Source organism: Patella vulgata, chromosome 2, assembly GCF_932274485.2.
Source record: "Patella vulgata chromosome 2, xgPatVulg1.2, whole genome shotgun sequence".
Classification (NCBI taxonomy): Eukaryota; Metazoa; Mollusca; class Gastropoda; family Patellidae; genus Patella; species Patella vulgata.
Genome location: NC_065880.2, coordinates 18984367 through 19056455, shown reverse-complemented (window position 1 = coordinate 19056455; position 72089 = coordinate 18984367). Strand labels below are relative to the sequence as shown.

Here is a 72089-nt window from a genome sequence, read left to right as displayed (position 1 = left end):
AATGAATCGCCATTTAAACGCTTTGGGTGCCGATTCCAATGCTATTTATTTGTCGCATAACTAAGGGGAATCTGAAACTCCGATGGCAAATATAAGACATTTGTGAATTAAAAATATCTTTGCATTGGTCTATTCTATCAATTTGACATAAATTGATATCTAGAAAGACTGACCATGTTATAGTGATCAATAACCTTCAAACGAATTAACATTGTGATCCGCTTTGAAATTGTTTGATGGAATTATGATCTGTGACAGAAGAAATTCTGTGACCTCAACGATTTCTATCCTTTCCTGCTTCTGGTGTCAGCAACAGACATGCCTTAATGTCTCACCAGATAATAGAGTATGTTAAGTTAGTTGAATTGTATTGCAGTCAACTGGTAATTTGTAGTCGATAGTTCACATCTCCACCATTTGCTATTATTCTATAAAAAGTGGACTAGAGTTCACACCCGGGGATAAAATACAACCCAACACCCCGTTTTCCCCTGTTCGTGTCTCAGAGTCTGCTTATACCGCCTTCCAACATGATAACTATACGGTGTGAAAGAGCCATACGAAGTGTCACGGACATAACCAAATATTAATTCATGTTTTGGTGGCGCCGTGAGGGCAGTCAGTCCATCGCACGTTGAGAAAGACACGCGGAGAAAACAGCGATAAAGTGACATGCAAACATGGTTTGTTGACTGTAGCCATCGGCCGTCGCTTGCATGCATCTTGCCAAGTAACTATATGTGACAGAGGAGGATTTCTGCCGCGTAATCCCTACAAAATGACTCAATTCCACCAATATGGCTGGACTTGGAGATTGTTTGAGAGATAGTTTGAGAGCTTGAACGGGCCTAGTAACGACAATTTGTGCTCGCTAAGCTATGTAAATTCTAACAAATCCAAAGCACGTGATGTTTCCGAACCTGTTACTCCTTCTCGTCCGAAGAACGGGTAATATGTGCAAATTTACAGTTAAAAGATTGTAAAACAACGTTAAGTTGGACAATGAGAAAGTCAAATTTGTACAAAGATTGTTGATAGAATGACAAAAGTGGTCCATTTCATAGCTTAGTCGCTTTTTACCGGTAAAGTCATGTAATTACTCATTTAGAATAAAGTATACTTTTGGTTACCGCTCGATTTTAAAAAGCAAACATTGTATTGACTTTCTGAAGCCAAATCCCTCCTTCTTCACAGCTTTAAATGTAATTACGCAATAATACTATTTGAAGCCTGTCTGTTATAGATTTAAAGCCGTTAAATGCTGATTAATCATTGGCTCGTCTTTTATATTAGCTTTTTTTCCACGGGTCACCGTCAACTGGATTAACTATGTTAATTGTATCGCGATCATGTGGAAGTTGTGCACATAACGTCATTGCTATAATGACACTATGTACATGTTATGCACTTTTGATGTCAAATTATTTTTTAATCCTTTCCTCAATTACAAATAAAAAGTCAGATGAAATAAAGTGCGAACAAAAAACAACTTTAAATATATTGAAGATGCATTATGCAAGAGCTAAATCTGTCTAGGCATATATTCACATGGCAAGCATTTATTTATGCATTCGTCCCGTTTAACTAAGTCATGAAAAAAAAGCGAAAAAAAACCCCCAAAAAACAAAGTATAAAAACAAACCCACTTGAAAATTCGTACCAGTTGTTTTGAAAATGGTACCTATCTCGTATAAAACGGCAGTCACTCATAAAAAAGAGGAAATGAGATTTTCGACAATAAATCTATAATTATTTTCTTTCAAATTTCTAATTTTGAAATGGTAGTCGTTTCTTTAGTTGCTCTGAACGGACGAAGTCATCTGACCGTTCTAAGCTACAATAGGAAATTAATGAAAATACCGCTCTACCTCCACCTCTGTTCTGTTATTTTGAAGTCCTTGCCTTCTATTCTTCACCGTAATTCTTATTTGTTCGCCAACGGGAATCATTCCTCGTCATATCTGTCATATATTTATAATACTCCACACCATTTTCGAGTAGAATTTTGCGATTTAAAAAAGTGGTGGGAGTAGAGAGGTATTTTCATATTGCAGCTTAGTAAGGGCAGACATAGATGTTAGAGGATTTCGTTTCCTGTGAGAAAGTCGTTATTGAATGGGGCAAAACTGAGCTACTGAATGCTATCCATGGTTTGGAAGCCACGATCTTCAGTATAACATAAGAAAGTGGATATAAAATGTAAATTCGATTAATTTCTAAGTCCAAGATTGGCATGTAAAATTGGGGAACACAAGCACATATGTGTGTGACTGTCAGGCACCGGCGTTTTATGTTTTTAAACGTATTACATAATGGACCAGATAATATGGTATTCATTTAACTTCCTGTTATTTTGTTTTCTGCAATGCTGTCGACCAGCACTTCGTTTTAGAGTGTTAAAAAGATTTCATACTAATGTTCTTGAAAACTGAATATCGTGTGGTTAAGTGGGTAAGATAGCTGGCTCGCTATCCTGGAGATCGGGTGTTCGATCACTGCATTGGCCGAGAAAGTTCATCCAGATTTTCCGACGTGGTTCCCCCTTGTCAGTGATGCAGGACGGAGGGCCTGACAAGGACAGCTGTCTAGTCGTTCGGATGGCACGTAAAAGATCCATTGACAGTTGGAATTAGATATAAGAGTAGGCCGTAGAGCCCCCATAGCACACTGAATGACGTATGCAGAACAGTAGGACGTTAAACCCCATTTCATTTCATTTCTGAATATCGTTTTTTCATAACACGAGGTTATATAACCTACGAAGTGAAACATTTCTTTAAAACTGCATACATACATTTAGAGTTGACTCATACTGCTATCGGACCCTCCACCCCTTCTACATTTCACTTAATTTTATTACGCGGCAGTCGTTTCAATATTCCATTCATTTCATTGCCAAGTAATGTTTCAATTTCATTTTGAAAATACATTTTAATTGCCCTCAAATTATCAATAACTTTATGATTGGAAATTTCGCTAAATGTATACAGCTTAAAAAAAACAGTTATGGGAAAGTGATAAAATATGTATTTGTTATAATATTCAATACATGGAGTCGTATCATATGCTCGTGGAAGAACAGGCATATTCATTAACTCTGCAGTCTTTTGGGGAAAAAAATACACTTTCTGATATCTATTTCTTGGAAACTATATTGGATTTTTTAGTTTTTTATTGATGATTTTTGTCGTTGATCTGATTAGGCTTAGCCAAAATATTTATAAACCATCAGAAATTACTCTTTCACAATTTTCTATTAGTTATTAATTATTTTGAGCTTTCCTAGTTAAACATGCATTATGCAAGAGCAAAATCTGCTTATTAGAAGTCTTTCTTTAGGCCTGAAATGTTATCTAAATTATCAATTAAACATTAATTAACTTATCCAGACCATAATAAACTCTTCCATGTTGGCTGGATTAGATTCCTATATGCTGCTAACGGCTATTGCTAATTAAATCAATAAAAGTGGATAATCGAGACTATGCTGTTTATATTAATGATTCTAGTAATGATGACCGAGACTATGCAAAAAGTTCACCGGCTTGTTTCTCGGCTCATAGTGGATCAATTTAACTGAAATTTTCAGCAAATTACCTTTACACTATCTAGTTTTTAACTATTATAGCGAGAACTGCCATCTCTTTATCTTATCTCCCATAATGTATATTTAACATACTTTGAGACCTTTTTGTATCTATCAAAGTATTATCAAAGTATCTATTTAGTTATCTATTATTTTAGCTTTTCTATTTTACATATTTTGTAAGAGTGAGACCTTTTTGTCTCTCTATCAATTTCGGGTAAAATATTAATATATACCAAGAGTTCGCTGCGTTTTTATAATTTCGATGTCGGCTAGGCGAAGAATAATTAAATGAAATTTCAATTATTACGAAACACAAAAACAATCCGTGTTTTAATTACATTACTTAAATAAATGTCAATTGGTCCTCAGTAAAAAGTACAACTGATTTTTGACAGACTAACTTTAATATAATGCCCTTAATTTGTTATCTTTATGGAATAATTTATACCATTTGCTAAAGAAATCGTCTTAAATAGACCCACAAGGCTGGCTATTTATATGCTATTATTTAAACTGATTTGTGGTGACAAATGTCTGTTTATACATCGTATTTCATAGCAATATTAATTCCGGCTATTTTTTAAGAGAATCATGAATTAGGAATTGAATGAATGGGGAATTAACAGAGTATTAGAAATATCCTAGTAACATATATATTCAAGGGTTTTAGAAATTGAATTGTATTCGATAACGAAATGCTAAGTCAATTGTGAATTAATCACAGCGAAGTAAAGAAAACCATGTAATGATTAAGACATCAAGGATACCGTATTGTCTGGCTGGCGAGTAATTTGATCACTTAAGTAGGATTAGGCAAATTTAATACTTAAGATAGGAGTATTTTAACTCTTGATCCGACTTGATTTGGCTCACAACCACTTCAACATGGCGTCATATTGCTTCATTTTGTCAGTACTTGGACACCACTGATAGTTTGAAGAGGGTTTTAAAATTTTCTAGTCCTGTCAGTGAAATGGAAGAAGTAAATAATACGATATAAAGAAGGTCATTTGTCGAAATTTGTCTGCTTTTCCTCACTTGTGCCCGTCACCCTTTTGATCTTTCTATCAATCAAATCTAGAAAATCTAGTTTTTAATATTTATATTCCATTCTACCTCACATATACATACTGATTAAGTCTAAATAATCTTGAATACTTTGGACCGTAGGTTAAAATAGTGTAATGTTAATCCAATTATCTACTTATCCAAATGATATTTGAAACAATTTAACGCTATTTAATCATGTGCGTTTGTATATTATAATTTGACGTTTTTCGCGTAAACGGTGTCCGGAACATTTGTGCACTTGCCGAATGATAATTAAAAATATAATATAGTGTATTCAAGCTGGACAGATTATGAACATTAATACCACCGCTAAAACTTTTTAACTGTAAATCTACTCCGTATATTTACTTTTATTTTATTAAAGGTTCCCAATAGTCGTGTTGATGAGAAGACATATTGTAATAACTCATATATATGATGTGAATTCCGCTGTTGTCGAAAATCAACAAAATGATAATTATTGTGAAAAGTAGCTCTTGTGGAATTAAATTTGTGTCTATGTGTATACGAGGTGTAGAAGACCCACAGTACCATGCATTCACACATAAGCAACCTAATTAAAAGATATACAATAGTGATCAGATATTTTAATTTTGAGACTATTTTTAATATTTGTTCACTACAGATTTTCTTGTACCCTCTACCCCCGCCCCCGACAGACAATAATTTAGTTTGGAAGTAAACACAACCATGAAGCATATTGAGTTTAAGTAATGTCTTTTAGTGTTTGATATAATTTCTAACCACATTTCTATAATCTGCAGATGGTTAAACAACTAACTTGAAATAATCTGGTTGCTAGGATTGACTTCTATTATCCACGATTCACACAAACAACAATTAATTACTTCAAATTTCCTTTCTAATATAAAAAGTCTGACTGGATTAACCTAGATAAAACAATATTGTCAGATTATTAGCATTAGACCAGATTGTCCAGATTAATTCAATTATTGGTAATGAAGATAACAGATAATATTTAATCCGAAAGGCATATGCCAGGGTGTTTTAATATTGAAATAGATACAAGAAAACAATGATTTAGATTATTGGCCAGCAATACTTGGTTATTGCGTTATTATATGTGTGAAAGTAACAGCATATCTCAAACATTTATATTAGTTTCAATTTGATAGACATTCTTTATAGTTAAGTGACAAACCTTTAAAGATAAATTTAATCCAAGAAATAAACAACAAAGAGTTACTATAAAATTAAACTCCAGTCAGTATACAACATTGTCTGCGATATCACTTCGGTGGAAGCGGACGTTAAATAAAGCTATTTCAAACACAGTATACAACAAGATTAATTTGAGAAATTGTGTTTTCTTGATAGATCTGTACTGTTTTCTACACTGTACTTTTTTTAAAAATTTAATTAATGAATCGGTCCCAATTACACTACTACAAACTAAACCAAAATACATCAACACACAAATTTAATAAATAGGATAGATACATCTTTAATATAGGTAGCAAACTGTACACAGATTAAAACTAGTCACCCCAAGACCTGTCGGTTTCACATGTTTAACAAATAAATGAATATTTGTGTGTGATATCACTCGTGTGGAAACAGACATGGTATATTATAAAGAAATCATAAAAACGGCAAAAATATATATGACCATAATATATATATTTTCTTATTTTTATTTTATTAATAATCGAAAATATAAATACGCTATTCATTTAAAATGAGCAGTCAAAGTCAACGTATACATATACAAGCTTTCAACACACCAACTATAGTATTCTTGTTTCCTCTTGCGATTAGAATTATAACCAAATACCGAAACACACGATGTATCTACAAACTTTAAAGAATGATAGTTACATATATAACGCCTAACTTGTCAAAACAAAAGCCCGGTACATATAGCATTTAGACTTTGTTGCATTTATGTATCAAAGTAAGCGTATTAACTGTTCAATTCTATTTATGCAATAAGTATACCATTTAACAGGCAAGATGAATTAGATTACGTAATACACAATAGAATACAGACATCGCCACGTAAAAACGGGTCATAATATTAATAACTACTTTTTAAAACTTACCACTTATTTCTTTAACAGCTAGTTAACTAACTTCAATTCAATAATTGATCAATATTTCAATTCAAGTCGATAAACCACGATGTTTAAAGATATTGTGACATATGACAAGGGGTTACCGATGTATACAGGTTAGGGTCGAGCATGCGCAGCCTATAAGGAACTGTCGAGCGGGACTGATGGACAAGTGTATCGTTTACAGGTTGACGTTTTTGTGTTGACACATTATAAACGTCTGTATCTGTTGTGTGTGCCTTGATAATTTATTTTGTGAATATGAAGACGAATTGTAACGACTCGTCCAGTTCAGTTGGAGCTAATCAAATATGATCTTAATGAAACACCAAAATTTAAATTTGCGTAAGCGGTAAGAAAAATTTCCGCCCACGAATCAGTTTGTCCATGGGGTGTCAAGAAGACACTGACAACGTTTACTGTGGCTGATCGGAATGTACAGATAGTCATTATACCTGATGTCGAAGGTCTATCTAGATTTCTAACCGAAATGGAATGTTTTGTTTATGTTAATCTGCTTACTAAAGTCTGCTCTTCCTAAATCGCATTATTGTAGTCCTGTATGCTCAACCTGTTACGTTGGTCAATACGAACTCATGGCTTCTATCAACAAGACTTTTAGCTTGGCAACTCGCGTTTACTCGACTAATATTGAAACAGTTCTTTCTACTACAATTTTTCTTTTTCTCAATCCTACCCTTGTTTGAGATTCGATGCCTTGACAGGCATGTAGAACCGTTTGGTTGAGTACTTGACATAACTTGACGGTATATTATCACACTTATATACAGGGGATAATACTAGTACAAATTCTTACCCAAGATTAGCCACATAATCGAGCATGTCTGAATTCACATTCGTTAAACTGAATTTTGTTTATCCCTTTTAGCGGTGCTGATTCAAAGGGGTTTAAATAAATGTAGTAAACTTTATGAAATGTTTGGCTGCAGCGGAATGTGTTGAGAAAAACGGAGCAGGCATGCTAAACTTAACAGTTAACGTTTTTCCCACCATCTTGTGCCATTCGATAATCTCATAAAGAGAAACATGGTATGTGCTGGTCATACAGGTATACAAATATAAAACATTGTAGGTACAGTATCATCTAATATAATGTGGTGTTTATCATTGTTATATCCATTCAAAGTTATCATACATGACATTTCTGTTTATAGTTGATAGACTTGGTAATATTACTCTTTCGGCTATCTGTGTTTGCTCCCCTTTGCTGCGTGTCGTCAACTATCTTATAGCGTGAGAAACTATGGGCTTGTTCCGTTACATAGATATGCGTCGCTTTCTTCGTTCTTTTTTTCACACATGTAGATACATTCTACTCACACCTTTTAACTCACTCTAAAAAATACGATGACATTGCCATGTTTGGCTGAGAAAGAAGAACAAACGCAACAGTTCACTCATAGAGAAAAGCTTGCTACTAAATTAATGTTTTTAGGGCTTCTGACAAAAATTAAAATATCACACTTTTACAGCGTTTTCGAGGCGGTTTGGTTGATATTTTCGTTTTTTAGCAGGACCCCTTATGGTATAGATGACCTCCAGCCATGTAGCCAGTTTTTGGTTCACTTACCATGAGTATTTTAGTAATATTCAAACAATGAAGCAAATGAATGAAGTTTAACATTGTCAGTAGGGCACATTGGTGTCAGCGTATCAACTTACAGTGAAGGCTTTAATTCCTCCGCAAAAAAAATAACTCTCCTTAAAAAAAAGTTCAATACTAAGAAATTTACTGTCGAAAAATCAGATTTTTGATTTCAGAAATTGAAAAGAAGGGAATTCACAAGATTTCCAGTAGCATTTTTGACTTACGGCTTTAAACACACTTTAGCACAATAGAGACAACCAAGAGCCTATCTTGAGCTAACCAGTGAATACCCTTATTAAAGTTGTGTAGCTCTTTAAATGTAAACGTAAATTTGTGATAACAAAATAATTGATAGTGTTCCTACACAATGGACCAAATAACATAGGGTGAGGGTAACTCCACTGAATACTGTATTTGGATACTAGTTCAGCTAATTTCAAGACAATCTGTCAAGAACTCGGACTTTTAAGTAGACGGATTACCAATGCAGTTAACGATATCAAACGTCACGTGATTCGCGTTCGGAATTTGAGAAACTGAAAATTCTAAATTTAATTTGAAAAGATGTTTCCATATACCTAGATACACGATCCCACCATGTTATAAAGTTATAAAAGAAGCCCGAACAACTCTGTGAAGTATCGTATTCACAAGATTGGACTAGTTTACGAGTAAATTTACTATAGATAAAGTCATGAAGGTAAAGGGAGCATGCGTTCACGTAAACGAAATTCCATTAAGAAGTCGTTGTCAATAGATTTCATAAGTTTGAACGTGAAGTTGGCCACAACCCATTGATTTTTCTCCTGGTAACGCAACATAAGGTGGGTGTAACTCTTTGCGATAGAAAATACTGAATTTCGAAATGATTCTTCCTGATGAACAAAGGAACTATCTCAGCAAATTTCAAGAAAGCCCCTCAAGAACTCTGACTTGTAGTTGACGTACTACCAACGGGCGTGACAACACCATACGTCCAATAAGCAGTTGGAATTAACAAGATAGATGTTCAAGAAAACAGGTTCATTATGCGTGAAAGATTCATGCAACTAGCAGCTGAAGTGGCGTGGTTGTTGCTTATCGCCATGGACGAAAATTGCCATCTGTGTTCAGCCTCATTCATTTTCTTGTGATCAAAGTTCTTATCAAATATAAATCGAAAGAGGATTTTGTAATATATCAAAGCATCCCCATAGTGAAAAATGGGGGAGGGGGGGGGGGGTAGTTGTATAGTGTGTCGCGCTTCGAGCTCACACCTGACTCGCGGTCTTGGTTTGGATCCCTAGTGTGGGTGTATGTGGCTTGGAGATATGGGCCGTTTCTCAACCCCCGGTTTCCTTCCAAAGGAAATACTCCCGCGCGTGCGTTAAGCATAATAACAAAATAAGACTTGTCCGCGATATCACCATCGGTGGAAGCGGACGTTAAACACTAATATAAGTGAACAATGTCTGTTTTAAAGCCCGTGGACGCGACACAGGATTGAGCTCTCTGTGAAATATTCTCAAACTTGGTGCAATTGTTCACGTTCACCTGGGCAGATCACGAAATTGTATTTTCTTATTGAAGTTTTCATTTTTAAATCTTATGAACGTAATGCTGGAGTTCTGCGTTAATATCGAAGTTTCAAATCGAGATTCAGGATAAATTAATGTATGTATTTTTTATTAAACTGAATAGATTTCTTCATTTGGGCTAAAAGAAGAACCTCATCGAAATTCGAATTTTCTTATGCCAAATTACGAACGCAAATCGAGAATTATACTTTAAGGATTGCTTTAAAAAAAAAAATAATCGATATTCAGGATAAATTAATGTATGTATTTTTATTAAACTGAGCAAATTTCTTCATTTGGGCTAAATGAAGAACCTCATCAAAATTCGAATTTTCTTATGCCAAATTACGAACGCAAATCGAGAATTATACTTTAAGGATTGCTTAAAAAAAAACCTGAACGTAATGTAATACAGAACAGTATTCAGAATGGTAGGATTTACTAGTGGGTGTACATGGCGGCAGCTAAGTCAGTTTGGTATAACATATTTGTATGAAAATTTATTAAAAACTGGACGCTTGTGTGCACCTGTAATTGTTTAAAGCACAAAGTACAAAGTGTCGAAACGATAAAAATACATAAATTAATGTCATCACCACGATAGTTACGTTATTCAGGCTTTGTTTTAATGAGTTTTTTAAATGCAGGTGTATTTATGTTCTCATACTCTCTGTATTTATTTATTGATATACAGCATTCCAGGTTTATGTTGACGTGGATTTTAATAATGATCTGCACGCGTTCTTCATTCTTAACATTCATGTGGATGTGACAGTTTATCGCTGACTCCACTCAAGTTTGTACTATCGATTTGATCAACATATCGTCTTTACTCTGTAATTGTTCAGTCAATCCAGTATTTAGAAGGTGTAAATTTTCTCCAAAGCGTCTACAATGACACACTGCTGAAATCTTGCATCTGGGTAAAGTCTTGGCACGTTTCATTATTTTAGCTTCGTAAAACCATGCCCTTTATTAGCTATTCTAAATTATATAATGATAAACTCTCTTGAAAGGGCGTGGACGGTTACATATTAACTGTAACTTTCCGGGAACCCATTTGTCCAATGAAGTCCACCCATCCACCAGAGGGATCTAAACAATTTTAGTATATTTTAATTTGATTTCGTCAACGCCCACATAGTTTATCACAGTTGCATATATTTTATTTTTAAACTTCAGTAACATTAAGATAATATTTGTCGCAGAATAAATCGCCAGTTTAATTTTGTGTCCACTCACTCTTATTATTTCACCATCAAGGAAGAATCTTTATATATAATGCATTAAAAACTAAGAACCACTAATCTTAACCAAAATTCAGAGTCCAGTGCACGAATTCGGCAAAGTACGTGGAATTGCCATAATGGACAACCTAAATAGGAAAATATCCCATTTGTTTCCACAATATATTGAGACGCAATAAAAACCCATCACTTTTATAAATAGATTATTGTAAATCTCGTTTGATAGATACTTTTTAATCTAGCAATTTACGACAGTTATTGTTTTTTTTATTTCAAATTATACATGCTATTATGGACAGGTTGATTTAATTAAATTTACAGCTGTATGAAATAGCTTTATTTAATGTCCGCTTCCACCGAAGTTGTTGTTGTTCTTACTGTTTAACGTCGGCTTCCACCGAAGGTGATATCGCAGACAAGTCTTATTTTTCATTTTTATTATCTTAGCCACGCGCAGTGGTCTTTCTTGTGGGAGACGACCCGAGCCACATACGCTCACACCAGGGATCGAAACCACACCCGCAAGCCAGAGGTGACCGACCAACTAGAGGTCGAAGCGCGTCACTCTAGACTACTAGGCCATCCCAACCCCCCTCCCCAGAAGTGATATCACACCGTTTAATAGTAACTCCACGACACTCTGCACAGCCTTCGTGTTAAAAAGCCAAGCATTGATTGATTTTGTACATTACTGATCTGCGATCACAATTGTATTGATCTTTTAGTAACAAAGTTTATTTGTTTTACCTCTTACTTTCCGTTTCATTTACCCGCTCTTTCATACAATATTTGTTTAAAGAATAAACCTGCAATAAGTAATAATATAGTTTCTTTTACAGTGTGTAGGGTTTGTGCCACTTGTTCGAGACATACCACGTAAATAGCGATCCTAGTGACAGGTGGATCTGTCAGGATTGGGTATTGTTTCGTGTTTGTGGCTGTTTAACAACGGAAATCACACAAAGCCATGTGTACACGTTTAGTTGTTTCTTGTGTTTCGAGGTAACTCCCGTGTCAACTTTAATCACACATTTTACTATTGTTGTTTTATTTACAATTACAAATATTAGCTAATAAGCCTCCTGTAAAGATGAATTAGTCATATCTTTGTTTCATATCACACACAATTACAATTACATAACTAAGGTTTAAATGACACGTTGGCTAGGCGGGTAAGACGTTGGCTCGCTAACCAAGAGGCCGGGTGTTCGATACCTGCATTAGACCGAGAAAGTTCATCCATATTTTTCGGCGTTTTTCCCCTCTGTCAGTGGTACAGAACAGAGACCATGGCAAGGGACAACGTATAGTCGCTCGGATGGGACGAAAAACCGAGGTCCCGTGTACACATTGGTGTGCACGCAAAAGATCCCTTGGCAGTTGGAATGCAATATAAAAGTAGGTCGAAGTGCCGCTGTTCGGGCAAAACTCCCCTCTGTCCAGTCTGGAGCAGAACAGTAAGACGTTATAAATGACACGCAGTAGGCGGCACCCAGCAAGTTATCATTAAAGTAAAATTTCAAACACGAAACCGAACTATTCCAGGCGATCTTAATACAGGTTAACTGTATGAACAAATCTCATACGATAGCATACTACTAAAAAAGGTCTTCCTAATTTGTCAAGTAGTGAATTCACAAATCCCCACCAATTTGTTTGAACTTAAGAGTAAAAACGGAAACGAGTTCATCTAAATCAGTTTGTATACATTTATATTACATTATTATATGCGTTGCGACCCATATGTGTCAATTTCTAGATCTCAAATGTTAGCGATTTAGCTCCTTGAACTTACTACTGATTTGCCAATATAATATAATGAAAAGGTTATAAAATCTTGAAAAACACCACCAACATCTCTTTATTATATAATGCATATAAAGTGTATAATATTAAGCTTCAAAGGGCCGGATTAAATTTATTTGGATGAGTTCGCCCGGGGTTTTTTCTTTTCTTACATTTCTCATTGGTAGCAAATAGAGAATCTGCTACTCGTCTTTTTTGATATCAAAAAATATCAACACAAGTCGATAATGTAAAAAAGATCGAGGCTGTACCGAGTTTGTTTTTATTTTATCGACAAGTGTTGATATTTTTTTATATAAAAAAAAGACGAGTAGAAGATTTTATTTATCACACAACCGTATCTTACACACACAAATATATAAATATAATTCTTTAGTATAAGTTTTAAAGATATATGAAAGATTATGAAAGTTATCACACGTGCGATATCTACTGTAGAATGTGTTTTTGGGTGATAAATCAAAATTACACTACAGACAACATTGTGCAAACACATGTTGTAATGTAACATGTAATTACAGTTCACTTTTAGTTCAATTTACCGCGGGGGTTTTTCTCGGAAAAATCGTAAGAAAAGGTAAAATAAACCCAAAATTAGGTTCACACCCACCGTTTCTAAATCCTGTATCCGCCCCTGAAACAATTAAACAAAATGAAAAGATCTTTCAGCAAAAACCAAACTTCTCATTATAACCCTAAAGAAAAAAACAAGTTTATTAGACTTCCATGAAAGTTATCCTTATAAAACGGAAGTAGTCTGATAGTCATTTCCGCGACTGGGAAATTTTTTCAGGAAAACGACACACGGACAGCTGACAAAGGCAAATGAAATGGCGGCGAATTATTTGGCTAATTCTGGATGAGAAGTCTGTAAAAACATGTTTGATCATGACCATACTGGCGGAATTAACTCAAAATAAACAGCTTATTCACTCCCTTGTTTCTACCCAAACATCCCTTCATTTCTCAACAAGCTGGGGATAATTTCCTTTCAATAAGAAAAATACATAGAGGCTTTTATATGTCCACGGCTTGGAATCATAAATGACTACTTGATCATGAGATAGATAACACTCGCAGAAATTGGTTGCCATATTTTTGTCTTATCACTGTTTGTATATTGGAATCACTGGCCACTTATCCCTAATTAACGGATCCCATCTCTCTATTAGATAGAGAAAATGTTGATTTATAATCACCCGATCCTATTCTCATAAAAGATTTGTATAAATAGGAAAGATATTCTATTCCCTACATAAACTATATTTAATATTCATATTTGTAATTGATGATAATCACTTAAAAGGATTTTATTCTAATATAACATTGCCTTACATGATATCTTTACGGTAAACTTTAAGATCAATGAAAATTCTATTCTGGAAACATAGAAAGAAAATGTTTGATTCCATTTCACGTAACGCCAATTCTTAACATATTCTTGACAAATTTTATTTTCTAAACAATATTTATTCACAGAAACTGGATTGGAGAACAGGCAGAATCCTATAGACTCCTCTCCAGATTTCGAGGAACGTTTAATCAATATAACTTATATATAATTTTTGGTTGAAATAACACACACCAATTCAGAGTAAAATGATTTCGGACGTTCTTAATAAGGTAGATAGGAATAGGTTATCTGCTGCACATTTGTATATTTTAATAATTACATGTATTTGTTACAATTATATGAGGAGTCTTTCAATATCAACCAGACAAATTTACACAAGGGCCCTGTTTCACAAAAACTTAAACTAAAATCACTAAAATAGATTTTAACTAAAATCAAAATGAAATTTTAAATTTTATGCGTTTCACGAAGATCGATTGTAATTTAAAATGCAATTTTAATAGATTTTAGTTAAAATTGCTTGCGCTCGCGCAGTGCACAATTCCGGCGAGGGCACTTAGGGTGTAAGCATAAACGCTTCGGAACTAAAAACTGTTGCCAGGTAAAACTAACCGTTACAATACCAATGAGGAGAGTTTCATACGTTGTAGCAATGTTTGCGCATGGTCAGACAGTCGTAGAGAAATGAGAAATGAAATAAATAAGTTTATTGCGTATTATTCGTTTTGAAATGGGGGATCACGTGGCTAAGGGGGTAAGACGCTGGCTCGCTAGCCTGAAGGTCGAGTGTTCGATCCCTGCATTGGCCGAGAAAGTTCATCCAGATTTTCCGGCGTGGTTTCCCCTTGTCAGTGATGCAGGACGGAGGGCCTGAAAAGGACAGCTGTCTAGTAGTTCGGATGGGACGAAAAACCGAGGTCCCGTGTACATATTGGCGTGCACGTAAAAGATCCCTTGGCAGTTGGATTTCGATATAAGAGTAGGCTGCCCGGGCAAAATTTCCCTCATAGCACACTGTATGACATATGCCCGTCTTCATTAGCCCAGTTTAGGAGCAGAACAGCAGAACAGTAGGACGTTAAACCCCATTTCATTTCATTTTCAAATGTATCAGTTGGTTGGCCTTGAACTTGCATGTGGCTTTCCTGACCTTTGCATTTGATTTACTCGCAGGCTTCAATGGAAATAATGCGTATCGATAAACTAAATCGATTGAATTTGGTAGTTTTATGGTATTTTGGATAACAGAAACTATTGAGAATTGTCACAAACATGTGATATTTCTGACTCAAAGGATTAATCTAGACTTCAGTATTGTCGAATTTTAAAAGTATTTAACAACTTTTAAACTAATACACGATTTGAAATGTCAGTTCCATGGACCCTTTCAATAATACTTTGAAAATTCCAAAGTGCCACACTCCTTATTGGATAATGCCTATCTATCTTACTAAATTAAAATAATTTTTTCCCAATATAAAATACCCTTGGCTCCTATATAAATCACCATAACCCCAAAACCATAAATACTTTGCATATGGCGTATCTCGTATTATAGGACTGATGGGGTTTCGATTCCCTGGCTGTTTGTTAGGAGAGGGTGACGGCTGTCCTAAGTTAAAATTGATTTTAGTTAAAATTGTCCCTAAAATAGTTTTGTGAAACGCCACTATTTTAAGTTAAGATACAATTTTACCTTACAATATTATTTTAGTGGATTTTTATCTAAAATGCTTAAAATCGTTTTGTAAAACGAATCTATCTTAAGTTAGGATGAAAGTTTAGTTTCAGGCGATTTTAAGGAGATTTAAGTTTTTGTGAAACAGGGCCCTGATCCGTTGTGAGAAATCCAGTTGCCCATATACATGCTTTTTATGAATATTGAGCAATCTATAACCGGACACGATCTAAAAGAAATATTAATTAAAACATGTTGCTTAAATAGTCAAATCATATATCAAGGAAGATGTCCTTAAAAACCTCTCGTGCCAAAACTAAAATACACAAACGCAGGTATATCTAAGTTTATATAAATCAATGACATTCAATGTTTTCCTTTTTCATTCTGATAACTAGTGCAAAATTACCCATTGTGGCTTCACGAGAACCCTTCCAAAAAACCTGATCTCGCCTTTTAAAAGTGCCCCTTTCCAAACAGCGGTTGGGTAGAAATTCAATGCCTGCTTTTATGAAAAGGAACAATGTGACGCACTGGATTAGTGTGTAGATCTAATGGTGTTGAGAGGTAAATCGTGTTTAAACCACACTGAATGTAGTTTTCGTCACATCACAACCTAGCCCGTACCTGTCTTTAGCGCCTTCTATTCACCTAAACTCCAGATAGTATGAACCGGGGCCAGATTTTAACCAATAAGAGGGCTCTTCTTGTAATTTAGATTATGTTTCGTCAAAAAAGGAGCAAAACGATTGAATACAACTTCTTTTCACTCAACAAGGTGGCTTCGTGCAATCCTCACCCTGTTTGTATACTTAGGGCTCTAATTGGTCTTCATATTGTAACTTAACCCCCTCAACTTGTACAGAATATGAAAAGGGATCGATAAAAACCTGAACAGCTATTATGAGTGATAAGCGGCCCCAAACCATTTGTATTTTCGTGTTTTAATAAGAGGTTTGTTGTCAGTTTTGGCACCGCGATATTACCGACAAAACGTCTCTATCTCAGGGTCAAACGGTACACTTGACTAGATTTACCCACAAAAACGTTTATATAAGATCCCTAGGACAATGGCAATTCATGTTAATTTGAAAGATGTTGCGGATAGCATCGTTTTGAAAGATGAACCCGAAGTTTAATAATAAATCTGCAGAACAAAGGCAACATATTTTAGGCGCCCAGTTCCAGACATTGACATCCACTGAGAACTGGAAGTTGAGATTAAAAATGTATTCACTCCAAATTTGCACAGGTGGAAGAAAGGCCGGGAAGCAAATTGTGATCCTTTTCGTATTGTTATGTTTCCGTTGTGGACCAAATCTGGATAAGATGCAGTTCCAAACTCTGCGTTATCTGGCTGGATTTGGAAAATAAAACTTTTTTACAACCCATTTTAAGAATTAGTCACATGTGTACCCGAACCGAAACCCAAATTAGTATAACTTAGATACCATCCTCGGTATCCCCAGTGGGGTCATTTAATTCGACTCCACTAACCCTTGGGTTCATCCATGGGGTAGACACGTATTCAAATTATCTACTCTTGATGGCTGTGCTATTTTTATTGACCAATCAAAAAAAAAAAAGAAAGAAAATCGTTAAATACAAAGGAAGTAACTCTCACTTGCTGCAACAAACAAACCGCCATATTGTTGTGAACGTAAGCAATGAGGCTAAGACAGGTTTGTAAACTGTTTTTTGATTTGGTTCGTCGACTTATTTTACAACTCAAAACTGACCCTTTTTCAATAAACATACATTGTGCAAGAGCTAAATATGCCTATTGCTGGTCTTTCTTTGGGCCTGAAATGCTATCTAAATTATTAATTAGACATTAATTAACTTATCCGGACCATAATCAAATCTCGATGTCATCGCCAGCCTCCGAAATTTACTGGATTAGGATCCGATTTGCTACTCAACTTTAATTCATGATTAAATCATGAAATGGATAATAATCGAGACCTATGCTTTTATCGTACCGACTTTAATAATGATGATCAAGCCTAGGCCGAAAATTCAATCGCTGAATTTCACTGAAATTTTCAGCAAATTCCCTTTACATTATCTAGTTTTTAACTATTATAGTGAGAACTGCCAGCTCTTTAATCTCCAATAATGTATCTTTAACTCGACTAGAGAGCTTTTTAATAACCAATATTAGTATCAGTCTTTAAATTTGGTGTAGTAGTTTTCTCATTGATGTTCCTGTAATCAAAATTTAAATGCCTGTGCATGAAACTATTGTTGTGCCCAGTCCGGTCTCTGAAAGAAAGAGAAAATGAAGTGTAAACATAAAGTGCGTTTCCAATCTTCAAATCATCAATGCAGACTTCTATTACCCCCATGTTATATCAGCATATACCAACATCATTAATTAAACAATCTCAATAAAAAAAATGTTTGTTCTTCTTCGTTTTCCTTTCTCACATTTCTTAATTATTGGATTCACTGAACAATTAAATGGTCGGAACTTTTTGTTGGTGTAATCAATGAGGGCAAACTTTACAGCAACACCCTAACACCTAGCCAGAGATGTGTATCCGTTATATACACGATCCACTTTAAAGGCTTTGGAAGGTAGCTACCTATAATATATTTATTGACTAGATTATTGGGTGGATGATCTTTAGAAACATTTTACCGTAAATTTCCGCCTGTTTGTTGATGATGCATAAATTCACTAAAACACACAAAATATATAATAGTTGCTACCTGCTACGATGTTTGATACGGTGGTAATATTAATATAATTTGCTTTTTTGTCATTTTGACCCAAGTCAATTATAATTCTCACCCTACGGCATACTGCCTACTTTTATATCGAATTCCAACTGCCATAGGATCTTTTATGTGCAGGCCAATGTGTAGACCGGACCTCGACTTTTTGTCCCACCCGGACGACTAGACAGCTATTCTTGTCAGGTTCTGTCCTGCACCTCTGACAAGAGGAAACCACGTCAGAAAATGCCGATGAACTTTCTCGGCCAATCCAGTAATCGATCATCCGATTTCCATGTTAACGAGCCAACGCCTTAACCACTGAGCCATCGGGGTCTCCCCTGAAGATTGAATCATGAAATAAACATTATTATGTACCGAATAATACACACATCTTTCGTCGAGTTTCGACCGTTTTGGAGGCGAGGCTAGATAAGATGACGCGCTGGGTGGAAATTCAACAAAATATAAATTATATTAAAATTTACTTGGGTGATAATTATAAATCCCTCGAGTGAATATTATGAAATATAAAATAAATAAAAACTTGTTCGGGTGGGAATTAAAATGTTCTCGGGTGAAAATTCAAGAAAATAAATTGAATAAAAAATTACTCGGGTGAAAATTCAAGAAAATAAATTAAATCAAAAATTACTTGGGTGGAAATTAAAATTGACTGGGGTGAAAATTATCGAAAGCACACTGGGGTGAAAAATACCTACGAGAAAATTAAAACTGACTGGGGTGAAAATTATCAAAAACAAACTATTAAAATTGACTAGGGAGAAAATTAAGAAAAACAAATTATATAAAAAAGCATTTCGATGAAAATTAAAATTGATTTGGGTGAAAATGACAAAAAAAATTATATAAAAATTGACTTGGGGGAAAATTTAAAAAAAAATGAACATTTTTTTTCATGTCACTTATTAGCCACCGTAGTTTGATAGCACCCACTTCAATATAATTGGCGAATTAAAACTATTGGTCTTTCCGTCTGTAAACTTTTCAGAATTTGGTTTCCGTGAAACAGCGTCTCTTAGACATACATTAAATGCAAGAGCTAAATCTGCATATTGCAGGTCTTTCTTTAGGCTTGAAATGTTATCTAAATTATTGATTAGACATTAATTAACATATCCAGAACTTAATCAACTGTCTAAGCCATCGTTAGGCTGCGATATTTGGTGGATTTGAATACATTTTGTGACGGATAATTTAACGTAAAAATGGATAATCGAGACTTTGCTAATCGTATCAGCGTTAGTAATAACGACCGAGCCTAAAATTGCGCACTGTAAGAAATAATTCTGTAAAAAAACAGAAAAATTCTGGCAGCAGATTTTTTTTCTGTAATTTTTATTCTGTTTGGTTTTTTTAACAGAAAATTTCTGTTAAGTCACAATAGCATGTTTCTGTGAAATTACAGGAACAAAATCTGGTAAATCTGCTGCCAGAAGATTTTCTGTTCTTTAACATAATTATTTCTGTCAAGTCACAATTTTACGTTTCTGTAAAATTACAGGAAAACAATCTGGTAAATCTGCTGCCAGAAGATTTTCTGTTCTTTAACATAATTATTTTGGTTAAATATAAACAAAATCATCTGTAAAAAATAATTTATATTCTGTAAATGTAATTTTTTAAGTCATGAATTTACAAAAACATTAAAAATGAACAGAAATTCAGAGCAAGAAATTGTACATATAGCTTCAAATTTTGTGATTTCTGAAGGCTACGTTTATTACTTTCTATCGTATCTTCTTCCACTTGCAATTAAAAGGTGTTAACTTTCCTGCATATGTCATGGAGTACGGTATCCTATCGGCGACATCTTGCCAAGGCAGCGGAGATAACTGTTTAGGGCTTACGGTTCTTTAAAATGTACAGGGCCCCTGTTGTTAGTCCAAACTGAACAAATTCTAACTTGCATCACTGACAAGGGAGGACAAGTTGGAAAACAGAGTAGCTTTCATGGCTAATGGTTAATAAGCCAGCATCATATTCACTGACCCATCGCGTCTCTTACACATTAATATTCTTTATACGGTCGATTTCACATATTTCTACAAGATAAAAAAAACGGCAAACAGAACAGGCAGTACAGAGACTGTGTCTTTAAATCCAATAACATGCTCAGTATCTACCTATGCTGTAGATTTGCCTTCAAACATACATATTATTAGGAAGACTTACCTTCAGATATTATTGTTGATTTCCCTCTGTTATGTATTTTGTTTGCATTGTCAACACAGCCATAATTAAAGTATACGACACGCATGCGTTAACTGAATCCAACAATATAACTTTGTGGATAAACAGAACAGTGTCGTTAATATACAAGTTATTCTGGGATATTACAGGTCTTTTGATTAATAACACAATTTTCATTCTTAATAAACAGTTTATACAGAAATGCAACTAAAACAACAGATTGTATGGTAAAAATACGGGTTATTTATCTCAAATCACAGATATTTCTGTGATAATACGGATAATTCCCTTCAAATAACAAAAAGTAGGGATTTAAAAAACAGATATTTTTTACAGTGCATCGCTCATATCTCGGTTAAGAGTGAAGAGATTTGACTGAAATTTTCAGCATATTCTGTTTTCATTATCTATTTGTTTTAACTATTATAGCAAGAACTGTTAGCTCTTTATCTAATCTTACCCAATGCCCTTTTAATATACACAAGCAATACCCGGACTATCTAAACAAGCAACATAATTTATGCAAATGATTGATTGGCAGTTTTCATGTCTTTATATAAATAATTATCCAACATAATTTTGTATATGCATGTATGTCTAATCAAGATCACAATTAAAGATGCATTATATAAGACACAATTCTGCCTATTGCAGGCCCTTTTTGTTGGCTTTAAATGCTATATAAATTATTATTTAGACATTTATTTACATGGTAAGCCCATAATAAACCATCGGATGGCTGATATATGGAATGGATTAGACAATGTATGTCATGTCTTCGTTAAACTTCAAAACTTCGTTTATGACGATAAACTTCGTTTGTTGGCGTAGGAATGGTACCTGACAATCGAGACTACACTATTTCTTGTGAAACTTCACACATTCAAAACAACAACCAGCTCTTTATCTTCATCTTACATAATGCATCTTTAAGCGAACTCTTTTCATGTATTTGTGGAAATATCTGTGTGCGTACTTCATCGAGAAAGTTCGCTCAGAATAAAGTAATTTAACTGAAATTTTCAATATATCCATTTTTCATCATTGAATATAGCAAGAACGGTCAGCTCTTTATCAAAATCTTACACAATGCATCTTTAAGCGATCTTTTGCATGCATTTGTAGAAATGTCTGCGGGCGTACTTCATCGAGAAATTTCGAAAATTTGGGTGATATATCTTCCCATAACTTTAGATAAATAAAATAATCTTATAGTCAACTTGTCTTGTGAACAAAGGTTCTTGTATTGTCCTATTCTTTATACTGATATCACAACCAAGACCTTTGATTTAATTGTGTAAAATAATAGTATTAAATGTGCACGAATGATCCGATCAAAAGAATATTAATTGTATTTACCTTATGTCCTTTCTATCTTATCATTTTTTGAATCAAATTAAATTTCAATTATCAAATATTTACATTAAGATAAAATCTAAAGATAGCTAAATCTAATCCTTCCAGATAAATTTCGAATTTGCATATTTTCCCCCTTCTTTAATGGGATTCTTTCTTTTTGAATCATGTGCTTTGGGGCTCCTTGATGGACTCGTGGATGCATAGGGCAGTCTATATAATAAAGCCCACACACGCTGTTAAAAAATCGAACAACCCTCATAACCCCGAGGTCTCTATTGCACATTTAGTTGATAATCCGAATAGAGAATGTCTTTTTTAATTCAACTATTTCTAACCACACGACCACTTCAATACGACTAAAGCATTATACCATCTCGTTTTGTTGACGATCTTGTAAGTTGAGTACACGAAGAAGAATTTATGAATAGATTGGAGCCACAAACACCGATCTTATCATAAGCACCTTTTCGTAGTACTACCATGCACGCTCACCCAGAAAATCCGTACTTTGCTTTGGCAACGTTGTTCATTTCGTGTGGGAAATAAAACTCCGTACATGTCAACGGGGTCTGACAGCTTTAGAGAGCGATTTTTAATTGAAATCCGATATTCTATCTAGTATTGGTGATCTTAAGAATAGAGTTTTTGGCATGTTATTTTTTCATCTTTAGCTGTGTATATGTAAGTATACTGATCGTCTTAGCTCCACTTGAATAGCATTAGTTAGCACCCGATCACATTCAGTTGTTTGAGTTTATTTTTCTCTATGTAGAGAATAACTATTTAGTGTATTGTTTCTTATTCACTGGATTTGTTTGTTAAACAAGGGTAGATAACTACACCAAGGTTAATCTAGGTACATTTATTTATCTTGATAATCTATAGGCATACTTTTATTTTTTCCACGTTTTTATTTGCAATATATCACACACATTGTTTCAGGTTATGTTGTATTTTATGGTGTAATGATACAAAATAGATCAAGACAAATAGCAGCATTTTAAAACTACAAAAAACGACATGTTTGATCCCTATAAGCAAAGAAATACTTCGACGTACAGAAATAACATTTCGAAATGCCGTATATGAGGTGCGCTCTATTTCCACAGATTGCTTCGTGAATACAATTGATTGGGGTTTGGGAGAAAACCCACTCCCATGAAAATAATTGGCATAGGTATCTCTAATGTCTCGCGCCGACCAGTCATGACAGCCTTCCCATAGACTTCCAAGTCGAAAACTCAATTGGTTTGCAGTACCGTATACTACTTTTTCGTGTCTACATTTTTATTAGACTCAGAGGACAATTAGTTTCGTCTTTCGACTGACATACGTTCCATAAAATTTGTAGGCATGTAAGAAAGACAAGTTTAAATCAGCTTTTAGAATATGACTCACAAAATATCAGATGCCAGGAATAATGCCAAGCTAACAAACTTGTTGGACAGCCAATCTTCTACGAGAATGTAAAACCTTTAATATTTAAATGGAATATTAAATCATTGATAGAAATATGTTAAACGGTATTTAAAAAATTATTTCAATTAACAAATTATATACAGCTTATTTAAAAAATAATGAATAACATGTATTTTTTGTTTCAAAATAGCCTTAAAAATAAACCGTTCGGGTTTCCGGAGAAACAAAATTTATTTTAAAAAAATAATATAAGAAGTTCGATCTAATTTAAACGAAATTAGTTTTAATGTTCAAAATAAATGAAACTTGCTAGCCATGTGAATAATCTTTTTTTTTAAATCTGTAGCCTTATATGTATTTATAACAATAATACTAATTTATTGTTTACAGTCAGTCACATGTACATACAAGAAAAACTAAAAAGCTATGAAAATACTTCAAGGTTAAAAATTTGAGGAATAGTATTCTTTAAATAGTAAAGTTTTTAGGGAACTTTTAAAAGATCCTAAAGTGTCTATTGTGTGGATGCTATGCGGCAGATCGTTCCAGAGAGTCGGTGCGGCGATAGAGAAAAAGCGGGGTCCATATAAGTCACACCCGTAATACTCTGGTACATTTAGCCTACCCCCCCCCCCTCTTTCGATCGTAGCCCGACGAGTGGACGTCTGTGGAAACCACGTGGTAATTAATTCTGAAAGAGAGGTGCATAGTTATGAAGACATTTATAATTTAATATCATGATTTTGAATTTTACGATCTAAAGACTTTTTTATACACACAATACGAAATAATAAATAGGATACACATTTACAAAATTTAGAAATATGGTCATGTAAGAATAAAACATTGTCAAGATTAAAACCTAAATTACGGACAGCCGTGCAAGATTTAACTGGTGTGTTGCCGACCTTTAAAGTATCTAAAATATATATTTTTTCTTTTCTTCGAAATTAAGAGTAAAAGTGTAGTATCTCTGTCTTTTTATCGTTTAAAGCCAACTTGTTGTCAACCACCCATGTCCTAATTTCATTGATACATTTTTCTGCGCTGTATATTATTTGTTACATTCTTACACCTGTGTTAAAGTTAAGTATCATCGACTTAGAGCATTAAATCGATGCCGTTACGTACAATAATATCTTCTAGAAGGGTACAGAACAAAGTGAATAAAATCGGGCCTAAAACACTTCCCTGAGGTACACCATATTTCAGTTTTATTAACTTAGAATAAGAACCATTTACACAAACCTTTAGTGTCCTACTTCTCATATACCATCCTAACCAATTTAAAAAAAAAATATTTGAAATATTAAAACGAGCTTGTGTAAATTATCAGTTAAATCTTATTTTACATGTCCAGAGGGTTCAAAAATATTTTTAAATCCAAGTCACATTTGAAAAGCTTTACGTCAGGCTTTTCAAATCATTTAGTTGGATTTTTCCAATTTTTTAAATTAGGTGTGTTAAGATGAATTAATTGGAATATTGTAAAATATAAGCAAATTTTCCAATTACATTCAAAATAAAACATTTCGAGTTAGAAGTTTTTCTGCCTATCAAATCTATATAACTTTATAGGCAAGATATTAAAAACATTATCCAAATATAACAGTTCAATCCCAGTTCAGATTTAAAAACATGATAGAGCAAGACACACCGCAACAGTCATCTTGGACTAAAAACATTTTAATCAGAAGAAGACATTTTGTGCGCGCAGCATGGTTGATTGTCGGTGAATCCAGCATTATTATAGTAAGATGGGTATTTCTACTTTCCATATATACCAAAATTACCATACTTTTATTGGTAATAATTACCCGTTAAATACTTTTGTGATAATGTATCTGTAATTAGTTAGTTACATAAGAATAATATTAACAGATTGTATTCTTTGATAGCATATTGGTATTTCAGAAGGATATCTGTTGACTTTTAGATTTTCCGGTTTTTGTCAGGGGCGTTGCGATTAGAATGTATGCAAGCTGACAAATCTTATTAATCTCGTCACTGAGGTAAAGACGTTTTATCGTTTTCAGTGAGTTCAACGCTCGTAAACAAAACCTGCTCTACGGAGGCCGGTGTTTAGATTTGCAATAATTAGATAATCGGGACTAAGGTTATTTTAAATATGATTCCATTAATTTTCTATTGCTGAATATGTTACAACTCTCTTTAAGGGGGTCCACGTATTTCTCTGTAAATTTGGATTATATGATCGTTATATACCTATTAATATGATTAAATACAAACGAAATTTAATAAATACATTTCTCCATGGGAGCAAGGCTTGCCTCAGTCAGTTTGGCGGTAACTCACTAAATGGTGGTCCCAGGTTCGACCCCGGTTTCCGGTTTCACCATGGTGCCGACGTAACCCATGACTTTTTTGAGAATTCGACGAGGATGCCCCCCCCCCCTTAGCACACCGAATGGCGTATTACCCCGTCAGTGTAAATATGTAGGACGTTCAACCCCATTTTATTTCAGATTAATAGCTGCCGGTTGAGTAAAGAGAATTAAAGGGAAGTAACTCTTAATTTCCATGCTGATCTTGAGGCATACCGGTATTCATGTTGTCCAATCTCCATTGATAGGGTGACCCGTGCACTTTACAGAAAGTTGGTCTCGACACGGCTAAATGTGCACGCTTCAGTTGCGTGTCTCGAACTGATTTCTGACTACCCCGCACTCGCTTTGAGTCGATAAATAGCCATGGCACGTGCAATTCTCTACAAATATATCAACTATTACAGCCGTAAAAAATCTATTGTTGACGATTTTGAATAGCAGTAAAATTTAGTTTCTTGGTTATTACAGCAGCTTTAGTAATTACGTTTGTTTTATTTTTTAAATTGCTTTATCATTAACTGTACCGTTAAGAGCGGCATCTTTTGGTTTAGTACAAATACTATCTCTGAATCACTTTCTTTAGCAGGAACATGATACTAGCAGTAGTTTCATTTTACTTTTACAAGTTTCTTAAAACAATTGTTGAGTTGTCTAAAGTGCTTATTTCTAAATTCAATTTCTTGTTCTAGCTTTCTGTTATGTTTCGTAAAAAAGTAGTCTTGATTATCCCGACCTGTCAATCAGACGTAGAATGGTCGATAGACTGGTTAAGCGAGACTAATTTCAAAACAAGGGCACGTAACCTATCTTTTACTCAAAAGTGTCTGGATGTTATGGACGCAACTTGGAACCAGTTTTCAGTCTATTATTTATAGATGATTAATGGTCATAGCTTATTAAGTACAACATGATCGTTTATTTAGTGACTATAATTGTGTGAAACTGATTTGAGGCTTGGCATATATATAAATATTGTGGCGTAATTGTCGAGATATTTGGAGATATTTATTTATGGTGGGTCACCCTACCATTGACTTCAATGTGGAGAGAGAGGGGGGGGGGGTAGTAGCTACATTTAATGGTGACTAGACTAATTAGTAATTCTCTTCCCATTGACTTTATAAATTCATGCCATCCCTTGTGCTATAACATTTTTTTAACCTTTCAACTTTTTGCTAGGCCTGGTCAAAGGAATCTACATGCAGTGGCGTCATGTCTGATTACTTACTGATCCTTCCGCTTCAAAATCAGGAATATTCACCAAAACCTGGCAGTAACGTAAAATGTACAAATGCCATGTAAAAGGGAGAGAGAAAACCCATAATCGTGGTTGTCAAGATAAAGAGAATTAATCGAAGAGTCGCAAAGAAACAAAAAAATAATAACACACAATATATAACCAAGTTTTGTAAATAATATAGAGTGTATGGTGCTATATGAGCCTCACAAAATTGAGATTTTTTTTTAACCAATATTTTTATTCAGGTTGTCTGAATGGGATTGGGGAACAGGCTTAGCCTATGTAAAACCCCTCTCTACAAAATTGAGATACGTATTCTTAATTATGTGAAAAAGGTGGTACTGGAATGAGCGTGAATCAAATAGACACTTAAATTTGAATTCCCCTTAAGATACATTATGGAAGATTAGATAAAGAACTGGCAGCTCTTACTATAATAGTTAAAAACTAGATAATGTAAAGGGAATTTGCTGAAAATTTCAAATTAATCTACTCTGAACCAAGATTAGCTTTTGAATTTTAGGCCTAGCCTCGATCACCATTACTAAAGTCGGTACGATAAAAAAAAACCCAACATAGTCTCGATTATTCACTTTTGGATTTAATCATCAATGAGCGTTGAACAGCAGATCGAATTCAAATCCGGATCGGATTCATATCGTAGGCTAGCGATGCCATCGAGAGTTGATTATGCTCTGAATAAGTTAATTAATGTCTAATTAATAATTACTTATTTAGATACCATTTCAGGCCTAAAGAAAGACCCGGAATAGGCAGATTTAGCTCTTGCATAATGTATGTGTATTAAAACATACGCATTCTTAGGAACATACTTGTAAATAACACTTAAATTTGAATTCCCCGTATTAAAACATTATATGCATTCTTGGGAACTTACTAGTAAATACTATCGTGGAGTAAGGGACAGACAACCAAAGGACCCGGGATCCTTTCCCCACAAATGTTTGAAAATTATATCAACGTAGATGTGATTTGGAGTCCCTTTCTGTCAGATTAAATAGCCTACAAACTGGAACCGCTGTGGAATTGCCAGACGCCACTGGTACAAGTAGTGTCCATTCTTTACACGCCAATAGCCTTTTAGCATTTTTAAAAAAAAAATGGAGTGGAAGTTTGGCAAAATAATGTGTACACTTTCTTTATTATAATCATCATCCAATGTAATATGTGTAGTTTAATGGTGTGAGACATTAAGTAATATATTGATAGTGCAATGTCTTTCACGAGACCATTAAACAAGTTAAAATACAGACTCTATCCAGCATGCGCATTTCAATGAAATACGTTACGCGGGTCCAATATTTCAACTAGTATAAATAATATACGCTTGGCACATTGCCCGTACCAATATTTGAAATAATGTTAAGCCAACATCAATGGATCACGTCACATCTGCATTTTAAAACGAGTTTATTAAACTGAATGTATATCCAATCTGATTAAAATACAGATCTATGTTTCGTTTCGTTTTTTATACATTTGATGGTATCTACTACATGAAGGTTGTATTGGAAGGTCGCGTCAGAGGTCATACGAGTGGTTTTTGGCCCTATGACGTCAGAAATTTGATTAACCAATCAGCATTGATGTTTCTAGTGGGTTACCCACAGTTCCGTGCACCTCACATTGGCTAATCCCTCACATCATCCAGAACGCGAATTATATAACAACTCTTCCAGATCCTAGTGTTGTAAAGACAAGTAAAACGAAATTTTGAACTTTAATTAGATTGAATGTATATCATGCCCTGTCATAACTTTGTGCCATCACCCTTTCCTACTAATCAAACCTTGAAATGAAATGAAATGAAATGGGGTTTAACGTCCAACTGTTCTGCTCCTAAACTGGGCTAATGAAGACGGGCATACGCCATACAGTGTGCTATGAGGGAAATTTTGCCCGGGTAGCGGCGCTACGGCCTACTCTTATATCGAATTCCAACTGCCAAGGGATCTTTTACGTGCACGCCAATATGTACACGGGACCTCGGTTTTTCGTACCATTTTAAATATCATAAAACATAAGAAAGTAGAAGAACATATTTTTATATCTGCAACTATAATATTTAATAACTAAAATATAATATTGTATTGTAATTTATTTCTTAGTAGCATAAAGCATTTTTATATACATTAGAATAACCTTTGATATAGATATGTATAAAGTTTGCAGAAATCACGTGTTGGTCCTATAAGTGTAAGTTAACTATACAAAATATTCATGATTTACCTATTACATCACATATCTATTTTTAACTGAACCCCATAATGTGCACAATTTCAGCTGTACTTTAGTGTCGGTTGATATAAGGTATTTCAACAAGAATTCTTAATATTTTAGTTTATGTAAATTGTTATAAATTTTCAGGTTTGGACAAAGAACAGAAAGTGAAACATTATCAATTCTGTTTATTGATAATCAAGAGGTAATAGGCAATATATATTTGTAAAACTATTAACTATGGGGCAGATATTTTTAAAACTAATTCAAAAGTAATAGATTTCGATCGATGTTACAAGCAGTATTATGTGATAGGCTTTATCAATTTTCGTTCTAAAAAACTCCACAAACTTTATCGATTATTTCCGCTGGGTTTCAAGACTACGGGTGTAACCAAAATGTTTCACTATTTGCCTTATATTTGATAAATATGTCACGTAACTCAATTCATCTTTGACAGTTCATATTTTAATTTAGGCCAAAATAGTTTATGATCCATTTGAATATAATTTTGTCGGTTTATATAAGTTTGTATTGGTTCAGTTTCTATGTCTTCAAATTTGTTTGGACTGTCAAAAAGTACGAGGATAACTTTACCAGCAATTTGATGCCCAATGTAAAACTCTTCAATACACCATTCTTTGTCTAATTCACTGTCATCTAGAATAACTAGGATTTTTCTACTACACGCCATGGCGTCGGTAATTGCGTCTGCTTGACTATCACCAGGAATGTCATCTTTGGGCGGATAGTAATATGTCTTGTTAAAGTTCTTTAGTTTTGGTAAAAGTCTTTTTGTAACCCAGCCTATTATTTTAGGGTTTTGTCTGTTTGAAGAAATATATACATCACAACTAAACACTGGTGCATCTTCCTTCACATCTACTTTTTTCGGCTTATCAAAGGGTCGAACTCCAAATACATGATAAAATAAAACACTAGTTTCATATTTCCATTTATAACACACTACAACAAATATAATAATTACAGATAATAAACCGCCTAAAATAAAGCACGCTATTAATACTTGATCTCTATAACATGTTAGACTATTGTATGTAACTGATTGTATATAATGTTCATTTCCATTCACAGTACATGTCATATTATTTCCGTCTATTTCCATCAGCCAATCATTCATCCATAAACTGTCACAAGAACATACTAAAGAATTGTTCTCTACTCGAACATCAGATGAAGGTAGTCTTAGATTTCGCAATGTGATAGGCAAAGAAGTGAGGGAATTGCTACTTATATCCACGAATTTCAACATTTCGCCGTCATCAAAGAATTTAGGATGGATATATGTCAGCCTATTATGAGAAACATCCAATTGAGTTAAAACATTGGTGTACTTTTTTGTGACTATTATTTGTATCTGATTACCAGATAAATTTAAAGATATCCGTGGGTATTTTGGCAGTCGCTCTGGCAGTCTCGTGAGAGTTTTGACCATACTACAGTCAACTGTTAACAGATCCTCGGAAGGCCGATCCTGACATAAACATCCAATAGGACAATCTTCACTTATATTGCAAATTAATTTATCCATGTTTTTCATTAAATAACCGAACGATTTATTTCGTAGATCGGGTGGATCTTGGCAATACAGATATTCCGTGGCCTGATCCATGTACAAGCTGTTATTCACGCGATGAACTATATTGTAAACTGAACAATCACAAAACCATGGATTATTTTTTAATTCTAGGCGTAAAAATGCTATATCCGATGGTGTAGATGCATTTAATGCCTTAATACAACCTGCTAAATCTTGAAGGTTGTTAAAAGTTAGATCAATTTTAAAATTTTGTTGTTGCCCCAGTTCCAGTCCTAGTGCTCTTTTGAAATATGATATGTTGTTATGTGACAAATTAAACGTATATCCCTCGACACTTATGTCATTATAATGTGTATATCCCTCGGCGGTTATGTAATTTAAACGTAATGATGATGTATTTATATCTATGGGACAACCTGAAACCAATGTCTGGTCGATAGACTTGGTTTTATAAGGCCAGGAGTCGAAATATTCCAAATTATTAAAAGAAATGTCAACGGTTTTCAGATATATTAAACCTTCATGAAACAGTTCCGATCCCATGGAGCTTATCTGATTACGTGAAGCATTAAATTTCTTAATCCTCAACACCTCGCCTTGTCTTCCCAGTAATCCTGATGGTAGCTGTTCTATATTGTTTCTACTTATGTCTATTGTTTGTAAACATTTGGCATCCATAAACACGCACTTGTCTACAGAAGAAATATTATTTGAAGATAAAACGATACTTCGTAGTTTCGGTAACGAGGTAACGAATGACCCCTGAACCTGTTGGATATGATTATAACTTAGATTTAAATGTATTATTTGAAGTCGTATTGAAGTTAATGAAGATGACAATAAAGTTTGTAAATCTGTTATGGACTCATGTGATAAATCAACATCATAAAACGCATCCACGCCGGACAGATCACTTGTAAGGTTATGACGGTAAATTTTTACTACCTTCTGATTATCGTCACACACACATTCATGGCTTGATCCCATGTGAGATGTCATTGGGAAGCATGTTAACAACAACACATAAATCCAGTCCATGGTTGAATTCTATTAACCGGTTTTTAATTGAATCAACGGCAACTTCTCCTGCTTTTTCTGGGGCTCACGCCCGCTTCCACCGAAGAGGATATCACAGACAAGCAACGGCAATTAAACGTATCAAGCCTTTGAATGGTATTATTGATAATAAACAGAATGCTAGCCATTTCGTGTCATGTGTGACGCACCCTGTACATTATATTCACAAAGTTTATACACACCTAACAAAGAATTAGCCGTTCGTAAAGTAACAATAACGCCTATGGCATAGTACACTTGGTTTCTGTACATAATAGATTTGTTATACTATACTGTTAGGGTGACCCACCATAAATAAATATCTCCATATATCTCGACAACTACGCCACAATATTTATATATATGCCAAGCCTCAAATCAGTTTCACACAATTATAGTCACTAAATAAACGATCAAGTTGTACTTAATAAGCTATGACCATTAATCATCTATAAATAATAGACTGAACACTGGTTCCAAGTGTCGTCCATAACATCCAGACACTTTTGAGTAAAAGATAGGTTACGTGCCCTTGTTTAGAAATTAGTCTCGCTTAACCAGTCTATCGACAATTCTACGTCTGATTGACAGGTCGGGATAATCAAGACTACTTTTTTACGAAACAGAAAGCTAGAACAAGAAATTGAATTTAGAAATAAGCACGTTAGGTAGCTCAACAATCGTTTTAAGAACCTTGTAAAAGTAAAATGAAACTACTGCTAGTATCATGTTCCTGTCTAACCCGAGTGATTTAGAGATATTATTTGTACTAAACCAAAAGATGCCGCTCTTAACGGTACAGTTAATGATAAAGCGATTTAAAAAATGAAACGAACGTAGTTTCTAAATCTGCTGTAATAACCAAGAAGCTTAATTTCACTGCTATTCAAAATCGTCAACAATAAATTTTTTTACGGCTGTAATAGTTGATAGATTTGTAGAGAATTGCACGTGCCATGGCTATTTATAGTATCATACTGTCAGAAAGTTGGTCTCGGCACGGCGAATGTGCACGCGTCAGTGGTAGTCTCGAACTATCAGCGGTGGACTGTATTTCTGTAGAGTACATGGGTCACCCTACTGTACTATATATGTTAGTGTAAACCAGTTCGTATACTTATCTATATTCTATATTATTTAACATAACATTAAAATCCATCAAATTGCCTTAATTGGATACATTAGTTACAATAAAGGTACACACGGTTAACGAAACAGATATCACTCCAATATCATTCCGCAAGAAAAAAACTTTTTGAAAACGAATACGTCACGCGTCAACTGGACCTACCCTCTCTGAAGTATGTTGATACAAAACAGGGGGGGGGGGGAGTGCTAGCTGTTTGCCCTTTGATCTTCACGGCCGAGAATTGTAGGACGTTAAATTTCATTTCATTTCATTTCCTTCACGGCGTTGGGTCATGTTTCAAATGGTAGGGAATATTGAACAATGATATATTTGTAGAAATGGAACGAATTGGAGTTTAACGTCCTACTTTTCTGCACCAACCGGATTAATGAAGATGGGTAAACAAGGGACTTTCTCGGACAACACCGCGGTCTACCCCAGGACCTGATGGTAAGTGACCCAATCATTGAATTGTATACCCATTTTTTTCATGTTTCTAATATACACGAAAGTAAGATCATGTGAATAAATAACATAACATTATTGTACTACTTTTGCTAGTCAATATCTTTCCACATAAGGACAGGCTAGGAACTAATTTATAAAGAACAACTAATGTAAAACAAGAGGTTGTGTCCTTAAGCTTACAGTGGGGGTACATCGCATTGAAAAGTAATTTAACTACTGAACTACCGGACATTTCACAATGAAACGAAGAATGCTAGGTGCTGATACACGAGAAGGCGTCTGAATTAAATACCATTTAAAGACATGTCTTTTATTTACTTAATTCATTAAATATTCGCTTATCCATTTTTCCTTTTTTTGCTATATAAATAATAATTGTCATTGATTTTATTATTTGTTGATTAGTTTAACTAATACATATTTTAATTAATTCCTTAAAAAGAGTACTTCTACTTGTTATAATTTAAGCACACTTTTTAACTTTTTCCGTTCTTTTCTTCCGTACAGACATATAAATACATTTATTTTGGATTCTTTTCTATACTATTCAGGTCTATAAATACATTATTTATTTGGTCGGTAATGTTTCTTTTCATTTGTTCATATGAATACGCAGTTTAGTCGGTCATGTTTAGACTACAATGTATGTAACAATTCAGACAAATATGCCCATTAAGTTAAAAGAGTTTATGATACAACTGACCTCCACATTTTCAAAGTGTTCAATTAACTGTGGTCCCTTGTCCTAAGTAGGCCAGTGCTGGGATTTTCGATTAGTAAGTGGGTCTATTAGTTCTGTAACTTGAAAAAACAACATTTTATACAAAAATAAATGTATTCATGTGCTGAATGATAGTGAAACGAATACAAGAGTTTATGTATTTATAGGCTTGAACCATAAAATCAGCATCGAAATCAAAAGAACGTGCCAAGATGAAAGTTGTGGTTAATTTGCAACAAGTATCTTAAGGCATTGTGTTTAATTGTTTTATTGGAGTACATTTGAATGAATGAATGAATGAAGAAAAATAAATAAACTAGAGATAAATAAATACTTTATATCTTTGAATGGTATTTAAAATAGACGCCTTCTCATATTATCAGCACATTTCGTCTTGAAATATTTAGTTTTAATTTTTACAGCGTAATTTCCCTATTGTTCGTCGTTCGTCTTTCGCGCTTTCCGAAGAATCAAAGATACCGACTGATCTCGATTTAAAAGCGTTAAAGTAGCCAAGTCTTTTAACTCAATATCATCCACAGTCTTCGACATTGCAAACACGACTTATTGGTCAATTTAAATCTGATATCCAATATTTGAGACACGGTGAACATTTTAAAATTGGCTCACGAATCGCGTGCCAGAATGCTATTGAGCGCCATTTGTAATGACGCGACTCGATGAACGAAGCTAAACATATCCCAGGGGAGAATACTACCGGTGTAGACTGGAATAAACAGAGGCCAAAGAATGCTACTCATTTGGGACTCTTCCTGTATTTCGCCGAACGTAACTGATAAGAAATTACAGACACGACTGAATGTAAATCAGTTTATATACATTCATATTACATTATTGTATGCGCTGCGACCTATTTGTGTCCATTTCTAGTTGGGAGCCACGGTAGCTAAGTGGGTAAGACGCTGGCTCGCTAGCCTGGAGGTCGCGTGTTCTATCCCTGCATTGGCCGAGAAAGTTCATCGGGATTTTCCGACGTGGTTTCCCCTTGTCAGTGGTGCAGAAAATAGGTCCTGACAAAGACGGTCGTCTAGTCGTTCGGATGGGACGAAGAACCTTGGTCCCGTGCATACATTGGCATGCATGTAAAAGATACCCGGGCAAAGTTTCCCTCATGCCCGTCTGAATTAGCCCAGTCGGAGCAGAACAGTAGGACGTTAAACCCCATTTTACTTCATTTCATTTCCAAAGATTAAAGAATTAGCTCCTTTAAGCAATAATGTTAGGGGATCACGATGGCTAAGTGGACGCGGACTCGCTAGCCTGGAGGTCGGGTGTTCGATCCCTGCGTGACCGAGAAAGTTCATCCAGATGTTCCGGCGTGGTTCCCCCTTGTCATTGATACAGGACAGAGGGCCTGACAAGGACAGCTGTCTAGCCGTTAGGATGGTACGAAAAACCGAGGTCCCGTGTATACATTGGAATGCACGTAAAAGATCCCTTGACAGTTGGAATTCGATATAAGAGTAGGTCCGGGCAAAATTTCCCCCATAGCACACTGTATGGTGTATAGCCGTCTTCATTAGCCCAGTTCGGAGCAGAACAGTAGGACGTTAAACCCCATTTCATTTCATTTCATTGCAATAATGTTAGGTCCAAAACGCCGCTTCTGCACTTGGTAAAAACTGAATGTGTTTTTCTTGTGTAAATACTACAATAAGAGCTCTTTGTAGTATTTATGGGATGACTAAAATGCTTTATAAAGTGGAAGAGTTTCCCAACGATTTTAATTATAGATCTTTATTTTAGAAAAGCTTAAACAAGGGAAAAAGTTTAGGTTTATTATAATAACAAATTTCAAAGTTTTATCTTTACGGAATATTATCCAGATCATTTGGTTAGATTTCTGTAGTGTTACGTCAGCTTTAGAGATCCTTTAGGTCTTGCACGATCTGGTTAATGTTGTCAAAACATTTGTAACTGATGACAACATTAGTTAGCCATTAGCTCATTTGATAGGGGGAGTTCTGTGTTATAAGACATTTAAAGTTTACTTACTTATCGCGTATTCATTTGTAATGTGAACAATTAGTAATCAACCTAATTCAAACAAAACATAAGCCTGGACAATACGTCCCCCTGTACTGATCGTATTCAGTTTTCAGTACTTCCATGACGGGTGTCGTGGTTTTCCCAGGTTAGTCTTGTAGGAATCGGAATGTTCTTCTCGACCAGGATGCTAAGCCGCGAGTGCTGCGAATGCCACGATTATAAAGGAACTGGGAAATTGACTTTATATTCTGGAGATTCCATTTTCAGAAATGGAGATCAAATCCAATAAATTGAATCTACTCTAATGGGCGGCTGAAATGGTTCGGTGAATAAGACGTGTTGGCCGTGAAAGTTCACCGTGATTTTCCAGGGTGGTTCCCCCTTGTTATATGGAATTCGATTTTAGAGTAGGTCTTGGCACCGCTGTCAGAACGCTATACCCCATTTAATATCATTTATGTAATACGCAAATTACGCACAAGACAAAAATGAGAGGGTGTCACTAATTGGCAGCCTGGCGATTAATAGCTGCCTGCTCGAGTGACGTCAAAGGTTTCTCGCGAAGACTGTCTAATCTCTCAGCGTTAGGGAGGGCTTGATGTAGTGAGCTGACTAGGAAGAAGTGAAAGATAAAAACCACGGAAAAAGACGTGGACAGTGGATAATCCCGGAATTTAATTAGGCTTCGATATTTATGTTAAATGGACAGAAGTTAAAGACAACTTCGTCTTTTATATAGAATGAATTCTCCTCATTCTCCTCAAACCCGTTGTTAGGTACCGCGACAGCCAAGTTACGTGACACAAATAATGACTTATTATAAAAGTTTTTTATAGCTTGAAGTATTTCCTCGCGAATACAATGTTTTGAGAAGGATTTGAATCAAAATGTTGATAGATTAATTAGTTTGAATATCATTTTAGTCCAAATATCTCATCAAATCACCCAATTTGTACGCGGGAAAGAATCTTTAAGGATTAATATTACTGGTAATATAACCAAAGTAATTTATGCTCTGGCCGTTTTATTAACAATTCATGTCTTGTTTTGTAAATCTAACACATGCTTTTTTTTATTATTCCACACTAAATGTCGAGGAATGATGATATATACACATAAAACTAGTATACACAAGAAAATGATAAATACAATCAAAATATAAAAAAGGCGTTTGTATAAATTTTTACATGTATTTAAAACTCTTAACATCAAAATTACAATCATAAACTATATACTACATGTATTTATTAGAACACTTAATGTCTCTGAAAGATTACTTAGTAACTTCTTAACTGTTCCATATAATATGTATAAATGATCATACATAACCTCCCTGATAAATCGTAATATACATTTGTAATATTTTATATTGAATACTCATTACTTCACACATATAATTATAGATAATATATGGTACACATTAAACTTAAGTTTATAGGAAGACACAGGCGCCTACGCATGTTTTATTTTAGCCATTCAATAACAACAGAGCTATATTTCGTCATCCAGTTCACATTTACAGCTATTTTCTCCAGAGCTTGCCTTCTTGCTCTAGAACCAGAACCAGCGTCTGGATATTTTTCAAAGAAACTCGTAACCTGAAAAATAGCAGTTAAGGAGAGAATTGATCCGAGAGTTTTTCTTGAATTAGAATGAGAATGATTGTACTCAGTTCTCAGAAATGAAACACGAGACTTTGACCTATATATACACTTATATCTTAAGAAAATTAAATTCCCTCAACACGTCATTCTCGCGTAGCATAAATAATTGTTTTGCAACGTACGAGTACAATCGCATGCTGGGGGGACACGTGGGCAACAAAATTGCAGGTGCACGTGATTGTCCCTGAAGGTTGTAACTCATCCGAAGTGGACAAAAGCTAATTATAGAGCCCTGCCCATTGACCCTTGCTAGATGTAGTCTAGATCAACTGTTTTGTTTCAAGAAAAGTGAGGAAGAAAATATACCTACCTCTTGGAGACGGAATTCAGAATTAAAACCAGATATTATTGAAGGTACCAGGCGACCAAGATGTCGAGAATATAAGGTGAATCTGGTAAATAAACATAAGTATTATCAGTGTAATATAGGTATGTGTACTCTTCTTAGAATACCTAGCCAATAGATATTTGATGTCTCTATTTCAAAGCCTAAAGTGTGCGTACAACTAGAAACATTACGATTTCTATGAAAATAGAAAAAGGTTTTCTAATGACGAGCATCAATAACAAAATCAATCGATATCCAATATAATTGACCAATTTCCTTGCTTTTGTTAAATAATTTCCTTACATGTGTAACAGATTTGGCAATCCGGTTGCAGACCGTGTTTAATCGAGAAGCGTGACTCTGAATTCTAACTATATAAGATGCCTTAAGCTTGATAAAAATAAAATCCAGATAAGACACGCTTATTTGTAAATCCATATACTTTTAGTGAAAATTTGAAATTTATGATCTAATAGTGTGAACTGAAATGGCAACTCTGTAATGATACAGAGAATCTTATTGGCAATCTTAACTTTACTTCTCAAGCTTTCCAAATCAACCTAGGGCTTATACCTCAGAAATTTTCCACAACAAGCTCCAGGATTTCGAAAGGAGATTCCCAAGTGTCCATGCATTATATTATATCTTGTTCACAAATATTAACAGTCAAACGTTATGGTACGGCACCTATCCGATTTGAAGGCTCACATTTGATCTTCCATTAACCAATCAATGCCATGTCATTAAGATTTCAACAATTCCATTGGGGATCCTTGTAAGAGTCTTCCCGTGCATTATACAAAAACATTTAAACCTTTGTTGGTACATGTTTAAACATATAGTAGAAATGTGTTGACGGGACTATAAATTTCATATCTTCCCAATGCGCTTACAGGCTTCTAAAAGTACTATCTTCGACGGACAGGTAAGCTTGTGAATTTTGGCACAAATGTTGTTTTGATACTTAATACTTAATTTTCTACTTTATCCGCCTCAATACCAAACTGACTTTCCCACACAGATGTGTTTTACGGTCAATAATAGCCGTAGTTGTGACGCTACTATTTTTAAACCATCTATTACCGAAACCCTTCGTGCAATACCAGGCATACTAAGGTGGGCCTTTTATTATCAACAGGCAAGTTTGTTTCTTTATATCTACTTTCAAAGCTGCATTTATTACTATTTGACTACAATATACAATATAATCTTTGTTGACTACCAAATTGCATTTGTATTACTCAAGGTGAGCTAAGGCCATGCGAATATTATTTGGTGAACCAGTGTACATGTATACATGACTGACTATAGTTTATTTATCATATAACGAACACGATATCATATCCATTTAATTTTTAATAAGAACAAATTTCCCTCTGGTGAAACGAATTACCAGTAATATGATAAATTTAACCAAAACAACCCTTTCATTTTTCAGCTAAATCAAAGCGGTACTTTTAAAATTGAAGAATAATTTCTTGATTGGCATTGTGGACATTTACGTACCTGTCTACGAGTTTTGGCCAGTTTTCACGAACCCAATTCCAGGCTAAATTATTACCAGCAGGATTTTGCGCTATGTAGATTATAACCGTGAAGAAATCTTGTGATCGTACTTTATCCGGATCATTGGCATAATCTAAATATCTTGATAAACAAAACAACAAACATATTCTTAGACAATATGTTACACAATACAGATACAATATACATGTATATCAACTATACCGATCCACCAGTAGCTCTCCACGAGGATGGAAAAGATGTCTATTATACTCTGCAAAATATCACAGATCGATTAAATTCTAATATCTATCACTTCAATGGAAATAAAAACTGATCAGGAGAGCAAAAAAAAAAGCCCAAACAAAACTAGTAACAGGTATGGATACCTACCTGGAAAGTAGCCATATTGTTTTAGTTTGAGACAGGGAGTATAATAACTTAACCCGTTCTTGAGGGACAGTTTCTGTTTTGTATTTCTGCCAGATGAGCTCCCAGTCTGATGATGTACCAATTTTAGACATTCCATATTTATATACGGTTGTTCTCAGATTAGGATTTACCCTAAAATAAAATAACCACAACAATATCTCAGAGATATAATTTGTTCTCTTTTGCTTTACAGTTCTGTGTAAGGTCAGATAGCTGTTTCCTTCTTGAACATTTGATCTTTAAAATTGCCCCTTTTGCCATTTTCTCTCAAAAAGGATTACAATCTTTACATTAAATAAATTTCAACAGGTAAAGTTAAGTTTTTTTATCTATATTATAATATATCTACCACTCAAAGGTATAATGAATATAATAAATACATACATGTTTATTACAAATGGATATCACAATTCTAAACAAGACACTTAGTAACTTACGCGATGCCATTGTCTAACCAGTTCCTAAATTGGGAAGCTGCGAAGTTTAGACAATCTTCATCACCATGATAACAAGCTAAATCTATTAGCTGAACTCGGAGTGTCCTGTGTGAAAGAAAGGGAATGTGGTATAACAGATTAGTATGAAAGAAAATGGAAGAAGAAGTCACGTTCTACTAAAACATATGGTATCAGTCAGAAAATTGACCAGTACATTAATTTAATAGATTTTCAATATTCCTAAATCTGATTTCAAATGAAAGAGATATTATTTATAAAAAACAAATTAATTTAACAGATCTGTAATATTCCCACATTAATATGTTAAACGAAATAAGATATTGTTTGTAAAAACAAATGTATCCGACTTGGATATTTACTAATTATTCCATTTATCCTTTCGTTTTATAGAATCTATTTCGTTAATTACCCCCTTTGATTTGTTACATACAGTGTTTGTATTGGGTTATTTACTATACCTAAAGGGTAAAATAATATATAATTTAATCAATAACTTCAAATGGCGTGAAAACCTGAAACTATATTTCTATAACACGTTTACTAGGGTTTATTTCAATATTGTTTCTCACTTCTGTAAATGAGATCCTGTGTCCGTATAACCTATACGATTCAGTGCTGGTTTTACTCTGGCAAGTACATAGCTCTAAAAGAACAAAAACATGTAACCTGGTATCATTATACTACACGAAATGAATCAACTATTAGTATTAGGAGAGAGAGAGAGAGAGAGAGAGAGGGAGAGAGGGGGTTAACGTCCACTCGACACAAACAAGGTCATTTCGGAACTAACATATGGTTTAATTTTATTTCAATAATTCGCTTGCACGTAGGGGTCTTTAGCAGTGGAAGGAAACCGGAGGACCCGGATAAAACCCACGAGGTTGGACAGGCGACCCTACTCCTTGTCACGTACAACCTGGAAATATTAGGAGAACGAACCGGAATATTTATTAATAACTAATCAGACTGGTCAAATTCAAAGATTTTATACACTGAAAAAAATATTATAACTCACACAAGGTTGTTATTAACTTATGGTGGCATATTCTTAAAAAAAATAGAACGCTGACTGATCTGGGTAGAGAAAAAATGCTGATTTTCATACAGGGCTTTTGGCTAAGTAACAATCACACCGTCGAAATGACAAGTCTTTAAATCAGTATAGCAATCGCATCAGTGCGATATACAACATACCTTCACGATCACACGAATGTTAACACGGCCAGTTAACCAAATCGGACGAGAGCAGTGTGTTAACTTATTACGTCAAGATATTTTCATCACGTCAAAATTGTTTTCTTTGGTTTTTACGTCATTAAAACCAAAAATTCAAAGCCATATATCGTCGGTGAAGTGTCAAAAGGGTTTATCTCGGGAAATTAGTCAAATACACTTCTTTGCATTTTTAAAATCTCCCAATTAATATGCACATTTTTGTCTAAGCTGTGTATCTCTACTCCAATTAGAGCTGTGCTGGGTATCACGTGTCCAAATGTTGTATCTTGATTTGTGGAAATTTTGAAATGCGAAAGGTTATATTTCTTAATCTTTCGAAATTCTTAGATACACCCTTTTGTCACATTTACCGACGTTATCTATATACAGCTGTGCAAAAAACCACCGTCAAAAATCACGAAATAAAGAAATAAAGTACGTCGTTTAATATTTTGGGCTACAATATCGATACAGACCTGTTTAAAATTTATGAGACTGTTATTGCTTTACAGGTCGAGATCATTGATTAAACGTATCAGATGAGCAATAACAGCCCTCTAAATTCTAAACAGTCGGTTTTTAACTCCTAATTGTAATTGGTACTAAGTTTGGATGAGATATAAATATCATACCCTCCATGACCCAAAATCTGAACCATATTCTAACATATGACTAATATAGTTGATTCCAGTGGCAGCTGAATCCCAAGGAATGTAACTGTCTTCTTTATCCAAGTATAAAGTCATACTCAGCATTACGTCATAGCTGAGATATCCCCCAGCTGCTAAACTGAATGCATCATCTAATAAACCCGATCTGTCCACAGCACTCATTGGTAATGACTGTAATTAAAGAATACACATCTTTAATCAAGAATAAAATATGGCCTTGTGACCTTTATGTTTTCTGGGGATTTAAAGACAATTAAAATACTAAACCAATACATAATTATTGATAGATTGATTCTAATTAAGAGAATATGTGAAAGTCTTACCCCTGTAACACCATTAGCTAATACCGTTGCAAATCTAATCCATATATCATCAGGGTAGGTAACTCTGTAAAACCCCGTTTGACCAGCATTAAACTTTATCCATTTTGTTTGATCTCTGATATCTATATTAATAGTGAAGGTCTCTGGAAGATAACGGACATTCAAATAAAGGATTCAGGCACAAAACGAATATTAAATGAACTAAATCGAGACATTTTATTTCTGGGGTTGCTTTCAAAATGAAGTGTCCAAATACTTACGATCGGTTAAATCTAAAGCTTGACTACCATTTGTTCCATCAGATGTTATGTAATTAAGTGACACGTACCATTTATACCTATTGAAAAATACAAAGCTTAGATTTAAAAAAAAGTTAAAAACAACATTTTTCGACTTTTGTGGTTTTCTCACGCTAAATTATGTACCTTAATAATCAGTTAATCATTTTATGTTTGGCTAGTTTAAAGTGTTATGCTTTCACACTACATTTCAACGTTCCCCTGAGAACATACTTTGCATGAAGTTACAGAAGTTTGAATTATAAAAAATAGTTTAGTCAAATTTCATTTTGAAAATTTCATTGAAGACTATTGTAGAAGAACTCACCCAAATTCGGATTCAGCGGCATCAAAGGTTGTGTTTGCATCGCTAAGGAAACGTCTCTGTGAAGCAGATACTGTTGACTTCCCCACATTACTTGTTTCAGTATTAAACGTCACATTAATGTAGGGGAAACCCATCTGACGTGTCCACGTATCCATAATATGTTTAACATTGGGGGCTCCATCAACCTATTAAAGAGGAAGTGTACAGCTTTTTTTGAGAACCTGGACTCGTAAGCAAAGTATGGACTAATTAAAGGTTAGGGCTAAAAGCTAAGGCCCATTGCAGATTTGGTCTTAGATCACGAGATGTAAATAGAGTTAGGGGGAAGACTGGTGCTAACCCTAACCCATAATCTCGTCAACAATCACGCGACCTATGAGGAAATCTGCAATGGGCCCTATCTTTTACCCTAATTTAACTAACCATTCAATGATTGATAATAATATGATCTTGAAAACGATTCGCAAAGTATCAACGGAATACCATTGTTGTCAGCCCTGATACAGAATGTTATAATATACACAGGTATTGATTCCTGGTGGGGTGGGATGGCTAAATCAGTAACCGAGGAAGTTCGTCGGAATTCACCCAGCCGCCCCCTCCGCTCTCGCCATTGGTGCGGTAGGAACAGCGTCTAGTCGTTCGGGTGGTACGAGAAACCGAGGCCCCGTATACACACTGTCAGTCATGGCAAATTGCATGGCGCCTGAGTGTGGGTTTTCCTTAGCAGAATGGTAGGACTTTAAACCCCATTTCATTTTATTCGAGAAAGCAATTCTGTTAGGCAACCTGATCATGGTTTAAATTCGTAACTGTATAATGAGGCAAGATCGTATCACGGTAATAACTTGGTGGCGCACGCGTGTGATTTGAAAATACCGTTATCATCAGTGTATACCAACTCTTAATAATTAAAATATGAACAGAACAATGGCGTGTTTATAAATGATGGGAAATATGTTTCAGGAAATAAGCTAACAATTCGCCCTTGGAGCACAAACCCACTAATGTCGAACTAATCTAAATGTAAAGTCCACTAATGTGTATATTTTATTTTATAAATTCGTCCATAGCCAGGCTTTGTGTCACATAAACAGGCCTAGGGCAAACGTAAATCAAACCTGATTGAAGTTATGGTTGTGAATTGATTCTACTCCCAGAATCAGAAAGAAGAAATAAACATTTGGTGTACAGGTGTATTTAAAAAGGGGAAATAATCCCTTTTCTTTATTAAAAACCGAAAATCGTGAATAAGCAGTCACCTCTTGGAATACTTTTGATCAAAAACTGACCTTTGTGAATATTAGTTATGCCACCCGATTCGTTTTCGCGGGGACTATCTCAAAGTCTGTGATCTATCATTAATTTAATTTCTCAGTTCATCCTAACTGCTTTTGTGGCATTGAGATTCGGGTGAAATTTGCCGATTTACTGATTTTGTGTAGTTGCTGATCGCACTTGGCGTAAGCGTTATTAAAATGAAATCATATTAAGGATAAATGGATCGGGTAATCTGTGATCTATCATTAATTTAATCTCTCAGTTCATCCTAACTGCTTTTGTGGCATTGAGATTCGGGTCACATTTGCCGATTTACTAATTTGCGTGGTTGCTGATCGCACTTGGCCTAAGCGTTATCAAAATGAAATCATATTACGGGTAAATGGATCAGGTAAAATCAAGAGCATATCGCACCTGCCTATGACAATGCCCCCCTTTCCGAAGTTAGTGGTTGGTATCCCCAGATAAAACTTGACTAATTAAGCAACTTCTGGAAATTGATGCTCATTCGATTTCGAGTTTACACGATAAAGCAAGCGCTGATCATTGGCTAGCAGGTTCTAATCTGGATAAACATATGTGGGACCTTGCAATCCCCATTGAACAAACTGCGGGAGCTCATATCATCTGTGATTATAATGCAATTTCAGAGCTGCTATATATAACTAATGACCAGCCGCTACTACTATAATAATGATTTTATGCTAGGTTCCCACTATCACGATTTGCGCTACGATTGACATCGTGGTTTTAATCGTGGAGTAATCGTGGTGATCCTGTCAGGTCTTATCATATACTGAGGTCAGTCGTAGAAATCGTGTTGATTGTATCAAAACGTATCCGAACTTATCTGCACGTACCAGAACGTGGCCTCAACAGGGACAATCTTATCGCAACTCATGCATCGCCCGACAGAGGGAAGACATAGATCAATTATAGTTTATGTTGAGTATTCGTATATCTGACTTATGCTAGTATACATGTACGAATATTCGAATACATTTGTTCTGCGATCGAATATTCGAATACTAAGGCCTAACACAAATATATTTATGCTTGTGTAATAAAAATGTAAAACCATTAATTACATCCGTTTTAACTGAAATTAGCCCGAATAATCCTTTTGTTTTCTATAACTTTAGCCATTAATCCAGTTGTTAGAGTCGTCCAGTTCGATTCTGATCTACATACATTTTTTTACTCTGAGTTATACGAAAGGTATAAATTTGCTATGGACCTTTCGCATATGTTAGTGGGTTTGGTTTCAGCTTAATTAATTAATACTAATTAGAAGGTTATTATCGTGGAATTAACAAAAGCTGTCCACTGTTTAGTGTACGCCGTATACACAACGTGCCCTTTTGGATAAAATATATGAGACGATAGAAATATACTGCGGTTAGACTGTCCTTAAAACTCTACAAAACAAGACTATATACTATATCAAGTGCTACTGATATCACATGGACGACATATTTTTATTTACATAATATTATAAAAAAGATCCTCTATTTAGTGATGTATGATATATAAGTTATAACAATCCCCATTGAACAAACTGCGGGAGTCCACATCTGTGATTATAATGCAATTTCCGAGCTGCTATATATAACTAATGACAAGCCGCTACTACTATAATAATTATTTTATGCTATGTTCTCACTATCACGATTCGGGCTACGATTGACATCGTGGTTTTAATCGTGGAGTAATCGTGGTGATCCTGTCAGGTCTTATCATATACTGAGGTCAGTCGTAGCAATCGTGTTGATCGTATCAAAACGTATCTGCACGTACCAGATCGTGGACTCAATAGGGACAATCTGATCGCAACGTATGCATCGCACGACAGCGGGAAGACATCGATGAAATTTAATTTATGTCGAGTATTCGTATATCTGCCTATGCTAGTATACATGTACGAATATTCGAATACATGAGTTCTGCGATCGAATATTCGAATACTAAGGCCTAACACTAATATATTTATGCCTGTGTAATAAAAATGTAAAACCACTAATTACATCCGTTTTAAATGAAATTAGCCCGAATAATCCTTTTGTTTTCTATAACTTTAGCCATTAATCCACTTGTTCGAGTCGTCCAGTTCGATTTTGATCTACATACATTTTCACTCTGAGTTATACGAAAGGTATAAATTTGCTATGGATCTTTCGCATATGTTAGTGGGTTTGGTTTCAGCTTAATTTATTAATACTAATTAGAAGGTTATTATTGTGGAATTAGCAATAGCTGCCCACTGTCTAGTGTACGCCGTAACACAACATGACCTTTCGGATAAAATATATGAGACGATGGAAATATACTGCGGTTAGACTGTCCTTAAAACCCTACAAAACAAGACTATATACTATATCAAGTGCTACTGATATCACATGGACGACATATTTTTATTTACATAATATAAAAAAGATCATCCTCTATTTAGTGATGTATGACATGTAAGTTATAACAATAAGTAACACAAGCTTACCTCACTCAGCGTCTGCCATAAATCATCTGTTTTTGCGTTACCCCATTCGTATTTCTTGAGATATTTCTATAATGATAATACAAATAAGTATAATTCTAATTCGAAAGTAAAGACAAAACTTCGAGTAAAGCATTAAGTAGTAGATATAGTTTCAACTGACAATGATGCTCTCTCTCTCTCTCTCTCTCTCTCTCTCTCTCCGATTACGTAATATTAGTGAATCTCGTGAATGAGGTGACACAGGTTTGAACATTCCGGAACGTCTCAGGAGGTCGGGTGTTCCATCCCTGCATTGGCCGTGATGCAGGACGGAGGGCCTGACAAGGACAGCTGTCTAGTCGTTCGGATGGGACGAAAAACCGAGGTCCCGTGTACACATTGGCGTGCACGTAAAAGATCCCTTGACAGTTGAAATTCGATATAAGAGTAGGCCGTAGTGCCGCTATCCGGGCAAAATTTCCCTCATTGCGCAATATGGCGTATACTCGTCTTCATTATCCCAGTCGGAGCAGAACAGTAGGACGTTAAACCCCATTTAATTTCATTTCATCTTTATTAATACATTACATGTATTAGCACTAAAACATATATATATATATATATATATATATATATATATATATATATATATATGGAGACAAAAAGGAAGACACTTCTTACCGCAACTCCACTGAAAAATTTATCCTTTCCCATAATTGACTCAATCATACGAATTACTGATGAACCCTACAAGTAAAAAGTAAACGTTGTCGTGTATGCATTATAGAGTTTATATAACATTTTATTAAAAATGTCTACAAATAATAATCACTATAACAAGAATTCCACTTTACCTTATTGTATGATATAGCATCAAATACTTCATTAATTTCACTTGGTTTCTGGACAGGAACAACAATTGGATGAGATTCTAATCCAGCATCTAATACCATGACAGGTTGTGGATCAAGTATTGCAAACTGGCCCATCTGTAACATAGTAATGGTAGCGTCAAAATGGGTGAATTCCACGTCTATAAGAAGTTCAATTTATGGCGGTGTTTAACCCCACATCGTTGATCAGAGGTTTACTAATTTTGCTCATTTATGTAAGATAGAAATTTTGTCAGAAAGACTGTTAAGTATATTAATGGAAATATTATGCCATTAAAATAATTCAAATATATATGCCATTTAATGAATAAATGGCCTTTTTAATGTCAATATGTCTTCTATAATTTATCTAGTCTGGGGATAAATGTTAGGCAGGAAGACAAAATAGTCATTTCTATTCTTGCTTCCATAATAAACGAAATTTATATATAATTGTTTATATATAAAATGTACATTAGAGCCAACGTAACTCATCGTTTTCTCGTGATAACTCAACATGGATTACTTCACACGACCATCTCTTGATCAATTCATTGGGATTAACATAATTGTAGATATATTAAATAGAGAAAAGAAACACAGGGAGGTACGTATTTACTAATTTACGATCATGGGGGTAAAATTGGACTAGAAGAATCAAAATAAAATCAGGCTAAAAAATGCTACCATGTCCCAATCCGTCTCGTAGGTGTCAACACCAAAATATTCCATAAAACTAGCAAAACCCTCATTTAACCAGAGGTCATCCCACCAATCCATAGTAACTATGTTACCAAACCACTGTAAGAAAAAAAACCAAAAAAAACATTAATTGATGATTTATTTTTCATGTGGAATAATCCAGATTAACATGTTTCTGTCGTTTGAGCTAGAAATAAATTACGACTATATTTACAGTTTCCTCAAGCGTAATTCATTTTGAAAAATATTAAAAACTTTTTACAGAATTTACAACATAATTTCCTTACTATACCTGATGTGCAACCTCGTGGGCGATTACTGTTGCAACTCTCTGTTTATTGGTAGAAGAAGCGCTACTCTCATCGTATAAAAGATTGGTCTCTCTGTAGGTAATAAGACCCCAATGTTCCATAGCACCAGATACAAAATCCGGGATAGCTATCATATCTTAAAAGGCGAGAATAAAGAAACGACAATTAGTTGATATTAATATAGTGGCGGTAGTATAGGGGGTAAAAAAGCGTTGCATCGTAGATCTTTGGGGTTTATTAATACGATCGTTAGTAAGTTAAATCAATAATGTCGTTTGGACTCTATAAGGTGTTAAATTTTCCCACTACTAAATATTTCTGCAAATATTCGTAAAAAGAATAATGGTTTGACATTAATAAACTACTTACTTCTAATGCCATTGTGTAACATGCTTACTTTAATGTATTCCAATGAGACCAAGAAAACAATACTGGTGCAAAATTTAGTTTCATTAAGAGGACACTATTGCATAATTTGCAATCGTACACTTCCAAGTGATATAAACTTGGCTCCGTGCTCTAATGTAAAGTTCTACTGGGGTAAAACAAGTGTCTGAATACGTTTTTACAAAATTATAATTTCAAGTTATCGTATTGCTGTAACATATAGATATATACATTACAAGGTCTGGACCCAATTTAAGCATAAGCACGAATTTATAGTTTAAACCAACATAAATAACGTACAACATCGTCGGTCATGTGTAAACATGAGACCTTATACTTATAACAGGTATAAAATTTTAGGGGTTATTATGAACATTACCTTGTTTAGGCAACGGATAAGGAAGTTCAAATATCTGCTCATAATACTCCATGGTATGTTTACCTACATCTAAAGCGTATTGTGCCTGGTCTATCTTATCTGGTGTGGCATAAACTCTCAACTAAAAAGGAATAAACCATTGTTTACCATCAATAATGACCAACTTGATGTTATTGCATTTTGAAGCATCTATTAAATACAGATATAGATCTAATAGTATGTACAGGAGAACCGCGTCCCGCACAACAACCATATAAATCCCGCAGATAAACCAGCGAACACACACATAACACATAAGTACTATCAAATGGACCCGTTGGGGCCTACCGTAAGCGCCAACTGCGATGTACAGTCCCTAAATTTCAGTGATAAATTTCTATTACCTTTAATTAACATGACAACTCGAAAAAGTGAGCATTTCTAGTGTTGGATGTGTGTTTACATGAAATCTAAATGTCAGTACACTGAAGAAAAAGATTTAGATTTAGATCTATTCAATATATAAATTGGTTAGATCTATTCAATCCATAAATGGGTTAGATCGATCCAGTCCATCAATGAGTTAGATCTTTGGGGTTTGAAAACTATATAGCAGTGCAGGAATGAATGTTTTAAATACAACGTCTCCAAAAACAAAAAAAACCCTATCCACTGAGTACAAGAAATTAGGAAACGATAATACGTTAACCAGTCTTGGTGTCTGCGGAGTGATGTCAAAACACTAGCAATAGCAAATACGTGTGATAACTTTGTTAAAATTTCAGAAACAACAGCTATACTGGTTATAATTAAGAATTTGAGAATAATTATAGACAGATGAAATATATTATGTTATTTTACAAAATATGGCCAGATATACACATGTAAGACGTCAGTCGTTGTATGTCGCAGTAAGGGAAGATTATATACATGTATTTATTTCAGAACGCATGTATTTCACCCTTTTCTGTACATTTTATATAAAAACAGTTCTTTCCCATTACACATATAGTTGAAAATCGAATAATTCATTTAGCATCTAGTATGTTACTTTAAAGATACATTATCGAAGATTTAGATAAAGAGCAAGTCGTTCTTGCTATGATAGTTCAAAAATTGATAATGCAAAATGGATATATTGAAAATTTCATTCAAATTACTTTATTTTGAGCGAAGATATTAGCCTTTGAAGGTTTGACAAGATGTTTGGACTGATTGTAACCTGTTGTTCGAAGTTTAGCCTTACTTCACCATTTTTAGATTAAATCATTAAATGGCTGAACCGTTCTAATCTACTTAAAATCGGACTTGATTATGGTCTCGGCATGTTAATAAATGCCAAATTAATAGTTTATATAACAGTTAAGGCCTAAAGAAACACGTGTAAATTGGTCGATTTATCTCTTGCATAATTCATGTTTAAGTGAAGGATATTTTTTACAACTTCAAAGCCGAATTCCTTCATCTTTTAGAATATTCCGACCTTATATTTATCATTATTTATATTAATATCAGAGGCTGATTCGGTACCAGCATTGATTTGATTGAGGGCTTATCTAGTTCAGGTAACATATTTCATGTTTTAACTTGTTTTAAGTTCAATTATCATCGATAGGTGTTTTGTCTATTATATTCCGGAAAATATAATGCAAGTGGTGAATGGACATGGTCATTTTCCATTGACGCACCAACCGCTTGCTGTATTGCCTCGTATTATGACATTTCAATTTGCTATACATGTAGTTCATAGTCGTTAGGGGGTGGGGGTGGATGGCCGAATTGTTAGCGTGTGCGAGCTGTATCATAAGGTCATTGAGTCAATCGGCGTGGTTTCGATTCCCCGGTTGTACGTGACAAGGAGTTGGGTCGCCTGTCCAGCCTCATGGGTTTTCTCCGGGTCCTCCGGTTTACTCCCACTGCTAAAGACCCCTATGATATGTTAGTCCCGAAATGACATAGTTTGTGTCGAGTGGACGTTAAACCACATTTCTCTCTTTCCCTCTCATAGTCGTTAATTTACTTATTTTTGGTAATGTCTAGTTAATTGTAAAATATGTAGACGACGTTAGCTTGGATTTCAGAAATATTATTTGGTATTATCGTTTTATTACCTATCGGTCTCTGTAGATTCTATTTAACACAATATCTTGTTTGTGCTAGTTTGTAATATGGATTTTAAGTGGAGTGATGTTAGAATATGAAGAGCATACAAACACTTCACACTGCTATGTACCATCCACTTTCCTAAATGTTTATCTTGATGTCTCTTTCAGAGTAGGATTTATTTACTTATACGTCGTTTGCTTGCTCATACACGAATTAAAAGACTTACATGATTAAAAAATATAAAATAAAATATACGAGATTCTGCGGATAAGAAAAACACCTTTGCATAAGCCCTTCTTCGGGTAAGAACAAACCAAAAATCTTTAAATGACTACAAAAAGTGGAAATCCACAAGTTCAGGTAACTTTTAACGACGGGCATCTCTTGCATGGCAAGAGTACGCTAACTATTCGAAAACATATATAGCTGAACTAAAAATTTTAACTGATTCAACACCAAATCACCATTCGAGTAAAAGGGCCATTTATGGATGATATGAATTTCATATATTTAAAAATGTAAATTGGCTGCCATATTGGAAAATGAGACCCCTCCTCATACCAGGAGGTCACATAGTTGTAACATAAAATCTATTTCGTGCATATGTTATTATCACTGCAAAAATCGTGAATGACGGAAAATATGATTATCTTTGTTACCGTTTTATTTGTTGATGTTGTGGCTTCTAAGTATTTGAAATCGCACACAATAAAGCAGACGAGATATGTGCTCATTTTAACTGATCTCTGAAAAGATGTTTTCACTAGATCTGCTGACCAGCTAACCTCCATTGACTGAAAAGATATATATTCTATCAATAAAAGTGACTAGATGTAATTGTATTACCTAACTGTTGGATAATACATCGGTGAAAGAAACTTTAATATAGTATACTGACTTTAGGCAGAAATGAAGACATATTCTATCAATTTGACACTGTGTTTGTAGCTTTATCGATTAAGTTATTGCACGTTGGCGTATACACTTTAGTTTGCTCACGTTTAGTTGGTGAAACATAACTCAATTAGTCAACTTTATAAAACCAAAGTGGTGAATTATAGTATAATAACTTACTGGAGAATTAGCTGGCATATTAGATAACGGTGTGTACTCTGGTCTGTGTATTAGATGAATAGTATATTCAGCTTTAATATTAGGTTCATCAAAACAAGGGAAAGCTCTTCTAGCATCAACTGGTTCAAATTTTGAAGTTGCCAGATTTCTGTACGAAAAGAAATAAACACATGTATTCTTCCATAAAATTATATATTGATAACTTATTGTTTTGGAACACACAGCTCATGTGAATATTGAAATTCGGGTGTTCGAAACCGCCAATATGTCAAGTTGTGGGTTTATAATTTGTATTAACCAGTTTTCAAACTTCTATGATTCGAAAGAAGTCTTGTGTTTTGTTTGTTTTACAATTTACAAATCATTCGTAGTGACGGAGGTATGGGTGGTGAATGCATACCAGATCTACTGATCATTCAATATGTGGAAAGCACGACCCAGTGCAGAAAAGTCGACGAAGACAAAAAAACTGAGTTAGTTGGCCGATGTCTTTGACTTTTTGTTCTTCCATTATGCTCGAGTAAGGTTTCAACTATAAAAAAGCTTTCAGCGGCTATAAACGAATCTTGTTTGTATCACGTGTCTGTGGTAAAGGGAGATAACTACCTAAAAGTTTGGGAATTTCAGACTAATTTAGCAACGGCAAGATGTTGTAAAACTCGCAGTCGTTGCTTCAGGTACATGGGGCTTATTATACTCTAACATGTGAATGGACAATACCTTTCTAGTATAAGAAATGACCGACTGAAGTGATAACTTGGATTTTAGAAGACGTGTTACTTGGCAAATGACAAAGGGGTTGGAGTATGGGTCGCAATGCCCATCAAAAGTCTTTTATTATGACAAATTTAAATGCCAAGTTTAAATAAATAACGATGCGCTGATACAAGGAACCCAAAGAATTTGGTACAAAATGAACCACTTTAAATTGCAATGTTTCACTTTGAACCCATTTTATTGGTAGCAGATTAGAATATTTAATGAAAAACATGAATATAGTGAATAGAAGTATCGGGTGTTATGAGAGTAATCGTGGGGGATTAGGGGTTATCGAAGACCAGAAGTTAAGTCAACATCACATTTGGCCTGGAGGTAAACCGTGTTGACTTTAAGAACTGCCAAACTTTGTCCTACTCATGCTCTGTTGTATTTGGACATCATTAGACACTGTTAAACCCTGACTTCTGTAGGGATTTATTTATTTCTAGAAGATTGTAAACTGCTGTCTTGGTGTTTATCTACATTCACGTGGCAAAACATCAATTAAATTGATATATAAAGAAGTATTAACATGTTCATCCAATTTTTATTCTTCTTTTCTAGTCCAAAAGTTGCATCATTACATTTTATTTAGTACATTATCTAACTTCATTTTACTCTTTACTGTAGGTAAATCTGACTAGTTGGCTTGTATTTGACACATGTTAAGAATTAGACCATGGTTTGAATCAACGAATTGTAAAATCTTGTATTCTTTCCCACGAAGGTTATAGTGGTAGTATTGTGTTACAAGACTTAATGAAAGTATGTTCGAACGATAATGAAATTAACTACCCTTGGCGATGATAGAAAATTAAATACGTCTTCGAAACTGGCTTATTGCCATACACGATGGGACCACTGCACTTATCGTTTTATTCCATTTATAACAAAATGCCAGCTATTTGGAAACTCCAGTGGTTCATAGTCGAGGTAAATTATGTCAATTATATATTAAAGTAGCTAAGTCTCTAACTCATTATCATCCAAAATATTCAACCTTGAAAACACGATTTATTTGTCAAATTAAATCAACATTCATGTTGTGATCTTACCGGAAAAAAGATGGGCTTTTGATATCCAATATTTAAAGCGAGAATTTCATATTTTCTAAGAAAGTCAAAACATAATTATTTCTATGTCTTTTGCTCAATAGTTTGTCAGCTCACTATTATACGATCATAGGTATCATTCTCACACTTAAAAATCATTCACACCGGAAATAATAACACAATCACCTCCCTTGTTTTTCTATCCCCACCCCATGGAATAGCTATCTTCAAACGTTGAATTTGAAGTTGAAAATGATATATTTGCCAATTTCTCAACTGGCAATAGTGAATTATAGGATTATTCTTTATTAAAGTATGTCTGTTTATAGATACCATCTATTTTAAGGCTTTAATTTAATACATTTTAAAAATATAACTTAAAAATATGAAATTATCACTTTAAGACAAAATAAACATTTTACCATTGGTACACGAATCGTGTACCATAATGCGCTTCAGCCCCAGTTGTATCAAGAGACTCGAGGGACGAGGCTAGACACATTGCACCAAATCAATCGGCGTATGTAGACTGGAATAACCAGACGCTAGAAATTTGCACTCCCTTGAGACTGCTGACTTATTTCGCCGAACATAACTGATTTGAAATTGGAGTAAAAACGGAAACCATTGAATGTAAATCAGTTTATATACATTCATATTACAGTATTATATGCGTTGCAACCCACTTTTGTCAATTTCTAGGTCCCAAATGTTAGAGATTTAGCTCCTTTAAATTAAAGCGATTTACTCATCATATATGCAAAAGCACAGGCAAAGTTAATATTATTATTATCGTGGGTATGTCTCGTGTTACATATAAGCCAGTGTCTAGATATGTTTAGCGTAACTTCACTTGGCAGGGGCTAAACTAAAAAAATTCCATTAAAATAGAAACTATTTCGACGCACTGCTTTTTATCCCCTTTTTATGTAACCAAGAACTCAATAGGCATATGATATATGATATTATGTATATCATTATATAGAATGAAAGGACATATTATTACTGCCCCACCTAAACTAAGATTGTCGTGGTATAAAATCAACGAATTGTGAATTTAAATTTAAACCGTCCCTATTATTCTATTCATACATGTGTTAAAAAATTATGTCACATTCAAGTTTAATAACTAATTCATGAATCTAAACCAAGAAATATACAAATATAAAATCGTTGATTTAATCAAAATGTAATAAAGTGTTGTAATTTCATAATTTTAATGAAATTTTCATCTATAATTACGAACAAATAATGCTATAAATTAATATTAAATCATCCTCATTTATAACGGAGTTAAGAACCTGATATTTATTCCCAGTGGAGTTTTCTTATGACTTAATAATAAGTTTGAGTTATTTTGAACTCGGGGATCGGTATGTTGGTTATATTTAGTAAGGGTTTATGTGGCATGAAGTTAAACACTAATGATAAATTGGTCTTCAAATAGATGTCTTATTTTGTCTAGTAAATAATGTAATTCCTAAAACACATAACCTTTGAAAAGTCGAATTCCTAAAAGATTCTTTGTGGTAATAATAACTTTTTTTTTAGCTTTATGATGAACGAGTTCAGTGACGTTCTGTAATTTCCATAAAAAAAGAAAGAAATATGGGTAATAATATAAAGGCAATTAAAAGTCTTAAGTGGGTCGAGTGGGCGTAATGTTAAAAGAAGGTTGCTGTGCCGATAAATTATTCTTGAACTGATTCCAGTAATCTAAGGCGGGGGCACCGAACATGTTCCATCTCACATGATTCAAGATCATTTTGTCCCAAATGATAGGAAGACGCCTATGCGTTAGATCAATTATATTTTTAATTCATTTTTCTGATTTTCACCCTGGCGAGAAAATTGTGTCAAATTTAACTATGTTAATATTCTTATCTCGGCGATAGGTATTATTTCGATTTTTATCTAGGTTTCATTACACATTAATGTGATTTTAACAGAGCGAAAAATAAAAAGAAAAAAAACCCTAGCAAACACTATTTAATTAAAACATGGACAGAAAAAGAGAAACATATTTGAGAAATCTCGTAACCTTTTTTTGGATACCCAATACCATAAGGTTTTTAACATGCGCCACAAATCTTCATACAGGAACATTACTCAGTTTTATAGTCAAGACAAATTCAAATTAACGATCTGATATTTTATTTATAAGAAAACCATTTTAGGCTCCCAGTGTAGCTTCGTTGAAGTAGCAACCAAAGTTGATTACATTATTGAAGTGTCATTTTACGACAAATACATTCAGTTTACGCCTAGCAAAATTTAAGCGTATGTAATATGTTTACATATATGCAACGAAAATGTGATCTCAAGTAGACTGGTTCATTTTGAATGCTATAAAGAGAATGTTTTCCCTACAATGACACTTATGTCACGCACAGTCGTGTCTTCGCTATGTATTGTATCTTATATTTAATGGCTTACCTGGTTTCATTTGTTTGCGAGTTGACATAGGTACTTTTATAAAAGCCCACAATTGCATTTGTAAGCGATCCATCGAACTGCAAAAACAGATCCACTGTGGTCCCTGCTGCTAACGATTCTTCTGTCTCAACTACCCAAAATTGATTTTCCTCATTGGAAAAAGTTTGTGCTATAGCAATGACATTTCCATTTCTATGGTTAGTAAGTACTGTCCGTGTAATATTCATATATTTATAATGAACAAGAATATATTTGGAAGGTTCGTCAATGCGAATTGTAATTGTTTCATTTCCATAAAACCAACCATTATCTTCGTAAAAATCAGGGTAAAGAGTGATGTCGTAATGAACTGGAACGATGGTACGCGGAAGACGTAAATTTCTCCATGGTTGGTCTGGGTAGTATCCATGAGTAGTGGTCATAAGAGTCGTTTCTTCACCACCGACAATACTATCTGTTGACGATTGAGATTTTTCATAATGGTCTTTCGTAAAATGCCACACCAAAACCCCGACAACAACTGGTATTATAATAAATAACAACAGGAATATGTACAACAATCTCCTGTTAATCTGCATTTTACTTTTATCCTCGAATTCCATTATGAAACAATTGAACTACACAAGCTGAACTAGAAAATGTTATTACAGACCAGAACTAATCCTCCTATTTCCAAAGTCAATCACATAGTTAGCGCAGCTAATTTTAGTATGATCGGTATTTTTAAGAAACGGTTATGCTGCTATATTCAAAACGCGCCAACCACGTGTTATAGAAAAAAAACAACAATGAAAATGTGCACCTTATTAAGTCCAAAGCCCCAAACCGACTGACGGCAAGCGACTAGACCGCTCTAACAGTGCGATAAGGTGTTTACTATTAGTAAATATCCTGTATTCGCTCGTTGGATGCCGGGTACGTGTATACAAAATGTCCAGCATGAGTATAGTGTTTGATACTATTTTTATCAAAGGAGTTATATATTTAAAAGATCGTGTTCAAACTATTAGGTGTTAATATCAACTGCATTACGATGCGGGATAGAACCGACCATTTTGAAGTACAATTGGCACGTTTTCAATAATTAGTGGATTGGTGTTAATCGTTTTTTTTAACGTTATTTGTTTTATTTAGATTTATAATCTTGTAAACTAAGCAACGGCTATATATTTAACATTCCTTGGAGTATTTTCTTATACAAAACATTGAGATATTAAAATCTTTTGAAATCTAGTAACGCCTGCACGATAACTATAAAATCAGAAAAATAAATTAAAATGACATGGGGTTTAAAGCGTACTTTTCTGTCACATTCAAGGTGGTTGAAAAATAAAAAGATTTGGTCGGAAATAACGTCTAAAAAGACCTAAATCTGACCAATACTGACAATAAATTCGCATGCATAAAATTGTTCTTTCTACCTGTAAATATCCCGCGTATTTTTCATTGTGTTTTAAAATATAACCACGAAACGAAGACATGCGATGTGCTGATAACACGAGAAGGCGTCTATTTTAAATGCAATTTAAAGACACGTCTTCTATTCACTTAATTCGTTAAATATTCGCTTATGCGGTTTTCCTTTTTTATATGAAACTAATAATCGTCCTGTTTTGTTTAATTCAGACATATTTTACTTTAAAGTATTCATTGATTTCTAGTTTGTATTTATGTTTCTTCATTCATCCAATTCCTTAAAGTAATACCACTACCTGTTGCAATTTAACCACAACTCTAAGCTTTGCCCGTTGCTTTCTTCCGTGTAATGGTTCAGGCCTATACATACATTTATTTTGTATTTTGGTCTATACTATTTAGCCGGCCTATAAATCCATGTATTTCTGGATAATACAACCACCATTAGGGTGTAACGGTGATTTATTATACGATTTTTAAAATCGGATTAAAAGTGTGAACTCTAGAGGATCCACAAGTTAATATCGCGACTTTTTCGTACAATCAGTGGTCATAATCCTGAAAGTTACAGGAATCGAGATCTAGGGGATATAAACATATATTTTAGGTTAAATCAAAATTGTGACCACTAAAGAATGCACAAACATTGATATTTCTTACTTGAACACTATTTGCGTACAGGAAGCGGTAAATTTTTGGACAGTTTGGTCCGATTTTCACGAAATTCCGAGTTCAACCATCATTATGGTGTAACGATATATTCGAACGGTGTTTTTTAAATCGGATTAAAATTGTGACCTCTAGGGACCACAAGCAGCTTAAAACGCTATTATGGTCATACATGCACGAATATCGACAATGAAAACACGAATTATTCGTCAATTTTAATCAACATTGGTGTTGTGATCTTACCGTGAAAAGATGGGCTTCTGATATCCAATATTTAAGACAAAGTAAACATTTTACGATTGGTACACGCGTTTCAGCGCAAATTGTAACAAGTGATTTTTCACAAGTCTTGTCAAACGGTGACCCCATATTCTTATCTAGAGAGCATGCGCAATAAAGACTATAGGTGTAAACTGGAATAACTAGACGCTAGAGATTGTCATTGGATTGAGACTTCTGGCGTATTTCGCCGAACATAACGCTTGGAAATTAGAGTAAAACATTCATATTACATTATTATATACGTTGCGACCCATTTGTGTCAATTTGTAAGTCCCAAATATTAGCGATTTAGCTCCTTTAAGTTTCGTCAAAATCGAATAAACATTGTGAGCTGTAGAGTGTCTACAAACTGATTGTGAATGGACGAACAGGGGCGACGATAATATATGTCCACATAAAAATGTGGGTGTATAAAATGCGACAATGAAGTACTTATTATTTCATCAGCGTGGATTTATTAAAAGACTCGTTGGCTATCACTACTGATCGGCAATGTTTCTTTTTTTTCATTCAATCTGTTTAAAATACAGATCTATATTTCGTTTCGTTTTTATACTTTCGATGGCCAACACTACATGAAGATCTGACCGGTTGTAGTGATAGGTCGCGTCAGAGGTCATACGAGCGATTTTTGACTATGATGTCACATATTGATTAATCAACCAGCGTTGACCTTTCTAGTGGTTTGTTTACCCATAGTTCCGTGCACAGTACGCTAAGAACTCGCCGTAACAGACCGCTTGTTTGGTTAATCCCTCACCTTAACCAGAACGCGGCTTATATAACAACTCTACCATATCCCAGTGTAGTGAAGACAAGTAAAATTTTGAACAATAAAAAACGAAACAAAATAGGATCTGTGTTTCAATCAGATTGTTTTTCATTTGACTACGCAGTTTAGTCGACATGTTTACATTACAAAATATGCAACAATTAAGCCTATTCATATTTAAAGGAGCTAAATCGCTAACATTTGGGACCTAGAAATTGACAGAAGTGGGTCGCAACGCATATAATACTGTAATATGAATGTATATAAACTGATTTACATTCAATGGTTTCCGTTTTTACTCTAATTTCAAATCAGTTATGTTCCACGAAATAAGCCAGCAGTCTCAATCGAATTCAAATTTCTAGCGTCTGGTTATTCCAGTCTACATACGCCGTTTGATTTGGTGCAATGTGTCTAGCCTCGTTCCCCGAGTCTCTTATTAGAACTGGGACTGAAACGCATTATGGTACACGATTCGTGTACCAATGGTAAAATGTTTATTTTGTCTTAAATATTGGATATCAGAAGCCCATCTTTTTCCGGTAAGATCACAGCATCAAGGTTGATTTAAATTGACAACTAATTCGTGTTTTCAAAGTTGAAGATTTTGGATGATATTGAGTTAGAGACTTAGCTACTTTAAGTTAGGCGAAAAATTATCTTGAAATCTAATTTTGGTCGAAAAACTGTGAATAATATTATTATTTTTTCATCAGCGTAGATTTATTAACATAGATAAGCGAATATTTACTGGATTAAGCGAATAGAATACATTATAAATGACATTTAAAATAGACACTACCTCGTATTATTAGCACACAGCATTTTCCTTTGGTTCTAACTTTTAAGCAAAATAAAAGATACCCGGGAAATCTCGATCATCAAGTGGCATTATCCATATTTTTCTTGCATTCGCCTTTCGCTATGAAATTGCAAATTTGACCCATTTTCTCCAGAAAGTCAACCAAAGAATCCAGTTAGAGGGGAGAACAAAATTAAAGGAAAAATTGTCTATAACTCGCACTACATTAATAGTCTTAGTTCATTTCACGCGGAGTTGCTTCATTTTGTTTGCTTGTCAAATAATATGTTGATAATTCTTCCTCTTTGTAGTTTTCATAATTCGTGTTTTAAAGATAAATTATGGGAGATTTGATAACGAGTTCGCAGTTCTCACTATAATAGTTAAAAACTAGATAACGTAAAGGCAATTTGCTGAAAATTTTAATCAAATTGAACCTGTATGAACCGAAAACTAAGCGAATGAAATTTCTGCCTAGCCTCGGTCACCATTACTAAAGTCAGTACGATAAACAGCATAGTCTCGATTATCTATTTAATCGAGAAGGAAAGTTATGCAGTAAATCGGCTCACAATCCACTTAAGATCGCAGGCTAGCGATGCCATCTAGAGTTGATGTCTGGATAAGTTAATTAATGTCTAATTAATAATTTAGATAACATTTCAGGCCTAAAGAAAGACCTGCAATAGACAGATTTAGCTCTTGCATAATGTATGTTTAATTAACTGGTGTTAACAATGACATGAAAGATTTTTCGTATTTAGTCCATATTGACGTAATTTGTCAGAAGAATTTCCTAAATAATGTTCTGGAGAAGATTAGAGCGTCAACTATTATCCAAGAAATATAGTATTCGGAGAGAAAGACAATTTAAATTTATCAGACGAGAACAGATTATTTCCGAGAGATACAGATAACCCTGTTGAAGGAGTTAGGTGGAATTTGAAATCATAATATCAGATTCGGAAGAGATAATCACCGTTATAGAAGATACGATTGATGATAAAGCTACTTATAGAGACACTTCAAAGTAGAAGTAGAATAGGCGAACAGTGAGACCGATGTCACCCTCCGATATCCGAAAGTAAATAGATAACAATATTAATTAATCGCACATTTATTTTTTACAAAAGTATCAAGCAATCAAACTGATTATCAACTATACACTACTAAGTTTCATCACTCTCTATCAGATAGAATCAAAGTTATCTTGTCCCAAAGCATCTACAAATGAAATTGCTTAGCTCTAGCTCGAAATGTTAATCATTGAACTAAGTCAAGTTTAAACATTCTGCCTCAATTAAAAGCAGAGTTGTTATGTTCCAAAGTCTTGACCAATCAAATTGCTTATCGCTCCTTAGCCTAAACAGAAAATTCTCAACATCGAACTTAGTCAAGGTAATGAGATAAGGAATCTGTCCTCCCTCTCACTTAAACATGCATTATGCAAGAGCAAAATCTGCTTATTACAAGTCTTTCTTTAGGCCTGAAATGTCATCTAAATTATCAATTAGACATTAATTAACTTATCCAGACCATAATAAACTCTCGATGTCAAGGCTAGCCTTCGATGTTGGCTGGATTAGATTCCTATATGCCGTTAACGGCCGTTGATAATTAAATAAAAAAAAGTGGATAATCGAGACTTGCTGTTTATATTAATGATTTTAGTAATGACCGAAACTATGCCAAAATTTCACGAGCTTCTTTCTCGGCTCATGGTGGATCAATTTGACTGAAATTTTTAGCAAATTACCTTTACACTATCTAGTTTTTAACTATTATAGCGAGACCTACCATCTCGTTATCTTATCTCCCATAATGTATCTTTAATTAGAACTAAAATTATTGTGTACCAAAGCATCAACCAATCAAATTGCTTATCTCTGCTTACCCTAAGCAGAAAATCTCATCTTCGAAGTCCATCAGGGCATTCACCTAATAAACACCTACGCCAAGTGTGAACATTCTAGCTCAATTATTGTGTTCCAAAGTCTCTACCAATCAAATTGCGTATCGCTCTGCTTTACCCCGAGTAGAAAATACTCATGATCGAACTTAGTCATGGTACTGATGTAATAAAACTATATACAAAATTTCACCACTCTCATATAAATAAAACTAAAGTTATCGTGTCCCAAAGTATCAACCAATCAAATTGCTTATCTCGGCTTATCCATCAAGGCATGAACGTAATAAACACCTACACCAAGTTTGAACGTTCTAATTTAATTAGAAGGAGAGTTATTGTGTTCCAAAGTCTCGGCCAATCAAATTGCTTATCGTTCAGCTTACCCTGAGTAGAAAATGCTCATTATCAAACTTAGTCAAGGTATTGATGTAATGAAACTATACACCAAGTTTCATCACTCTCACATTTTTAGAACTAACGTTATCGTGTCCCAAAGCATTAACCAATCAAATTGCTTATCTGCTTACCCCAAGCAAAAAATGTTCATCTTCGAATTTGATCAAGACATAGAGCTAATCAACACCTACGCAAAGTTTGAACATTCTAGCTCAATTAGAAGGCGAGTTATTGTGTACCAAAGTCTCGGCCAATCAAATTGCTTACCCTAAGCAGAACATGCCCATTATGGAACTTAGTCAAGGTATTTATGTAATGAAACTATACACCAAGTTTCGTCACTCGCACTTAAGAATGCGTTTGCGAGAGAACCCTGCAGGGACCGGCACATGGTGGGTGACCGATTTTCACCATTTTTCTTTTATGTATGATGGGTAACCCCTCCCAACCCCACTGCCACAATTTTAGATCAATCGAACCATATGTAGAGTGTAGAAAAATATTTAAAATTTTAAGACCGAAAAAAGCCAAAAAATCATCATTTTTAGGCCACTTTTCAATTATGGCTTACAACTAAACTACGGCGAATAGATTAATGAAACTTTATAGGGTAGCAGATATGTTTAGTAAGTATACATTCTGAAAGTTGAGCGGTCTTTGGTATAGAGACTTAGTGCTGTAAGGTACCAAAATAGCTGAATTTAGGTATGTCATTTTATTCTATCTATATCTCACTCACTGCGGGTTTAAGTATTGGAATGCTGACTGAAAAGGCAATGATCTATAGTATTAAGATCAAGAAAAAATTTTTCAACAAAAATGACGAAACATAAACCGCTTTATTTACAGATTGAAAAGTATAACGTGTCACTGGAAACCAAATTAACTTGGGTTCCAGTTCAATTAAGAGCAAGCCATATTAAATAGAAATAAACAAGTAAATATAAACGCATTATATACTTTCATCAAATAATACACGTTTAAAAAAGGTTCTATTATCAAAACTACAAATACTTATTACCAATAAGTATTTCAAATTAAAAAATATCGCTATACTTTACTATCTATCTAATCATCTATCTGTCTATCTATCTGTCTAATAAGTATCTAATCACGAAAACTGAGCTCACAATTAACCGTTAAAATTTTGAAAAGCTTAATTTACTGTTAATGCCAAAAGAGCTGTTCTTGGTAAATAAATTAATCTCTCTAGACTATTTTTCAACATTTTATTAATTCGGCAATATAATCTCATGATCTAGTAGAAGGATGATGAATTTTTGAACAGCAAATCGTAAAAACTAAATAGTGTAGTAGTCATGTACATCTGTCTATACTTGACAAACGAATCAAGCGATATTTCAAAAAGACAAAAACAAATAGTATATGAGCGTAAGATCACTATTGTAGCATACTCCCCGCAGTTTTTCGTTTAATTAGACCTAATCTCACCCAACACTGCCGTAATGAAAGCAAATTTCTGTTCCAAATTATGGTTAATAGTCCGATTAACAACCTATACCTAACTGCAGAGGCGGACCCGGGAATTTTTGCAGGAGGGGTTTGCCAGGTTCCTGAGACAATGTGTCTCCCCCACACCCCCGCATGTTCTCTATCGTCATTTTGGCGTATATACATACACATTGAGCTTTTCAAACAGAGAAATTCAATACCTCTTTTGACGTCAATTTTTATTATGAAATAACACAATGGCATTGTGATTCAATTTCATGGATGCAAAGCATTAATTGTGATATCACATAATGTCTATATCATTATTTCGTGCATTGAGTGCCCATTCTGTCCCACATCTGACGATAAAGGATAAAGCACACGGCCGAGAAACTTTTCTCATAAAAAGTGTTGATTTAGAAAAGTTTTATGTAGCTGACCCCCCCCCCCCCCCTAAACTGCGTAACAATATCATTCGAGTTTAAACAGAGATCCAAATATGTTTACATAACGTTACGTCATGATTCATGAAATTTATTACGCCCAATTAACCAGTGCATAGCAGAATATTGCAGAAAAACTAATTGCGCGATAAACGAGGCTATCAAAACGGCTACAATGTAAACAATACTTTTTGGAGACGAACAATACTTTCACCGTTTTTAATACCTTAAATCACTGTCCAAAGTTTTAGGGAAGACCCCAGATTAAACGAAAGACTGTACTTTGCACCTTGAGCAACACAACTGATGAAGGTGTGTTCGACCGGAGGTTACGCGAGGGAACTTGGATTTGCATAAGGTTAGATAAGTATATTTGAGCTAAGCTATTCACACACTGATACGTCAAAGACAGACTTTTGAAGATAATTCTTTCATGAATTGGCAGCCAATTCAGTGATTTCAGAACAGGAGTAATATGAGAGTATTTTTTTAAATATTGGCACTAGATGTTTCTACTAACAGGCTGTTACAGTAGTCAATGCTAGAGAATACCAAAAAACATAAAAGTGTAGTAGCTCCTTCCTGACAAATAAAGTGTCTTATATGGCCAATGCTCCTGGATCGAAGATAACAGTTTCGACAAATTTCACTAATGTGACTGCCCATGCTCAAATTGGACCCTAAGAGGACACCTAACTCCTTCACAGTGTCTCATGGTACAAATATTGCATCTCGTACAACCATATCATTTGAACTTGTATTTTTCAGATGTGTATTTGGGTCACATAAAATACATTCTGATTAAATTAATTCAATTAAATTTAATTTCAACATATTATTTCTTGTCATCCTATCTTTAATCTTAAAACTAGTATTCTAATTCTATGCTTTAATGTCACGTGTACAATTAGGGGATGGACCAGTTTTTGAAAGGGAATAATTTGCGATCAGCTGTGTATCATCTGCATAGTTGTCCTAAATTCTTAGTATACATTACAGAAAAGACAGGTCCAAGGACTGATCCTTGTGGAACTCCCGAATCATCTGGACCGGCCCAACTCAGGGTTGCTGGAAGTCGGTTGCTTGGGGCATTATCTGGCCTAATAATCCAGGCAATGAATGATTTTATTGGAAAAATGAAGTCATTTTCTTCAAGTTCGACCATCAAATTTAATATTAAAAGAAATCCGTGCCAGTAATTTTGTCAAAACCATTATTAGTATTAGTAGTCCTCAACTTCCATTATTAATAGAATTGTCCTCAGCCCCGCAGTGGACGAGATATAGCATCATGAAATATATGTTTTAGCATATAGCAAAAGCTACGTCTCAAAATAAATTCCTCATAGCCTCAAATGGTTTCGGAAAAATTTAATAGTCATATATATTGAAGTAGTAGACAAGATCATTCATAAAAAAATAATTAAAAAAAAAAAAAAAAATCAATAGGCAATTTATGGGAAACATTTGAATCTAGGGAATTTAAAAAAAAAATTACGTTTTTTTACTCTAAAATGGCCATAGCTGGTTCTCCGTAACTAAATCGTTGGTGACCCTCATATTTCATGTGGGGTATACGGGGTACCCAATGACCAAATCTGCAAAGTTTGGTCAAAATCGCCCGACACCGCTTGTGCCGGTTTTTCTAAATTTTGCATGATTTTCTCGCGAACTCATTCTTAATTATCGTGTCCCAAAGCATCAACTAATCAAATTTGCTTATCTCTGCTTACCCTAAGCAAAAAAAGCCCATCTTCGAACTACACCCAAGTTTGAACATTCCAGCTCAATTAGAAGGAGAGTTATTGTGTCCCAAAAAGTGTGAAACGTGTGACGGGTAAACAGACGGACGAATCCATTTTAATAGTCCCCTGCTTTCTTCGTAAGACCACAGGCGGACGGGCCGATTTTCCTTGGGGCGGGGACTGTGTCATTTTGCTCGAAAAACACTCTGCGGCAGCGTATGAAACTACACAACTTTACCAGATAGCGCCCGCTAGGCAAGTATTGCGGGTAGCGGAACAAAGTTTCTTGAGTTGCAGTTTGAGTTTGAGAACTAAACACCCTTTGTGTGATTTTCTGAAAGTCTGGTTGAGAATTGCAACACACCACACAATGGTCAGTAAAACTACCGGATTTCGGGCACTTTACTTTACGAGATGGAATAATTTTGATATTTTTCCTTTTATACCCACTAAAATTTTATAATTCATCATTTGCCCCCCCCCCCCCACACACACACACACACTCCAAAGCTCTTATGCCTATGTAAAAGACTTGAATAGGCACAAAGACCCACATGCGCGTCTGCGTGAGAACGAATTAAAGGACACCAAGACAAAAGAGTGAAATAGTTCGTGATGTCAATAAATAATTGTATACGCTCCTGACGGAAACGGAAACTAGTTAGGTCGGTGGGACGATGACATCGTACAGACAGCGTATGATATTGAAGATGATGTAGAGGATCACATAAAATCTCTTCAGATTATCACTATCCCAAAATCTACGCCTGTGTTAACGCGTGTTGCACTACCTTCTAGTATTAAAGAAAAAACATCATTATCTCCAACACCACCAGTTCATCAAACTGTAAGGCCACAATCTCCGATTATAACAATCAATAACAATGTTACGCCTCTGCCACAATTCGTTGTCCGGAAAACACAATATACAGAAACATCGTCACACAATCGAGTTCTAAGAGACAATTTATAGTTTGACATTAAAGAATTACCTTTTTACAAAAGAATCTCCTTAACCTAAATCAACGGTTTGCGAAATTTGCAAAGCCGTTCAAGTTCAAGATTGTGCGTCATTTATAAATCTTTCCTACGATGAGAAATTAGCTAAAAACACGGAACTGCATTTATTTACTGTTGCCTAGGACGTGGTCACAGAACAAGCTTATGTTATAGAAAGATACCATGTGGCGTTAATGGTTGCACCAGAACACACTACTCTCAATAAATGCCTGTCTCGTCCGCAGAATACGGAGAGAGAAATGGGTTTAATGTCCACTCGACACAAACTAGGTCATTTCGCGACTAACATGTTTCAATTTTATTCCAATAATTCGCTTGCGCGTAGGGGTCTTTAGCAGTGGAAGGAAACTGGAGGAGCCGGAGAAAACCCAAGGGATTGGACAGGCGACACTACTCCTTGTCACGTACAACTGGGGCATCGAAACCACGCCAGTTGACTCAATGACAGACCTTATGATACAGCGCGCATGTGCTAACCATTCGCCCCCCCCCTCTCGTCCGCAGAATACCCTATAGTGTTAATCCAGATGTACATGTCTTCGCTGATTATATGCTTCACAGGATGGATGTGGGGAGTCTTTGGCATTTGTGCCTTCCACATCTAACCGCTAACGCATGTTACTACGATTACACTATTATAGGTTGGGTGCCCCGACCTGAAAAACATTTCGAAAACTACAGCAGTACAGTAATATGGCATTATATCTATATATACAGCAAACCTTGATGGTCCGTTATTATAAACTATCAAGAAACTGTACCTGCGTGCTATATTTCCTAAGTTCCATTCGAATGTCCGTTAAAATAGACTGCTTTTGTGTACCAGCGGCCGACATATTTATTTGACCACAGATCACTAATGATTTTCCCCATTGACATTATGTTAATTCTTGTCACTTAAACCGACTCTTAGAACCCCTTCTACCACAGATGGAGCAACATGTGGCAACCTCTTGCCAAAAGCACGTATGAGGTTCTGCATGAAAAACTCGAGATACACAAGCTGGAAGTAGAGACATGCAATTTTCGGTCCTACATTTCAACCTAAACAACCTCTCAACTCTTGTATCCTTCCGCCTCAAAATCATGAATATTCACTGAAACCGGACAGAAAATGTATTTTCAACCTCTTTTCTTCGATTCTACACCAACAAGCCAACAAAAGCGTCATGCAAAAGGGGGGATAAGGGAAAGGGAGAGAAAGACTAAAAATAACGTTCGTCCTACATTTGTGGGTGATGGCGTAGGAATAGGAATATTTGGTGAGCTGTGTCCAATTGAGTTTTTCATTGTTAACGGAATTATATTCTCTTGGTCATCTAAATTTTTTATACGCCCACATTTTCATGTCGACGTATATTGTCGTCGCCCCTGTCCGTCCGTCCACAATTGTTTGTGAACAGTGTAGAGGTCACAATTTTTATCCAATAGGTTTATCACCCTAAGATCTCGGTTCCTTTCGATATTGGTATGTATCGGACTGTAACTTCATGGATTATTGCCCTTGATTGTACGAAAAGTCACGTTTTTAGCTTGTGAACACTGTAGAGGTCACAATTTTTATCCGATTTGGTTTAAACTTGAAATATATGTTTATAAAACACAGATCTCGATTCCTTGTGATATTCGTGCATATCGGACCTTAACTTCCTGAATTATGGCCCTTGATTGTACGAAAAATCGCATTTTTAGCTTGTGGACCCTATATAGGTCATAATTATCTTCCGATTTAAAAAACCGTTTTAGTATGTCATCGTTACACGCTAAGGATGGCCGAGTTCGAATTTCGTGAAAATCGGACAAAAACCAACTGACAAAATGGCCGCCCATCGTTCTCAAATAGCGTAAAAATATGGTATATCAAGTTTGTGGGCCCTTTACAATTTTTATCCGATTTTGTTGACACTTGAAGTGTAGGTTTATAACCCAAAGATCTCAGCTCATTTCAATATTCGCGCATAACTTCCTGAATTATGGCCCCTGATTGTACGAAAAATCGCGTTTTTAGCTTGTGGACCCTATGGAGGTCATAATTTTTATCCGATTTGGTTTAAACTTGAAATATATGTTTATAACCCACAGATCTCGTATTTTTATATCACCGTTACACCCTAAGGACGGCCGAGTTCGAATTTCGTAAAAATCGGCCGAAAACTGACAAAATGGCCGCCCTTCGTTCTCAAATAGCTTAAAAACATGGTATATCAAGGTTGTGGACCCTATAGAGGTCACAATTTTAATCCTATTTTGATGAAACTTATAACCCAAAGATCTCGGTTCCTTTTGATATTCGCGCATATAATAATAATAATAATGAGGTTTTATATAGCGTCTTCTCCATGTTGACACTTGTTCAAAACGCTTTTAGTAATGGGTCTACTGGTAAAACTGTCGAAACAGGAAAGTCTTTAGTGCGGATTTAAATTGATTAAAAGTTTGTTGATTCTTGATCTGTTGTGGAAGTTCGTTCCATAATCTAGGACCAGCTGAACTGAAAGACCTATACCCATTTGACTTTAAATTATATCTTGGAACAACTAGTGACTGTTTATTTTGAGAGCGAAGTGATCTAATAGGATTGTAGTCATATAAGAGTTCAGATAAGTATTGAAGAGCTGCATTATTGCGACATTTATACACAAATGTTAGTATGACTCGCGCCTCAGCAGGTAACCAGTGTAAAGAAGCTAGCACACTCTGGATGTGATCAAACTTATGTGTCCTTGTTACTATTCGGGCTGCAGTATTAAGAACTTTCTGGATCTTGGCTAGAAGTGCTTGTGGGATTCCATAGAGTAAACTATTACAATAATCAATCCTTGATAAAATCAGTGATCCCGCAAGTAGTTTACAAGCGTCAGCCGTGTGATAGTCTCTGATGTTGCCTATAAAGCGTAGATGATAGTAGTATTTACAGCATACCATATCAACCTGAGCGTCCAGTGTCAGAGAAGGATCACATATCACTCCAAGGTTTCGAACATTTTTGGAGAAATTAATTTCTGAATTACCAGTGGTGATTTTCAGATCAGGTAGTAACTTGAGTTGTTGTGATGAACCTACTAAAAGAGCTTCTGTTTTATCGTCGTTCAATTTTAGTTTATTCGCTTTCATCCACTGTTTAACTGCCAGCGAACAGTCAGTAGTTTTTGTAAGGCATATCTGATTAGCATAGGACTAGACACACCAATGAGTTGAGTATCATCGGCGTGAGAGTGGTGCATCTGATCATAGCCGTCGATCACAGACCCCGAAGCGGTTGTATAAAGAACAAAAAAAAAATGGGCCCTATAGTTTTTGAGAATATTGGGATCAAGAGATTCCTTTTTTATTGGTGGTCTCACCACCGCCTGTTTGAACACCGATGGGAAACATCCAGTACTTAAACTTAAAGTTACAATTTCATATTTTTAAGTTATAGTTTTAAAATGTATTAAAATAAAGCCCTAAAATAGAAGGATAGAAGGTATCTATAAACAGTCCTACCTTGTTAAAGATTAATCCTATAATTCACTATTGCCAGTTGAGAAATTGGCAAAAATATCATTCTCAACTTCAAATTCAAACGTTTGAAGATAGCTACTCCGTGGTGGAGAATATAAAACAAGGGAGCTAATTGTGTTATTATTTCCGGTGTAAATGAGTTTTAAGTATGAGAATGACACCTATGATCGTATAATAGTGAGTTGACAACCTAT

General features: G+C 34.8%; 3 protein-coding genes across 3 annotated transcripts in view; all 3 read right to left on the bottom strand.

Annotated features, from left to right (window-relative positions):
* Positions 1 to 6790, bottom strand: part of LOC126811471 (diencephalon/mesencephalon homeobox protein 1-B) — a 23100-nt gene extending 16310 nt beyond the window's left edge. Inside the window, exon 1 of the mRNA XM_050537114.2 lies at positions 6724 to 6790. The gene's annotated coding sequence lies outside the window, so the exon portion shown is untranslated. The remainder of the gene's footprint in view (positions 1 to 6723) is intronic.
* A 22597-nt stretch (positions 6791 to 29387) lies between these two features.
* LOC126811475 (slit homolog 1 protein) lies at positions 29388 to 33131 on the bottom strand. The gene has a single exon (XM_050537117.2). It carries the CDS (start codon positions 32124 to 32126, stop codon positions 29970 to 29972), a length of 2157 nt encoding a protein of 718 aa, XP_050393074.2. The 5' UTR covers positions 32127 to 33131; the 3' UTR covers positions 29388 to 29969.
* A 3071-nt stretch (positions 33132 to 36202) lies between these two features.
* On the bottom strand, positions 36203 to 58366 carry LOC126810445 (glutamyl aminopeptidase). Its single transcript, XM_050535518.2, has 19 exons — positions 57484 to 58366; positions 53237 to 53384; positions 52822 to 52956; positions 50078 to 50198; positions 49293 to 49447; positions 48986 to 49099; positions 48281 to 48415; positions 48108 to 48173; positions 47448 to 47513; positions 43673 to 43857; positions 43327 to 43403; positions 43067 to 43209; positions 42705 to 42914; positions 41427 to 41500; positions 40837 to 40941; positions 40361 to 40531; positions 39971 to 40111; positions 38447 to 38528; positions 36203 to 38070 (listed from the first exon to the last, which is right to left on the bottom strand). Exons 1-19 carry the CDS (start codon positions 58083 to 58085, stop codon positions 37936 to 37938), a joined length of 2865 nt encoding a protein of 954 aa, XP_050391475.2. The 5' UTR covers positions 58086 to 58366; the 3' UTR covers positions 36203 to 37935.
* Positions 58367 to 72089: the final 13723 nt, after the last annotated feature.

What these genes read in the sequence shown, in the direction of transcription:
- LOC126810445 (XM_050535518.2), bottom strand. Translation starts at nt 58,085, where the DNA reads ATGGAATTCGAGGATAAAAGTAAAATGCAGATTAACAGGAGATTGTTG. An exon ending in TTATCCGTTGCCTAAACAAG is followed by an intron (nt 49,448 to 50,077) that starts GTAATGTTCATA and finishes TCGCCTTTTAAG; the next exon opens with ATATGATAGCTATCCCGGAT. An exon ending in TAGCTAATGGTGTTACAGGG is followed by an intron (nt 42,915 to 43,066) that starts GTAAGACTTTCA and finishes CTTTAATTACAG; the next exon opens with TCATTACCAATGAGTGCTGT.
- LOC126811475 (XM_050537117.2), bottom strand. Translation starts at nt 32,126, where the DNA reads ATGGACTGGATTTATGTGTTGTTGTTAACATGCTTCCCAATGACATCT.